Source organism: Sabethes cyaneus, chromosome 3, assembly GCF_943734655.1.
Source record: "Sabethes cyaneus chromosome 3, idSabCyanKW18_F2, whole genome shotgun sequence".
NCBI classification, from domain to species: domain Eukaryota; kingdom Metazoa; phylum Arthropoda; class Insecta; order Diptera; family Culicidae; genus Sabethes; species Sabethes cyaneus.
Genome location: NC_071355.1, coordinates 3,081,857 through 3,153,945, shown reverse-complemented (window position 1 = coordinate 3,153,945; position 72,089 = coordinate 3,081,857). Strand labels below are relative to the sequence as shown.

The window sequence follows — 72,089 nt, the reverse complement described above, 5'->3', positions numbered from 1 at the left end:
TAAACAGCAGCAGCAGCACGGGAAAAAGAGCTTTTGTGTGTGGTGATTTTGTGTCGGTCCGGAATCCGGGGGCCCCATATTGGTCGTTCCGGTGTCTTATCTGTTTTCTTTCTGCAGAATTTGTGATAGTTTACAAGACGGTGGAATAGTGTTGCAGGAACAGCTCTTGTGTTTGCTGGGACCTGGGTGGTTCACCCGTTTTCCTCACAGGTAAGTGCATTGCATAGCAATATACCGAAGAGCCATTACGGTGTCTCTCGATGTACTATCATTGTATCTAAAACATAAGATTTAGCAGTTTCTTCAGTTTTTCCTAACTTCTATGGTCTAATTTGCTTTTTATTGCTTTAACGAAAACCTTCTTGCGATCGGTTATCCTAGTTTCCGGTACATGGTTGATTATTTGTAATCGATGAATGATTGCAGTTTGGTATTTCGTGTGAGAAATATGCTTTTTTTTCTCTATAATTTCTGTACTTGCCAAGTCAAATGGTCTCAATGCAAGCAGCGGATTCTGCGTCATGCAGAAAATTAGGTACAAAAAGTGCAAGATGCAATGTTAGACGTAGAAGGGTTGGAACGAACAGAATAAGACAGCAGGGTGGTCGGGGTTGGGTTGAAACGGATAAGAAAGCTCTGCTACTGTAGTAAAGATGTGTTTTTTGATAGTTAAATCATTCATATGAAGTATCCTAACATTCAATCTAACAATATTGTTGATCGTCTAAGAGCATTGTTCAATTTTCAAATTGTTTTTATCGGTAATTGAGTCTTTGCTCTGAATTTGTGTGGTTGTGAAGAATTTTTACTAAATTATTGTGGGATGATAATGAATTATTTTATTATGTTTAAGACTTGGATTGTACCATTATTCTACTCGAGATTGTGGTTAACTTAACTTACGGTTTCTAATAATGTTTCGTTTTGCATCCCATTCTGTTACGTTTTTTCTTTTGCTTTCTTTTTTTATGACAGTCTTTATTCTTTTTATTTTTCGCGTTTTTCCTCTTTTCCTGACTCATTTATCCGGTTTTTGTTACGTTTTTCTTCATTCTCTTTTTCGTTTTGTCTCCTGACTTTTTTTATGCTACTTTGAATCCATCTGCATAAGATAATTTACTATCATTTTCATAAGAAACTACTACTTTGTCGGAAGGTTTGACCACTGCGACCATTATTTTGATCTGTAGTGGTATACTTCTTTTGTCTAGGTATTAGTTGCCGACAAAACACTTACAAACTTCTTAGACTGCGCAGAGTTAGTGCACTGCACTAACTGTGATCCTGTGTCGCTAAAGTATCGACTTTTTCGTTTCCTTCCACTCCGCAATGGCCAGGAACGCAGTAAAGGTTTACTTGATTCTTTTCCGTCAGTTGCGTCAGTGAGAGGATACACTCCCATAGTAGCTTTGAATTATAAGTACAAACTTTAAGTGCTTTAAGCGCTGCTTGACTGTCAGAAAAAATACATATGTTAGCATATCTATAATTTCTAACCAGGCAGACACTACTACTACCTACCTTTCTACTACGAACGATCAAGAAAATTCGAATTATGCTGATCAACAACGAAGTGTTGAACAAGGTCATCGATCTGGAATATGCAAAGGTAGTCATGGATGTTCTTGTAAAGACGTACCAGAAAACCGGTGAGCATGAGTATGCTTGTATGTTCCACCATAACTCCAGAACTCCTTGATCTATCTCTACCAAACTTGGAACACATATTCGTTGATATAAGAGAATCAGCACTGCGGTAATGATAAGAGTGGGGGGGGGGGGGGTCGTAACAGAGGGGGGAAGTCCATAACCCTGAAATCCCAGGACAATTCATCAAACTTGGCACAAATGTTCCTTGACATTGGGAAATCAGCACTGGGAGGTGCAAAGGGGGGAATGCCTAACAAGGGGGAGGAGAGATCTAACTAAATAAGTAAAAGGGGTTGCTTTTCTCTTGTATTCAAATCGATTGCTTTTGTGCAACTAACTTTGAGAAAGGAGGTTGATTCCACCGAGGAGGAATATATGGTAAAAAACCTTTGTTTCGTTTGCACTAGTGATATTCACTGAGCAAACCGATGCATAATTAACTACGTGACAGAAGGGGGATCTGACTGGGAAGGAACCGACATGTAGGGGGACAAGGAACGTGAGAATGAATGTATGTTCTGCCGAAGGCTCCGGAGGTTCTGGACTGTTCTTCTTCAAACGTCGTTTGTCAAACACATGTGTTTTTTGACATAAAAAATTCAGCACCCGGGGGTTGATAAAAGAGGACGACGACCTCTTTCAAGGGGAGAGAAAGGTTCAAATAGGTAAAGGGGAGCGTTTCTCTTGCATTTCGAACGATAGCAGTTGTAAAAGTTGTTTTATTTCTGAAAGGGGGAATAGGGGGAGGTTCAAAAACGTAAAAAGGCTTAGTGTCGATTTATAGGGATTACCGAGAAGAAGACAGATTTACAAGTTGGTATGGGACAACGTGAGAGGAACTGACAAAGTGACAAAGGGAGTAGAGATATTCAAATAAAAAAGGGAAATAAAAGAGAGTAGACATATTCAAATAATAAAAAAATCTTAAAAATTTACAATTGATGGAGGGATGGTAGGGGAAAGTACCTTGCAAGTCGTAAGGGCCTGCATAGTGTCGTCCTGAAAGTAAAAACAAGTTAGATCAAAACTTCTCCGTGGTCGGTGGTTTCTACAGTTGACGGAGGAAGAGGCACAATCTGTGTCTAAAAATAACCCAAAAAAAAACAGATGGCTCGCTACATTAATAAGGGGGGTTGCGCAGTCTTTTGTCCAGCGCCACTATGGTTCAAAGGTACACAGGTACCAGCGAGCCACACCCCCTGGCAGGTGTTGTGGGTTCAAACCTGGTTATAATCTCTGATTATAGCTTGGTTTGACCCATGCACCTTCCATGTACCATATGCTGATGAAGTATAAATTCATCAAGGAGTCGATAATAGGTAGGTAATATATAGTGACAGTCTGTACGAAATAGCCGAAGACTTGTAAATAAATAAGTAAAGAATTATCCAATCTCATGAAGAGCTCTGTAATAAAACAATCGCCGAATTATATGTAGCAGGTATTCCTGGACGCAGAAGTTGATGAACCCGAAGAAGAGAAAAGTCGTAACTTTGCACTAAAGTCTAAAAAGTTAACCAGCAGATGTTTCGGATGCAATGAAATTGGACACTATAAGAGTAAATGTCCTTTGTTGCAAAAGTACAATGCAAAAGAAATACGTCTGCAGAACAAGACAGAATCCTTCGGGCTACCAGGCGTGTATCACGTGAAGATAATAAAAGGGTTACTTTTACGAACGAAAAGGTCATTTTCGAGAACGAAGTTGTTACTTCGGGGAAGTTAGTCAATGGATTGAACAAACAAGAAATCTGCTCAGCATTGGATAGATATCAAGTGAGTCTTAATACTTGGCATAAATGACTAGCGCACTTGACAAATCCGGGAATAGTGATGCTAATCACGGAGGGGAATGGCTGAGGGTATCAGCTGCACTTCAGAAGTGATAGAGATAGCAAATGAATGTAATGGTTGCCTGGCGGGGAAGCGGGTACCTTTCAAATTTCAAAGCATGAAACAGCCAAAATCAAAGCAACCATTAGAATTGGTAAAATTCAGATTTTTGCGGTAGCATAGAGCAGTAAACCTGACACTGTTATCGTTGTCTAATCAACGATTGTCGGAGGAAACCAAAAAGAAGGAAATTGTTGAGGGTATCAATTACACTTCAGCAGTAGATACAGTGAATGTATTTTTGGTAAGGAATCGGGCAGCTTTCAGATTGCAAAACTTGAGAGAGCCCAGATTAAGACGATTGTTAGAAAACGAAAAGGAAGAAGGAAATGGTTGAGGGTATCAACTATACTTCAGTGACATATACAGAAGATCTACGTTTGGTAGAGAACAGGCAGCTTTCAAAACTCCAAAGGTTAAGAAAGCTAAGATGACAATGGTCATTAGAATTGGCAAAATTCAGATGTTTACGGAAGCATAGCGCAGCAAACATGCGACAACTGTCAGCTTACAAACAATTGTCGATGAAAATGAAGAAAATCGATGTTAAAAAAAGAAGAAACGGATGGTTGAGGGAATCAACTGTACTTCAACAATAATTGTAACGGTTGTTTGGCAGGGAAGCAAGCAGCTTTTAAATTTTAAATCTTTAGAAACAGCCAAGACGAAACCGAATATTAATATTACTTTATTTAGACATTTGCGGAAGCATAGAGCAGAAAACAAACGATGGCTATTGTTTTGACACCTTTAGACATGTTCGATAATGTTGGGGAAGTCGAGAATTATGTTCTTCGAAATGATAGAGAACAACAATCATTACGACGAAGAAAGAGATAAAAGACGACGGTTCTGGTATCAATAATATACAGCCAAAACAGCCACTATGACTAAAGAGGAAATACCTCAGAGCATAGAAGAACTAAAGAAACTCGAAGACCGGCAAGAATGGAAGCGTGGTATTCAAGAAGAAATAGATTCGCTACATCATGATAACACCTGGACAATGGTAAACTGTGTTTTAAAAGGTGTTAAGGCTGTCTATTCAAAATGGTCATTCTCGGATGCATATGTCGACGATATTTTGCTCATTGCCAAGGTTGTTGGTGATGAAGTACGGATTAAGAAAATGCTTGGATGGTTATTCCAAGTGGATTTAAAGTTAAGTGTTTCCTGGGTAAGAAAATAAAACGCGACTTTGAAAATCTTAATACGTAGAGAAGAAACTGCTGAAGAGATTTGGGATGAGCAGCTGAATTGATCGCCCTAATCGATCGTTAGAGTAGAATTAAGTTTTTTAAATTTATTATATACATGTCATCTGTAAAAAGCCCGCCTATTTTGAATGTTGTACTAAAATCCCAACACAATCCAAACATATTCCACAACACCGATGGGTAAATACATAACGGCACAAACTACAATGCGGTCGACAAACCGCCAAATCAAGTAAAAATCACCTTTGGGCCTTTCTCAAGAATGTGCCAACGGCTATTTCGAAACAGACGAGCGAGTGCTTCAGTAGTGCGAAAAGTAAAAATTTAAATTAGTGCTAAAGTGTCAAATTGAACGGTTTATAAAAAGAGTTTAAACCGAGACAGGTAACTAAAAGGGAGAAATAACTTATATTAGCCCGATGATTACACTAAAAGGGGTAAATTTCCCACCCACGTATAGGACCTTTTAAGTATAGACTTTGGTATACTTTTCCTTTTGATACCGTTTATTGCGATTGGCGTTCGCCTTCCCGGGAGCTGGCGAGCAACCGAAGGCACTCTGCACTCGTTTCGGCCTAGGTAACCTGTCGGTTACCGTAAAAGACCAGCGACTGGTCCTCTGATCTTCCGTATCATGACCGTCAAGGAGGACATCAACCCTCGGGCTTCGGCCCTAATCACTAAGGAGGATTCCCTTCTCGGTCTGGCAGAAGGCGGTCTCGTCCGTTGCCAACCGATCCCAGTCAACGAAGGAAGCGCCTGAAATCAGAATTTACCTGGAACACCTTTTCAGGTCGCCAATTCGTCGCCGCCATTTCACCGTAGACGCCATCTTGCCAACCGGCAGGGAAGACGCCGATAGCTGCAGCGGAGATCGGCGAGCGCTCGCCGGTCAAAACCCCACCACCGACAAGCAGAGATAGAAGCAGTGAGTAGTGTAAAACCGTGAACCACCCCATCGACACTACACTTTACAATAAAAATACATCTTTATAAGAAAGTTGGTCGTTAGGGTGCAACTCAATCAGGAAAACCGGGAAAACCAGGAAAAGACCAGGAATTTTATTTCGCCAGGAAAAACCGGGAAAAAACCAAAACCAGGAACCAGGTTCATATTGCATTAGAGAGAGAGAAAGATAATGTCGTCGGCCAGGTCGAGGTCAATTAATTGCTCATTTGTCAAAATGTTCCAGGGCAATCCTCGATTAAGTTTACTGTCAGTGGCTCCAATTAAAATTTCATCAATAATGACGAGGATCAGTTCCGGTGAAAGTATGTAACCCTGTCTCACTCCTGCAGCAATGCGGCAGGAGGCCTCATAATGAGCGTCGATAAGATAGACTAGCTTACCAGGAACTCCTCTACGCCTTAGTGCACCTCAGATATTTTCTTGATTTAGTTGGTCGAAAGCTTTTTTTTTTGAAATCAACAAGCACTAGAAGAAGACAGCCTTGGATTTCGATGATTTACTCGAATATTATATTGACCGTCGTGATCCGATCCACACATGATCGACCGGCACAGAATCCAGCTTGCTTAAATGAGTTTATTCGTAAATTGGTTGGTAGCTAAAACTTGGTTAAAACTGCTTAAAATGCCCTTAACACTAGATATACCAGACCAGTCATTTTGACTGGTCGTGCAATTTCAATTTGAAATTTCTACAACATCTAAAATTTGATTTTAGAAACGATGTTATGACTTTTGTAGCTATAAGTAGAGAATACATTTTATGAACTTAATGTTAGTTTATATATATTAGTAACAAATATAATTTTTGTTTTTGCCATTTATACCAGCACCAGTCAAAATGACTGGTGCAAGATTCTATGAAGAAATGTAGCATTTCGGGAGAACGGTGTGTCCGAAGCATGAAATTATTCAATGAAATGCTGTTCCTAATGTTTCTTGGCCATTTTTGTAGAGTTTTATCGAGAGTCGGTCCTTTTCGGCGGTTCTATTCCTCAGCTGACCGATTTCTCGCCGGATCTCTTTGAGATCGGAAGTCGAAACGCCCTTAGGCTCTCATACGTTGACTTTTGCTCCATTTCCTTTTGCTATATCAGCAATTGAGATTCCTATCAAAGAACTGCTTCCACTCACCAACCACTATGCGCTCGTTTGTGGCCAGGTTTCCCTGCTGGTTCCTACACATACCAGGCCTCGGTGTGTATCCGTTACGAGATCGGTTCAGCTTCTCATAGAACTTGCACATCTCACTAGCCTGAAATAGTGGTTCTAGCTCTCCTTCTGGCGTTTTGCGGCCTCACTGATGGCCGACCGTCTACTGCTACATTTATCTTCGAGATTCGAAGCACCTGGCCACAGAGGAAGGCGCATAGTATGCGCGTAGTTCTCATCACATTCCGGGTTGTCTAATTATCGATTGTTTAACCGAGGGTAGCTTTGTCGTGAGGTATATACCGTCGATAATTTTGAGCGCACGTGTACTGCTACTAGGTAATGATCTGAGTCGATATCCGTACCCCGTAGGGAGCGTACGTTGGTGATGTTCGAGAAAACCCGAACTTCGATGAGAATATGGTCGATTAGGTTCAATGTTAGTTGGCAAGGTGATCTCCTGGTGGTTTTGTAGAACTATGTGGGGAAAGAATGTGTTTCTGATCCCCAGGCCTCGGGAAGCTGCAAAGTTGATGCATCGCTGACCGTTATCACTATACATTGGTTCCCTGTCGAACTGATCGTTCATGTCCCCAATGACGATGATATCCCGTGGCGAGCACTCGAGCAGTTATCGTATGTTGCCGCCAGCTGGACATAGAACGCTTTTTTCTCGTCGTCGGGTCTACCTTTGTGTGGCCAGTGCACGTTTATGATGGAGTAGTTGAAGAAGCGGCCTGTTATCCTCAACACACATATCCTCTCCCGATCCTGCATTCTGCCCATCACTACGAAGCCCGTTCCCAGCTCGTTGATTGCTCCACCGTTCGGCAAAATTGGGCCTTGCTGCCACGGATCCCCCAAACCTTCCCGCCTTTGCGACAGATCTCTTGTAGTGCCACAATGTCGAACTTTTGCGGTTCTAACTGAACGAGCAACATTCTGTCGCTATCCACGAAATTTGGTTTACAGCATCCATTCCAAATCCTTGTTTCATCGCCTGTCCATGCTAAATGTTTCGAGTTGAATTTTCTTGATTTTTCGTAATATTTTAGATATAAAAAGCTTGCCTTACTAGGGCTATGCTGCCGAGTCTCATGATGGGGCTGCCATCGTGTAGTGCCGAGACAAGACAGTGCCTCCTTGCCTGTCGGTATACGACCTTAGTTACCACCAGGGTTGGTTACCACATCTCCGCTAAGATTGTTCGTTTTCCGGCTGGTACGGTAATCAACCTATTTTGGACCCCATCTGTAGCTGTACATAATTTGGACACTTACAGCAAAATCAAATGAAAGTGTCCAAATTATGTACAGCTGCAGATGAGGTCCAAAACAGGTTGGTTACCCTACCACGTAGAGGTGGAAATAGAAGTTGCTGGATAAGAGGCTAAGGACCACTATAGGGTCTGTGTTGCCCATTATTCAGTCGTTCACCAACCGTTTCTTATCCACCAGTCATTTTGACTGGTTTTGGTATAAATAGGTATATTTAAAATGCTGATATATCTAGTGTTAAAGTGTACAAACTCAAATTTTGAGTAGTTCTTCAACCATAAAATTGGTAGTAGGAACTTAAAAGTGCGTTATTTATCACAGAGAATAATTCAAATAATTAGTAGCAAGTAGCCAAAATTGGGTAAATTTTTACCCAAAATTTGAGTTTGTACACTTTAAGGGCATTTTGAGTAGTTTCAACTAAGTTTTAGCTGAATCCGACCTATTTACAGGTAGTATCATTTTAGAGTGCACTATCGAAGAGTACTATTGTGTTTTTTCTGGATTCGATTGAAGATCACCTTTAAGAGTACTTTATGAGTGATACAGAGTGATACCGCCCTAGTTCCCACATTCAGATAGGTTCCATCAGAGCCGGCGGTGGTGATGACTGGTGGTGGTGGTGGTGGTGATGAATCAATGAAAGTGCCAAACGACTCGGCTCAGCTTGTGCGCCGATTGTTTACGGAGATTTCGATCAAATAGGCACTTAGATCTTTTGAACCAATGAAATCTTCAGGTCCGGATGTACCCATTTTATTTCACAGAAAATCACTAAAATATCAGGAGACGGCACTTTGTGCTTTCCTTGATATTGAAGGAGCTTTCGATTACATGTCGTTCATTTCAATTATAACGGCTCTTTTTCAAAACGCAATGCTTCCGAGCAGAGAAATCACAACATCATTGGAAGATATGTCGGTCACGATTACAGTGATCAAAGGATGTCCGTAAGGAGTTCTCTCCCTGATAACCAAGCTGTTATGAGATAATTGCTTAAGCCATCAACGTAGAACTTATCGTCAAAGAAAAATTTAACGCAGTACTGTCAAGTTGTTTGTTGGGAGCTCTAAACACCATCATGTTATAATGCTTACAAGACAGGCCTAATATAAACCCCACATGTCATTTACTATTTACATGCTATTTCTTCCCCTATACTGATTGGTGTCAGGCTGAGCTTCAGAAACAGCCTAGACTATGCTGTTAAGAAAGCATTCCGTTGAAATCAAATACAGGGTTGAACTACGCACAATCACGGGACTCCTAACTGGACACTATCCGGCTTTTGATCGTTTAAAGAATACCGGATGATTCCGGAACCTGCCGCTTTTGTAACTCTGAACTTGAAAGTGCCCTGCAATTACGGGGCTCTTGCTTTATCTAGGCATAACTTCTCTAGGCAAAATTTCCTTTCTAGAGCCCAAATCCTTAAAGTACGTTGATTTTATTAACCAGTACCGACTTAAGGTACAAGATTACAACTATCTAGCTCAACTCCATCAATGGGCATAAGCAGTCCGTAAACTGTGATAGAGCAATCGGAGCCTACCTCAAAAGATGATCATTAAGACTGTTACAGTGGCCTTTTAATCCAAAAAAGGCTCGCTGTTTAATCTGCACATGGCCTCGCGCGTTGTAACGCCGGTTCCCTTCTTGGTGATTTGTCAAGATGCCTTGCTGAAGATCCTAGGAGCTGACATAGTCAATGCCACGTAGTGTGGGCTTCATACGCTGCTTATTTTGTTGACCTGCGATATTTGAGACTCAGAATAGTTACATATTTAAATGTACAGTTCAACGGTTAAGCTTCTCTGTACGGTCGATTAGTTGTTGGCCAGCTCTTCCCGTGAGCGACATTCTCGCATTGGTGCACACCACAAAGGCGATAAAAACTTTCTACATGTCCACTTTTATTAAGTGGATATGTCTATTGGCGGTGGCCCTTTCTGCCTCCTTAACTAGATAATTCACCCTGGCTGTTTTGTCCCGTTAACAAGACTTCTTAACACCCCTATCCAGCATAGCATATCGTTGATAGGTTGCTGATTTAGTCGCCCTAGTTCATGCACGCTCAATCCTGGATGGATTTCGCCGTGTTTGGAATCAGGCAACGGTTGTTTTTATCCGTATCCGTATGTGTATCCGTTCCCATCTCATCAAGGCCGCGTGAGCTCGTTGGACTGCGATGTAGACACATTCCTCAATTTTTTTTTAGATTATAGTCACTCAAGCTGTTAATTGGGTCATTCGTGACTTCTACGGGGTTGGGATTTAAACCCGGGTCCTCGGCGTGAGAGGCGTGACTGCTAACCACTACGCCGGAACTACCGCTTCCACAATTTTGAATTTTACCAAATTGAATAGAAAGCTTTCAGTTCGAGCTATAGAATGATCTGAGTAGTTTTAAATGGAAGTGCGAAATTTCTTTTTAAATGAGTTAATCGTACTAGATTAAGGAAACTTCTAAATGAAACGGGTGGTTCCAAGCCTTTTCAGTGCAGCAAATATAAATTTCTACTTTTACTCTTTCGTATTTAGTAAATAGGGAACATATAAATCGATAAACTTTGCAGCATAATATCTTACACCAAAAAAACTTTTATTCTTGTAGCTAATCTAAGCTATATTCACCAACCAGAAATTTTTCCAAAATCGTCCAGGAAAACCGGGAAAAAAACCAGGAATTTCAAATCACCAATTGAGTTGCCACCCTGTTAATGTCGCTTAGTTGTTTTTTTATTGCCTTATTATCGTTTTTTCGTCTTATTCTTTCTGTATATTCGCATGTTTTGTTGCCTTTCGACGCTTTTTAAACGCCTTTTCTGTTTTTGGTGATGCTTATTGGCATGTTTTTATCATCTCTTTTTTGCAACGTTTTTCGCCATCTTTTTAAATTTTTTTACTATCTTCGGATTCGTCAGTTTCTTGTGATATTTTTGGATGTTTTTTTTCTAGTTTTTTAAATGTTTTTTTTGTTTTCTTTTCATCACTTTTTAGCACCTGTTCGTCGACCTGTTCTCTGTTGTGCAGATATGAAATTTGTCTCATTTTTACTGTCTTCTTAGTTCTTTCATCGTCTTTTCAGACTATTTTTAATCTTTTTTTGTCGCTGTTTTACCGTCTTTTTGTCGTCTCTTCATTACCTTTTTTGCATTCGTTTATAGACATTTTATCGTTTTTTATTGTTTTCTTTTGGATTTTTTTGTTGCTTATCTACCTTTTTTTGGCGTCTTTATCGTATTTTTGCCTATTTGTCATCACTTTTTCGTCATTTTCCATCGTCTTTTCGTCGCCTTTTAGCCTGCGGCCCTTTCTTATCTCTGCACAATTTTTTTGTCATTTCTTTGCTGTCTTCTCTTCGTATAAGTCGTCTTGTTATCAACTCTCTGCCATATTTCTGTCGTCTTTTCAGGGTCTTTTTGTCATTTGTCAACGTCTTTTTTTGTCTTTGTCATTTTTAGGCATGTTTTGTCGCTGTTTTAGCTTCTTTTCGTCATCTCATTGCTATCTTTTCGATACCTTTTCGCCGTCTTTTTGACATCTTTATGCAGCATTTGCCATTTTTGCCGTGTTTTTTTGGTTATTTTTGTTGCTGTTCTGGCGTCTTTTCAGCGTATTTTCTCCATCTTCACATAGAGTCTTTGTCTCTTTTCTGAAATTTGTTGTCATATTTTATCGTCATTACTGGCCTTATTGATTGATCGTTTTTTATCGTCTCCCGTCTTATTCCAGTGGCTTTTTCGCCAGCTTATTATCGCTTTTTCGTCTTGTTTCCGTTGCCTTTTTGCTGTTTTTTTGGTCACCTCTTCGTTGTCTATTTGTCGTTCATTTGCTTTCTTTTGATCGTTCTTTCGTCATCTTATTGCTGTCTTTTTTTCGTAATCTGTATGGTATTTTTGTTATATTTTTTTATTGCATTTTTGCATTTTTTGCATCTGTTTCTTGTTTTTTGTTACTTTAAGGTGGGTTTTGCTTTTTTGACGCCTTTTTTAACTGTTTTGACGTTTTTTCGTCGTTCTTTGTCGCCGTTCCATCATTTTTTCGTCTTCGTCAGTTTATTCCTAATTTTCGTCGTTTTATTTGCTGTCTATTAAACAAAAATGATGCCTTTTTACTGCCTTTTCGTCGTTCTTTTGTCGTCTTGCTATAGTGCATTCGTCATCTTTTCGTCGGCTTTTTTGCAAGATTATCAACCTATTATCATCGTGTGTCACCGTATTTTGAGTCGAACTAAACTTATTCGATATCTTTAACTTTTTTTTAAACGAACCTTTTTCCTTCTCTTTTCCTTTCAGATTGTTAAATAATACTGCACTCATTTTTTCTAAATAATTTTGTGATGTTTTAATTCCGGTTTATTATACGCAATGAGAACCAAAAGGACAGTTCGACCGTCGCAGTCCTCCTCCTCGTCTTCCGAGGTGGACGATAAATCATCCCCTTTGAAAGCGACAAAAGACGACTGTCCGATCATACCCGAGGAGACCGTCGTCAATGGAACCGCAAAAGAAGCGGAACCAAACGGCGACAAAGCAAATGGTGAAGATGCGCATGAAGCAGCAGCAGCAGCAGCAGCAGCAGAAGTGGAGGAAAAACCCGCAGGGCCAAAAATGCTTCGGCTTGTGTCGATCGAAAAACTTATGCGGCCCAGTTTGCTGGGCAGCGAGACCCCGCCGCAGAACCAGAAAGCCAAACTGGCTGATAAATCCCTGAAACGTTCGAGGGATACGAGCATCATTGAAATCAGCGATAGCGACGAAGATGATCAACAACCGCAAAGTAAGAAATCGAACAATCATGATGCTTCGATTCAGCAAATTCCCAGCGACGACAGTGAGGATGAGATTGTCGCAATCAAGCGGAAACCCAAACGGCAGGTCAAAACCACCGCCGTTAAGGTGTCGAGTGATGATGACGATGAGCAGGCTGCTGCGAAGCAGAAAAAAGGCTCTGAAGCTAACAAGAAACGCGAAGGTCGTTCGAAGAAGGTTCCGAAGCAGTGCAAAGAGTTTTGCGTGCGCATTAGCAAGCTTAGCTCCGATCTGACGTCCGTCATGGAGAAGCATCAGTTGAGCGAAATAACGGACACGAAGAATCGGCCGATTTGCGAGTTTAAGTCCAACTCGAACTTCTACGGCACGTTGCACCGTCGAAATCGAAGCCAACACAGCGGACAGGGGACAGAAGCAAGCAAGTCGAAAGCGAAAGGAACCGGCAAGAAAGGCACCAGTAAAAGAGGCCCAGTGTCCAGTGACAGCGATTCGGACGAACCGATCGCTAGTATCATTTCGAAAACAGACATTCCCAAAAATGTAAAAATTACTTTTCGGTGGCAATTTGTTTTTTTTTCATCTGACGAAGAATTTTCTTTTCGTTAATTCTTGGCCAGATGAGTCAGACCGAAGCGTGGTTTTTAATGCTGAAAGAGCACGCTGTCCCGCGTGTGCTTTTGTTTGTTTGTTTTTTCTCTTTTACCCTCAATAGAAGACTATGTCTAAGCGACCAACTCGTTCGAAGCAACAGCAGCTTAGTGAAAGTGATGACGACGATGAGAGTGACGATGACTTTGAAGCTAGCAGCAAGACAAAAGCAGCAGCTGCAGCAACAAGCAGGCAGCAGCGGCTAGCTAACCGTAAGTCCAAGGCAAGGAAGAATTCGTCCACGGATGATGATGAGGACGATGGCGACGACAACAACGATGAAGATGATGACAGTGAAAAATCGAATGAATCGGATGCTTTCGAAAAGGAAACCCCCCAACCAAAAAAGAAACGGTCACGAATAAAACGGAACTCATCTTCGTCGTCCGACGACGACGGCAATGCCAAGTAAGTAGGGGTTTCTGTTCCGTGGACATTGTCGATTGAGGGTTTCACTTTAAATTCTAATCCTTAGAAAGCGCCGCAAACGCATCAAGAACGCCTCTGACAGTGACGATGATGAATCTCCCACCAAGGGCCGTAAGAACATTCGGAAGGTGCTGAAGAAGTCCGATCTTGAGCAGACAACTAAAGAGGCTGAACTGGAGGAACGCGAACGCAAGCAGCGCATTGCCGAGCGGCAGAAGCTTTACAACCAGGTATACGACGAGAAACCGGAAGAAATCAAAGAGCTTACGCAGCTGGTGCTGGACTTCGACGAGGACACCAAAGAACCGCTCCTGCAGGTGGACAAACTTCTGGTGAAGAAACTCAAACCGCATCAGGCTAATGGAGTGAAATTTATGTTCGACGCGTGCTATGAGAGTCTGGAGCGCGCCCGGAACAGCAAGGGTTCCGGTTGCATTCTGGCCCATTGTATGGGGTTGGGTAAGACGCTTCAGGTTGTCACCTTGGCTCACACGTTGCTCGCTAACGCGGAAGTGACGGGTGTGGAACGCGTTCTCGTGGTTTGCCCACTGTCGACTGTACTGAATTGGGTGAATGAGTTCCGAATCTGGATGAAACACGTCAAGAAGGGAACCGAAGTGGAAGTTTATGAAATCTCTAAGTAAGTAGGTGTAGTTATCAATCAATTTTATTACTTATCTGTTTGATTCGGCAGATATAAAAACAACATTATCCGTGCCAACCAGCTGATGGAATGGCACAACGAGGGCGGTGTGATGATACTCGGTTACGATATGTTTAGAAACCTGTCCAACCAAACGACGGGTCGGATTAAGAAGAAGGTACGCGAATCGTTGCAAACTTCGCTGATTGATCCCGGTCCGGAGCTAATTATCTGTGATGAAGGCCATCTGCTGAAGAACGAAAAGACTTCCCTCTCGAAGGCGGTCAACCGGATCAAGACGCTGCGACGGATCGTGCTGACCGGAACGCCGATTCAGAACAACATGAAGGAGTGTAAGTAGTACTTTACTCACTGTTAAAAATGGTTGAAAATAAATCTAGCTCTGATTGGTACTTCTTTCACCGCCACAGACTACTGTATGGTGCAGTTCGTCAAACCGAAACTGCTCGGTACGTACAACGAGTACATGAATCGGTTCGTCAATCCTATTACCAACGGGCAGTACACGGATTCCACGCCGTACGATATTCAGCTGATGCGAAGGCGAGCGCACGTGCTACACAAACTGCTGGACGGGTGCGTACAGCGGCGAGATTACGCCGTTCTGGCACCCTTTTTACCGCCGAAGCTGGAGTTTGTGATTTCCATTAAGCTTACGCCGCTGCAGTGCACACTGTATAAGGTACGTGTGCTTCAGAGGGGTTTAAAGACTTGAATATGTAAATGTTTTGTTTTTTCGTTATTTTGCAGTACTACATGGAGACCCAAGCACGGCGACAAAGCGACGAAACAAAGCGGGCTTCGGTGTTGTTTTCCGATTTCCAGAATCTTCAGCGAATTTGGACTCATCCGAGGGTCCTTCGGTATAACAGCGACCGGTACGAGTACATGCAGCAGAAAAAGGTTAGTGTTATTTTTCATTTATAAATTCCTACGGTAAACCTGAACTGAACTGAACTGAAGAAAGTGCCTACATCCTGAAGGAGAATAAGGCCAATACGGGGATATCTGATATAATTACTAATAGCTCTAAATTAATTGAACTCTTGAGTATCCTTAATTCTCATAAAAGTTTCGTAAAACCAGCGCAGCATTAGCTAGCATTCCTGTAGATGTCCTTGATTTCAATCTACCTGCAATAGCAGATCGCGACGTAGAAGCTGCAATTGTGAAACTCAAGTGTTTATTTACCGCTGGTCCGGATAGAATTCCATCATGCGTTGTAAAAAAATATGCAGCTGTTCTAATACGTCCGCTATGCCTGCTGTTTAATTTGTCGCTTCAGCAAGGGATATTCCCTACAACTTGTTATGTTTCCTGTGCATAAAAAAAGGGACAAACGTAACGTTAAAGGCATTACATCACTTTGCACAGCTTCGAAAGTTTTTGAAATTATAATACACGATGCTCTATTCGCTAGCTGCAAGCACTACATTTCTCCAGAGCAACATGGTTTTTATGCAAAACGCTCTACTGCTACAAACCCTTGTACAGTTTACCGCAGCGTGCATACAATATATGAGCGCGAGAGCGCAAATTGACGCGATCCACACCGATTTAAAGGCAGCATTTGACCGAGTTGATCACAGTATACTGCTGGCAAAATTGGAAAAGCTTGGAGTTTGTTCTGCGCTAGTACAATGACTTCGATCCTATCTTTTAAATCGAATGCTCTATGTAAAGATATGAAATCATCAGTCTGCATATTTCACGAACCTCTCCGGTGTTCCCCAGGGCTGTAATCTGGGACCACTGCTCTTCACGCTGTATATAAATGACGTTTCATTGTTACTCCCGGAGGATTGCCGATTGCTTTTTGCTGACGACGTGAAACTGTTCAAGATAGTCAACGATACTGCAGACTGCTTAGCGCTTCAGCGAACGGTTGATATTTTTCTTCGGTGTTGTTTCAGCAACCTACTAACGGTTAGCACCGAGAAAGGCAGTGTGATTTCATTTTATAGAAAATCTAGTCCGATTACGTTCAAATAGACCATGTTTGGTAAGACGGTAACTAGAGTAAACCAGGTTCGTGATTTGGGCGTCACTTTGGATCACTTTCGCTCACATTTAAGCCACACTATAACGAAATAATTGCTAAGGCGAATCGACAGCTTGGCCCTCTGGCCCAGCTTGGACTCTAAGGCCCAGAGATCTGTTGTACTTACCTCAGCGAAATGCAACGTACGGGCAACATGACCCTGTCCGCTTCATGTCGACAAGCTTTAATGCTGTAGCTGATTTGTTTGATTTTAATATTACCGCAACAACGTTTAAATAACGGCTTCGAAGATGAATATGTTTTTTGTGTATATCTATACTGCTTGTTTTGTGCTGCTTATTAAACAAAAATGCTTTATATTGAAAGGGCGGTGATTGACCAGACTCATAAATAATCTCCGGTTGCTCCTTAGGGATCTAGCATGCTCAGTAATCGACTCCTTTGGGCCTCAGAAGCAGAAACTGGGTTGGTGTTAGGTAGGGCTGGACAGGTTTTTGACTACAATGGAACAAACGTTAACGGTCTCGAATTGACGATCCCTTCAGCTTCAATCAACAGTGTGAGTAGGCTTTTGTCGTCCGGATTTTTGGTTGCTGTCAAAGCGGAGAACGTAACCTTGATGGATCTAACAAGTCGCTCCCACGACCCACCCATGTGGGGGGCAGACAGCGGGTAGAAAATCCACTTGGTAGTGGCACTGGTGAACGTATTATTTAGCTGATAATTCATTTGAAGAATCTGTTGCTGCAATTATTCGCGACTGGCGCCCAGAAAGTTGGTGTCATTGTCGCTCTTTATCTCTATTGGTGAACCCCGCCGTATTACAAACCGCTTAAAGGCTATCGTACACGCCTCTGTAGATGGGGAGTGCCAGACTGCTTTAAAAACACTGAAGTCGGTTGCGTGTGCATCTAAACTGTTTTGAGAATGCATTCAATTGCTACAGCAGGTGGCTAGAAAAAGCACTGTAAATCTTTTTTGGGTCCCTGGACACTGTGGAATTGAAGGCAATGAAAAAGCGGATCAGTTGGCAAAAGCTGGATCGATTAAATCTTTCATTGGACCAGAACCATTCTGTGTGGCCTCAGAATGTACCATTAGAATGGAATTAAAAAACTGGGAAAAATCAATGATAGATGATGTCTGGAAAAAAATTTAACAGCTCGACAATCAAAGAAATTTATATCTATACCTATAAAAAAGGATTTCTGTCTGTCTGCCCGAATGTTCCTTATAGAATCGAAAACTACTGAACCGATCGGCGTGAAAATTTGCATATAGGAGTTTTTGGGGCCAGGGAAGGTTCTTATGGTGGTTAGAGACCCCTCCCCACTTTAGGAGGGGGGCTCCTATACAAATGAAATACAAATTTCCTCATAACTCCTGAACTAATCAATCAAATGGAACCAAATTTGGCATGTGGGGGGTTTTGGAGACAAGAATTTTTTTAATGATGGTTTGAGACCCCTAACCCCTGTGGTAGGGGGATAAGGACTTTCATACAAATAAAACAGAAATTTTTGCGTAACTCAAAAACTATTCGAACTCGAGAAATTTTAGACTCTCATAAAACATTAATCAATATTCAATAACAAGACCACCAAAAACTATCAATAGTAACATTAGATAATTCAGCGCGAGACGGCCACAGGCCGTCGGAAGCGCCGGCCGCTGCGGGAGGCAGCCCCCCGTAGAGATCACCTCTATCTAGGTTTATTTATTTTCCTAGATCTACTGACCTATTACTTACCTTCAGTTGGGTCACCCCTGCGAAATGGTACTTTCTACGAAAAGATTTTCCGTGAAATGGTACATCCCGCGTAAGGTTTTTCGTGAAATGGTATTTTGCGAAATTCTATATTCCGCGTTATGGTCAACCGAGAATTGGTGTTCCGCAAAATGGTATTCGGCGAAATGGTTTGTAATGATGGCGAATATTTAAATGCTATCCGCTTTATTTTATCAGGCTAAGCAATGGGGGGAGTTGTTTTCTACTTTACTGTGAGGAAAATTTGTATATTAACTCCCATGACCCATGAACTCCCCAGAAACTTGCAAAACCCAAGATTGTGACAAAGGTCATCTGAGATTCCCGATTTATGTACAACACAGTTTAATTTGTGGCAATACGAAGTTTGTCGGGTCAGCTAGTGATCTATAAAGAGACCTAATCGTCGCAATAGATTGCAACGGTTTTTCTCGGAGATTTGAAATAATTTTGTTTGACATAGTTTCTAGGGTTTCAACACCAGTAAGTCTATGTAATTCTAATGTACTAAACCAAGGAGTACGCTTCAAAATCATTTTCAAAATTTTATTCTGAATCCTCTGAAGACTCTTCTTCATTGTAATACAACAGCTTGACCAAATCCGAACGGCATATAACATTGCCGATCTAAAAATTTGTTTGTAAATCAATAGTTTATTTTTCAGACAAAGTCTAGAATTTCTGTTTATGAGAGGATATAAACATCTCATATATTTATTACATTTTGCTTGTATACTTTCAATGTGGTCTTTGAAAGTAAGTTTTTTAATTGCAAGGTAATTCATATTTACTCATTGCAAAGTGAATTGAGGCACACGCCGCAAAATGTTCATCTTGAAACTCTCACGTCATTTGCTTTGAATCGACCAATATTAAACGAAACGGCAATGGCAGCGAATACAAATTTGTCATGTCATTCACAATAAGTTCTATCAGCATGCGCTGATGAAATAAGATAAGATGAGATAGGATGCATTCCGACTCATTCTGCAGCACCACTGGCGTACTACAGGGGAGCAACGTAGGACCACTGTTATTGCTTCTTTTTATAAATGAACTGTCGCTCTTTTATATCAACGATGTAAAAGTCTTCTGGATAATTAGAAAACATTCCGGCTGTGCGGAGCTGCAACTTCTAGTAGACAGATTTCAAGCTAGAATTCTCGAAAAACATGCTTACCGTCTTGTTGTTTCCACCGAAAAACGCACAGCGCACTAACCCTTTGTATACACTAAAACGACCTTACCAACGGGTTCGATTCGCAAATTCCACACAAACTGCTGAGCCCCAAAAGTTCGAGTTTTATTTAACTATCGAACTCAAAAATTCAGAATTAGTTCAAATTTAGTTCCGTAGAACTTTCTTGCTGATTAGCAGTATGTATCAAGTGTATCTAGAACTAAATGCTTTAAGAAGTGCTTTCAGTACCTTATGGATACCGTCATCCGGGGATACTTGCAACACCGGGGTTACTTGCAACACTTTTGCGCATCGCGCTTTTGACAGCTCTAACGCATTTGTTTGTTAACATAACCATTTGTAGTCAATGGTGTTTTAAAGAAGGGACGTTTACCTATTGTTTAGTTAAGTTTAATCCATTATATCATTGATTTGCTTGTTTTTATACGACTGGAATGTAATTTCATTTTTAGAGTAAGAAAAATGGATGCGCAAAGTTGCGTCAGTGCTTTGACATGAAATTATTTTTTATCGTTTGGTTCCTGTACACAATTAGTACATCATATAAGCTAATAAATAGCAACTTTGAGCTTTATTTATATTTTGAACTTGGGGAAGTAACGACGAATTCGTGTTGTTACTTCCAATATGGCGCGGCTTGCAGCACTTGTAAAATAGATAATTAAAGTAATAGACAGTATGTAAACAGTATGTTTGCATCTGTACGATGTTATTTTGTCTACTACCAACTCCAGAAAACTTAAAATTGTGAAAAATTCCACGTGCCTTGAAACGGCAATTTGAAGTTCGCCTACATGCTGCTTTTTCACCGAATACCTTTAAAAAAGCGATAGACAAAATTGGGAAACAAAACATGCCTCCAGTATCACTTGTTTTACTAGAAATATACTCAAAATATCTAAAAATGCTCATTCGCGGTTTGAAATCAAATTTAAAATCATAAGAAACGCAAAATCAGAAAAGTGTTGCAAGTAACCCCGTTTACTGGGTAACTTGCAACACCCCTATTTTCGATTCATTCTACAGGCTCATTTAGTTGATAATTTTTCTCATAATCATAAATCAAAAGTACTGACCACTATACAAGTTTTGGCTACTTATACTTGGATCTAAACGGTACATTTCGAAAGTTATAGCAAGTCAAACTTCAAAAGTGTTGCAAGTATCCCCGGATGACGGTACTTCAAAGCTATTAGGATGCTACATAAAGTTCTGAAGTAACCTTAGTTTGTTAACCAGTTCTGCATGTATGCTTCGGCAATCAAAATTTTTTGATGATCAAACAAGCAGAACTGAAAACTAATTGAGATTAATCATTTTTATTTCACTCATATTTAATCATCGCACATTTCACGGCACAAACATAAATTAGAATGTAATTCTCTCTTTATTTTCAAACTACAGTCAACCAAAAAAGTATTCGGACAGCAGCGCATAAAATTTTCTTTTAGTAATTTTGCACAGTATTTTTGCAAAGAATGGTAACACATATTTTTTAAAACAATGTTTAACTAAAGCGTATTTAGATGCACAACAAAAATTCGGGGAAAAGCTTTCCGTTTTGAAGATAGGGTACATATAGTTTGAATTCCTCAAAAATGCAGCCAAAAAAGTATTCGGACAGTTAACTATTAGTTGAAACAAATGTCCTTTCTCGCTCATCTACTACCTCGTAGGACCATTTACAATCTTGATGACCTGTTTTAATCTGTTTGGGATAAAATTAACAATTTTTCAAATATCCCTCTGTGAATTGCTGACCATTTTTTACAAGAGGTCGGTTTAAGTCATTGTGATAAGAAATCGAATGATTTCTCATTTAGAAATGAAATTATCTAAAAAGATGTTCAAAAGGGTTCAATTCTAGACTGAATGCTGATGTTTCGATAGCTCTAGGACAATTGTATGGTGCCTACCGCTTACAATTATCGACAGTATGTTTAGTTTCAACATCCCGGTACAATATGTATGTACCGCACAATTACAATTTTGTTTTAATTTCACCTAAAATTGGTCAGATAATTGAGTTTACACTTAGTTCTATCCAAAAATATATATCTTTGCTACCTCGGAGCTTTCCAAGCATCCAAGGTACGAATTTTGATTTATTTTTACTAGTTGAATCTAAATCCGTACACCTGTACAGTATCCATAGTTATTCAACTGTATCCCATGTTTCACAAAATAAAATCGAAAGGGCTAAAGCTAAATGTACGCCGGTAGATTTAAGATGGCAGTTGCGATAATCGATCATGAATCCTTAAGTAAAGCATCGAAATAGTTTGCAGTTTCGGCCTCTTCTGTAACTTTTCCATATGATTTGCTACAAAAATCAAGAAACACTGTTATATACTTAAGTTATTTTCCTCTAGAAATGAAAAAAAAAATTGTTTAAAAACCTGGTATTTCTGGATGTATAAGAAAAGGAATACTAGAGGATTTGACAAAAACGAAGTTTTTGGCAAGAAATGGGTGGTCCCATAGATAGAGATAAGGTGCAATAGCATATTTTATTACGCAGCCTGTCGAATAAATAAAAACAACTTAGCAATAAGCTTTTAACTCATTTATATAGAGTGTACAAGGATTTAAATTCATAACTGTGCGAACTTTGGTTGATGGTTTTGAATCAGGCATAAAAAGGTATACGGATTTTGAACGTGAGTATGTATCTCCCGGTATAACTCCAGAACACCTTGGCCATTCTCTACCGAACCTGGCACCCAAGTTCCTTGACATAAGGATTGACAAAAGGAGGGGTCCCTAGCAAGAAGGGCATTTCCAAATAAGTAAAAGGGATTTCGTTTCTCGCCTATACAGATCGATTGCAGTTGCACAAGTGACTGAGAGACAAGATTGTGGGGAGGGGGAGAGTATGAGAAGCATAGCATTCAACGCTTACGTCACACACGCAAGCGCAAGACAAACAACCGCCGATGCTGTGTGCAGACATTCTGCTACCTACACACTCGCGAAACTCACATCGTCTTTTTCCATAGGTACTCCCATGCCCGTGAGGCCTAGAGGCATCTTCGCCCCCGATTCTACCCACGGGCGGAAGTGCGAGTAATAGGCAGTGAGACGGAGAACGACGACCGTAGCTGTTAGCATAAGAGCGAGAATTCGACAGGGATGCTTATGCCGGCGCGTTCGTTAGAATGAGTACGCGTGTATGAGAATATTGCACCACACGAGTGTGGGCTTCGCAACACTGGGAAGTGGTTCGCCGAGGAGGGTTAGATGGAAGAAAGGCCGTTATAGGGATTTTGAGAGAGTACAGATGGATAATTGGCTACGCGACAGAAGGGGGAGCGTGAGAATGAATGAGAATGAGAATGTGGGCGACAAAGAGGATTTCTGAAAGGGGAGAATACAGTGGCCATTGACAAGCTGGAGAGGGGGGGGGCATAAACGTAAAATAGGCTTTGTCTCGCTTTATAGGGAGTACCGGAAAGAAGACAGATTTACAAGTGGCTGAGGGCAACAGGACGGGGGAGTTCATCGTAAGATCGGCAGATCAGTTAGTGTTAAATTAAACAACAAACTGCTAAAAGAAAATGTGATGAATTGTTTGTTAAAATTTTCCAGTTCTTAAGTGTACGGATTTCGAAACCGCATTCTTTTGAGCAATGTTGAATTGAGTCACGCGATGGAATCTTCGCGGAGCAGCCTGGGTTTAGAGACGTCATTTCTTTTACTCAGCATCTAGCCATGCGTCAAGGGTCAAGTCAAGGATGTTTGAGCGATTTCTCAATTCTTTCAGAGTTCTTTCAAACCTCATTTTGTAAGTTTTTTTTCTCAATATCTCAGACATGTCAATGAATTTGGATGCGGTTTATGTTGAGATGCTTAATAAGAACATTAAATCAATGGGCGAAATTGATTGTCCAATATGCCCAAACAAACGGTGGCCCATTTTGCCCGTATGCTCATTATGAGAGATGGGGAGAGGGGGGGGAGGGGATGGAGATGGAGAGAGAGAAAACAGAAAGAAACCATTACCTGAGATTGGGCCCATAACCTAAATTATATACCAAAACAGCCAATTGCCATGCCTCCACAGTTGCTGCGCTAAAGCAACGACTTGTTGACATGCAGAATCATGGTCTCTTCGAGCCTTTACATCTGATTTACAAATGATACCGAATATTCAACTTGAAAGTATAGATTCAACCTGCTAAAGTAATCCCATTTTACTTCACACAGCGTGACATGGCCTCGGACGAGGAATCGTTGGGTTCGCTGAAGGATTTCCTGGACGACGACAGTGAGGCGGAAACGACACCGATGGAGTCGTCCGACGATGGGTCGGATAGCGCCAGTGACAGCGAGGGGGGCAGTGTATCCAGTCGCAAAAAGAGCAAGAAAAACAACAAAAAGAAGGACTCCGATGGGGCTGCTGCTGGTGGTGGTGGTGCATCCACGTCGGCGGCCACTTCGGCGCGCCGTACCAGAAACAATCCCGATGCGGAAGGTATTGTATGATGGAGCCATGGTAAAAGGATGGAATAAAAGCGTGGGTTTTTTTTTCGTTGTTAGGTGAGTTCGTTGAAGAGGTGGAACAGAAGAACGAGAACCCGACGGAGTGGTGGATGTCCATGTGTCCAGAGGAAGAGCTAGACAATTTGGAACATTCGGGCAAGCTGCAGGTGCTATTCGAAATACTTCGCGAGTGCGAAAATATCGGTGATAAACTGTAGGTGTCTTTACTGGTTTGTAACGGGCGGATGCATTTAAAAATTGGGGGTTTTCAAACTTCTTACAGGCTTGTCTTCTCGCAATCGTTGTACTCGCTGGACGTGATTGAACACTTTCTGGCACTGGTGGATGAAAATACGCAGAAGGACGATGACGAACGGGATGTCGAGCTGGATAAGTATCGGGGCTCGTGGTCACTGGGTTTGGACTATTTCAGGTTGGATGGTTCAACGACGATTGAAAATCGTAGTGCGTCCTGTAAGGTTTTTAATGACGAGAAAAACTCGAGAGCCCGGTAAGTTTGCCTACGTTTTGTTATTCCTGCGCTGGATCAAAAAACTTTGTTCTTATTTGGTCAGATTGTTCCTTATTTCAACCCGAGCGGGTGGTTTGGGTATCAACCTAGTAGCGGCTAACCGCGTGGTAATCTTCGATGTCTCGTGGAATCCTTCCCACGATATTCAAAGTATTTTTCGGGTGTATCGTTTTGGTCAGAACAAACCCTGCTACGTGTATCGGTTTTTGGCCATGGTAAGGGTTGTCCGATTACTGTCTCTTGCGATGAATCTTAATGACCGTTCGGTTCACAGGGTACGATGGAGGAGAAAATTTACGAACGGCAGGTTACGAAACAAGCGATCTCCAAGCGTGTGATTGACGAGCAACAGATCGATCGCCATTACAAGGAAAACGATCTGCAGGAGCTGTACCGGTACGACAATGTGGCCCCGGAAGAGCCCCGACCGACGCCAAATTTGCCTAAGGACCGGCTCTTCGCGGAGCTGTTGAAGAAGTTCGATCCACTAATCTATAAGTATCATGAACATGATTCACTGCTAGAGAATAAGGAGGAGGAAACGTTGAACGAGGAAGAGCGCAAGGCTGCGTGGGAGGAGTTCGAGCAGGAGAAAAATCGACCGCCGGTGATAAACTATGGAGTCGGTGCCGGGCTTGGCATGGGCATGGGTATGAATATGAATATGGGAATGGGAATGAGAGGTAGCTTTGATAGCTGATTTGATCTGATTTAACCGTTAACATATGGCTTATTTTTTCCAGCGAACGGGCCGGTAACTTCAAGTAACATTTTTGGCTTCCGGAATGATGTTTTGCTGAAGCTGCTCAACATGAAAGCCCGTCAGGATAATCCCACCTTCAGCGATGCAAACATTAGTGCGATGATCCCTTTCTTAATGCAGGAACTTGTCCGGCAAATGAAAGATGGTGATTTATCGGTATAACGATTGAGAGATTCTGCGTTAAATTGAAGCGCAGAACTGTTATTAATTCGCATATTTTCATTGTTTCCTTGCAGTTGTACAAAAGTCTCTTGGAGCTCTACTATCAGCTGGAGGCGCCGTCCTACGCACCGATGACAATGTATAATACAATGATGATGCAGCAGCCGCCTCTGCACCACATGCAGCCGCAAATGCAGCAGCCGGGAATGATGGCTTCTAATCAGCCTTCCTTCAATATGCAGCAAATGGCGTATTTCCGCGATCAACAGCAACAGCGCTATTCACAGCTTGACGTAAGTTTTGACTGTTTGTTTTCGGAAAAAGAAACTCTCATTGTGATTTTTTGTTTTTCCAGGAACCCAGCAGCAGCGGTATGAGCCGGAGCACGATTATTAACGAAGCACAAAAGCGTTTTATGGATAACCCAATGGAAATAGTTGAGCTAGACTAGGATCTTCAATATGTATAACTTATTCTAGAACAAAAAAAAAATCAATATAATAGGTCGGATCAAACAAATCCCTACAACACTGTGTGACTGTAGTGCGCGAGCTTGGTTCATGTGAAGTGTATTCCATCAAAATCACCAACATACGGAAATAATACTTAGAGGATCCGTTAGCTGGCAGTTCCGGCAGCAGTTTGCCAATCAGTAGGGGATAATATCTCAGCCCTGCAACCCAGCAGCCGAGCAAATAAGCCTAGCTGGAGGTCATTCTGCAATAAGGTAAGCAAAAACTTCTTGGGGTTCAGAACAATTGTACGCCTTACGGTTCATTATCATTGCAATATTATCGACATTCATTCTTTTGCTTTATCGATATTTTCTGACATCCACTGGAGCGAACTATGGAACTATGCTGAGCCAGCTCTGCGGCAAGTGGTCACCCATCAGCTGCCTCTCAAGGCTCCAATATCAATATTTGATAGACGCTATGACAATTGGTACAAATTCAAGTCTATACCTTTTTCGAAATCAAGTCTCAGTTCAATATTAGTGACGCTATTAAGATATATAATTTGGATAAGTCGCTCGTAGAAGCTGCTGCTGCTCAAATATTTGAGGGCCAAAACGGTAAATGATACCTGTAAATCTCCGGTACTTCAAGCAAGAATTAACAGCCATCTCCGTCTGAGCTAATAGTGGTCCATCTCGAAATCAGACGTGTTGTGAAGGTGTGTGAATTAGGTATGTGCGTTAACTGTCTCCGGGTCACCGTGTAAAGAAGTGTCCTTCCGATCGTAAGTGGAAAAAATGTATCAAGAATTCCTTTCCACTGTACTCGGTTCTGGGCTACTGCCGTCGTCAATTCGTTGAGCGTCTTGACACACGCAAGTCGGCTTCAGCCTGATCGAGCCATTTAGCACATTGGATCCCTCTATTCCTGGTGCCGGTGGGATTTTTGAAGAGAACAGACTTCACTGCACAGTCGTTCGGCATTCTTGCGACGCGGCCGACCCACTGTAGCCTGGCTTACGGGTTACAGGTGCATGATAGGAATCTCTCCAAGTTGTGTCTGCAGCTCGTGGTTCCTGTCTGCGAAGGCTAGCAGTTGGCTTCTTTTACCGAAGATCGTGCCTGTCGTTTCGATGCCTACTCGCCGGATCATAGCTTTATCAGCGACATTAAATAACGTACAGGACAGTCCATCACCTTGCCGCGAACTTTTGTGTGATTCAAAAGGATTTGGATCTATTTTGGACAAGCGTTACGCCTACTCTATTTTGGTCATTTTCCATATGATTTTGCCGAAAAAGTCCAAAATAAAGTACGCGTAACGCCTGTCCAAAATATATAAATCACCCTTACCCTTACTTATTCATGCATTGCGACGAGTTTTTGCGAGTGTGTGTTTAGCTAACAGCTACGGTCGTCGCTCTCGTTCTTCGTTGCAGCCCGAGTTGCTGATGCCTAAATACTCGCGGGGGCTCGCACTCCCGCCCGTCAGTAGAATCGGGGGCGAAAAAGAAGAAAAGAAAAAGTAATGCAACATTTGTGTCCCAGTGCGCCACTATGCCTTACGGGCAGCTGATTGCTCAAGAGTTATTGGACTCGCGAAAGAACTATGCAGGAAGACGATGTGAGGACGTGCGTGCGCGAACGTGTGGGTAGCAGAATGTCCGCACACAGCAACGGTGGCCGTTTGTTTCATGCCTGCGTTTGCAGCGTAAGCGTTGAATGCTATGCTTCTCATTCTCACACGCATGTGAGTAGACAAGGTTGGTTTCTCGCTCGATTTGCAACATTGCACGTAACTCCCTGTAGAGAAATTTTCGTGATTTTTTACGTAGAAAGGAAGTGTGGATTATTTTGAGTGTACCCTTTGGACAAAGCGCTGCTAAGTAGTCGGGTCAGATGGAATTTTGGACGCACGAACAATAAATGAAGGAAACCTCTCCTTATATATGCTCTCATTGAGTAAAACAATTATCATTCTGTCAAATATGAAATGGTTCGCGTTCTGAACTGATTTTAACTACTCAAGGAGAAATAACCATCGAACTGTCAAATTTTAACTAAAAAGTTAAAAATTTCTGGAAATGGTTCACAGCCCCTACACAATGCTCATCAACTCTTCCGATCCACCTCTAGCATGAGGTGCCAGGTGGAAACTCACTGATTACCTGTCGCTCTGCCTACCTAAGGAAGCGCGTCTGCACAAAATTATCACAGTAGCAATAGTGGTAGTAACTGAGCGGAATGGAGATAACGACGGAAATGGGTGCAGAACCAAGTCCCGCCGGCTGGTGCTAAAAGATGAGCACGCAAACGCCAGGCAGCTGCAGCAGCATCAACAACAACCATGAATCCCCACGAGACATGGAAGGACCACAACGCACAGCAGCCACCGCTCGGCATGGACATGGTATGTAAATCGCATAAGGCAAGTTCGACGATTTGAAGGAAAACATACATTAAGTATACAACTGTAAGTAAGATTGCATATTCCATAGTCCGGATCATCAAATTCTAAATATCTTTTGCGTTACTGCGTCACGTTCAAGTATGTAGATTAAATATTTATATAAGCGTTAGGGGTATTTCGGGTACAATCGACACTGTGGGTAAAACCGACACCCCTCGATTTTTAAAGTTATGAGCTGTGTTTTGCAAATCGTCTAATGCATTCTGTTTACACTTGTTATTTCTTACGTGTCGAGCCATTTTAACACCGCCGAAATTCTATAACTGTCGAAACAAACAGCAAAACAAGACCGGTAAGCAGTGAAGAAACAGTCCTTGTAAAATATCGCAAGTAGAATTTAAATGTTTAAGGTGAAGATCGTCAGAGGCCAGCTGCTTTTTTACTGATTTCAGTACTTGTTTTCACTATCGTTTTGTTTATGCTAAGTTGCTAGTAGTAGGTAATAATCTGTTATGAACAATTATGAAACGTAGAATCGCGTATCTATTTTTGCTGTTGCACTAGATCCGACAGTAATTCTATCACATAAAATGTGGTTTACGGTGGATTTTATTATTAGAGAATTTTATAAGTATACAAGGAAACTATATATATTAATATTTTCGACATTTTACGACCGTTAGTTTAATAGTGAAAATTATTGGTCAATTTCACGCTCAACGTAAATATGGCATCACTCCCGTTTCCTTGGTAACGTATCAACAACGACGGTCGCGGATTCGGAATTGCAATCGAAGTAAAGTTTTTCATATCAATTCAAGTGAACAGTTTGGGCTAAATCATTATAATATCTTTCCAGATGACCAGATGTTCGGGTGGTAAATTAAAGTTTTCTGTGTTTCAAGTTAAGTTTCGCGAGTGATGTGATGAATGGAACGACCAAAAGAAATTAAAGAAATATCGACGGCGAAAAAGTGAAAGTGATGAATTTTAATTGTACAGAAATCTCAGTATTTAGTGTAAGTTATGCCCCAAAAAGTAATAGAACCAATAGAGTGCAATGTTTATTGTTTCGAGTTGCAAGATCTGATTACGGCTAGCAGGTTAGTTGAACTAATTTTATTTTTTTGTGATGGATTCCCGAGTCTATGGGAGCATGTTGATACACTGAAGAAGGGAAGGGAAGGGTGATATTCGGTGCCATAAATGGACACTGACGCCTTGTCCTTAAAGAGGAAAAATTTGTAAAATCTTGACGCTTTCTGCATCCATAGTTCATAGCCATAGCTCATCTCGTATATATTTCTGTCATCCGTGCTAGGGAAGCACTGACGTGGGAAGGCAAAAAACTGCAAATAATGAAATATTAAATATTCGACTCATATTTTCTCAATTATTGAAGGTCTGTTAGGAAAACATGTAATCTACTGTGTTGTAACGGATTTTTTGAAAAATTTCCAATCGATTGATACCAATATCTCTAGAATCTATTGACGGATGACTGAGTTATAAGCGTGTAAACTATAACCACTTTTCGTTACATGTTCCCTTTTCGTTTTTCTAAAGTGCACCCCAATATAGAAATCAAAGAAGTAGTCCTACTTCAATAGTCCTACTTCAATAAAAGACATATCTTTACTAATGTTACTAGCAGTCAGCTCTGGCGAAATATTAAAAACCTAGGAATTGGTAACAAAGCTCAAAGTAGTGATTGTTACGATTTTACGGCTAGCAGAATTAAATTTATTTAATGAGTTTTTCGCCTCAACATATACTGCAGATGAAGGGCCAGTTTTTCGTCGGGCAAGCCCCAACGGTTTTCAGTTTCGTACTTTTCAAGAAAATGAAATTGTAAATGCTATTTTTTCGATTAAGTTTAATGCTGTAGGATTGGACATGATTCCTACTAAGTTTACAGTAGGATTTCGAATTTGGCAACCAAAGCGTGTCGCCTATGTTGCCAAAATCGAGACCCTTTTTCGATATGAAAAAATTGCATGTAAATGTGGCAGAAATTTACAAAATATTATTAATCAACGATTGCAACCATTTTATGTTTAAAAGGTCCGCCAAGAGCTATCCGTCTGGTGCAAATAAGTCGGTGGCGGACTGCGGTTAGATGTAGTCCTACGACAATAAAAATATTACTGTTCTATAACCGCGATTTTTTTTCACGAACACACTGAGGGCATCACTTTTTCGTTATTTAAAGCATGTTTGCGGAAAATGAGAGATATTTAAGCATATTTTGGAAATGAAATACCGTGACCACCCCTAATTCTGCGCAGCTCCTAATTCTGCGCATTTTTCTTTATATGAGTATTTTTCAACATTGTGCATAACTATGATCATTACGTTATTTTTTTATAAATATCTGTTGAATATTACGCCATTATTTACTAATGGGTCATAATATTTGAGAGCGAAATAATTTAACGTGAAACTGAAAGTATTTTATATGGCAGAAAACATCGTCGTTAGCACCAAAGCTAAGATTGTCCTTCTAGAAAATTAACAAATTTATGATCGAAAGTCTTTGCAATGATCAAATTACCCAGCATAATTAGAAAGAATAATTAGTTTTAGTCATGTTTTAGACAAAAAGAGTGATTGCATGCATTGCTTTCCTTATAAAAATGCGATGCAATAATGCGCAGATTTAGGCACAGATTTTCTATTCATGTTCCAAATTCTGCGCAGTAATGTATCCTACGAAGAAAAATCGCGAAAGAATACACAACCTCGCCCAAATGGCTGAGGTATAGAGGCATGAAAATTCAAGTACAATCTTTAACATGCATTGATTGGCATCCTGGGCTGTGTCTCGGGGTCCGAACCTACGAGCGCCAATTCATGAAACCATGTGTTCTATTTTTTTGTTAATGTCAAACCTCATGGGGCTGTCAGAGAGTGGGGAAGTGGTTTCTATATGAAATCAAAATTTTTAGTATTAGTCTACAGTGTAATGTTTAGTATGCAGAAAACCCGGATCAATTCGCTCTTCAGGTTATCGAGAATAAAATATTAAAATGAGGCAATCAAAATGATAACAATATTCCTTTGCCACCCGGACAGCACAAGAAGGCCGGATCATGGATTTAATTATGGTAATGGCTAATGCCGGATTTTTTTTGTGTGCTTTCAGCGTATAAAGACATAAAAAGCATGGCAAGAGTATTTATTTTCACTTTTTGGGTGCGCAGAATTAGGAGCAAATATGCGCAGAATTAGGAACATGGGCAAGAAAGTGCGCAGAATTAGGCACCGTGGATAAGTTTACAAAACGAAAAAAATACTCAATTGTTGGTCGACTTATAATTCCCATATTTTTTACCAGATATTATAGACCGTACAACTACACGTTGGTGCTATCCACGTTGTTAATTTAAATCTAGGATACTTAGAATAGCGGAAGAATCATAAAAATGTCTTAACTGCGCAGAATATGGTACGTTCACGGTATTTTGTGTTGCCAAAAACGGATACTTTTGTTGCCAAAATTGAGGCATGCCAAAATCGAACCATGCCAAATTCGAAATCTCACTGTATTAAAATAATATTACCACTTGCTTTGCCTATGATTGCACACTTATTTAATCGAATTATTATATCATCGAAATTTCCGCTTGCATGGAAATCCGTCAAGATTATTCCGATCAAAAAGAATCAACGGCTAACAGAGATAACTAACCTGCGTCCGATTAGCATCCTTAGTGCTCCATCGAAAGCATTTGAAAAACTCAATAAAGCCCAAATGTCGCATTTCATTGATGATATGAATTTATTAAACAAGTTCCAATCCGGTTTTCGAAAGAATCAAAGCACTGGCTCGGCTTTACTTAAAATTCATGACGATGTTGCTAAAGTCATAGATAGAAAAGGTTTGGCGATCTTGTTACTTATTGACTTTAGCAAGGCTTTTGATCGTGTTTCACATCGCAAGCTATTGAATAAACTGATTTCACAATATGGTTTTTCTCAAAGTGTTGTCAATTTGTTTAAGTCATATCTCAGTGACAGGAAACAAGCAGTATTCTATAATGAATGCATGTCCTCATTTTGCTATATTGAATCTGGTGTTCCCCAGGGATCAGTACTTGGTCCACTCTTGTTTGCATTATTCATTAATGATCTTCCAAATGTTCTTGTGCACTTTTCTATACATCTCTTTGCGGACGACGTGCAAATTTACCTATGCGTAAATGAAAACATAAATAGTTTCACCCTATCGTTACTGATCAATAATGATCTTGAACAAATCCTTCAGTGGTCCTTACACAACTTATTGCCTATTAATATGTCAAAATCTAAAGCACTGATGCTGTGCAAGTTGAAAATCCCTCCCAGTCCTCCACAGTTATTTTTAGGAAGTGAGCAGGTTGAGTTTGTGGACCTTGCTAATATTCTTGGTGTAATATTTAAGTCGCACTTAGACTGGAGTTCTCAAATCAATGCTCAGGTCGGTAAAATCTACGGTACATTAAAGCAGCTCAACATAGTAGCTAGATATTTAGATGTAAACACGAAACTGAAAATATTCAAAAGCCTGCTCTTCTCTCACTTAATATATGTCGATTTTCTTTATATCAATGCATCAGCAGGTCAAAACAGTAGAAAAAGTAGAATATAAAAGAAGGACAGGAAAGGAAAAAAAATACGAGAACAGGAGATTGGAGAAACGAGAACAGTGGGCAAGGAAAGGGATAGAAAGAAAAGAAAATGAGGAGATAAAAGAAAACAAGACAGGTTATCCCCGGAAAAGAAAAACAGAACGTGACTGAAAAGAAGAAAAGCAGGCTTTAATAGGAGGAATAAGTGAACAAATGAAAACGAACGACGAACGAACGAAAAATTGTATAGGAAAAGAGTTGAAAAGCGAAAACAGACGTAAACCACGACCGAAAAAAGTAAAAAAAAGTCGATAAGGGGTTGACAGAACGAGACGGGAAAAGAGGAGAAACGGGCCTGAAAACGAGAGAATGGAAGAAGAAAAGCGAAAGACGGAACAGAGGATATTTTGGATTTAGGAAAATATCGATAAACGGGACAGGTAAAGTGGAGATAAAGGTAAGTAAAGGTAAATGGACAGGTAAAGAAGAGAAAGTGGAAACAGCGAAAGAGGAAACAGTGGGCAGAAAAAAGGAAAAACGAAAGGGAAAACATTGGAAAACTAAACGAAAAACAAAATACGGAACAGAAAACAAGTGAAACCAAAAGAGAAAAGAAGAATAATAAGTAAACCGGTAAATGAAACGAGAATAACGGGAAAAAGAGGTAGAAGGAGAAATATGGGACGAAAAATAGGAAAATGGGGCAGAAATAGAAAAAATGATAAACTGGAAAAAAGAACTAAAGAAAAAGGTAAAACGGAAGAGAAGAAAGGAAACCCGAGAGGAAACAGAAAAAGGGAACTAAACATTGAATTGAATGCAGAAAAGACGGAAAAATGGGGCATTAAAAACAGGAAAACAGTACAGACAACGACAAAAAAGGTGAAGGAAAGAAGATAAACAGTTAGAAAAATACGAAAACTAGAAACGAAAATAGAAAGGAAAAAGAGGAGAGAAAAGACTGAAATGGGGAAGAAAATAACAAAACACGCGTAAAAAGCATATATAGAGGGCTCAAAATGAGAAGGAATGGAACAAAAACGAAGATTGTACGACCTTTCTCCGAAACGCTTTTTTCACAAGAATATTTTCCCCGAAAAGTATTTTCCGAATGTATTAAATTCCTGAAAGCACTAGTTTCCCCAAATTCAATTTCTGCAAAGTATTAGTTTCTCGAAAACAAACTGTACCCTGTACAAGACGGTTAATAGACCGGTTGCTCTCTAAAGTCTGGGCATTCTTGCATTCAGCCGATGGGCTGGGCATGTTGCAAGAATACCGGGCAACTATCCTGCAAAGATGGTAAGCAAAGCAAAGCCATGGGTATAAACGTTCTTCAGAACTTGACCCTTCCTTATCTACCGACATCGCAACCGGTTATTGGAGTACAGGAAATTTACGGGACTAGTGCAAAAATCCTATTAACTATGTAGTGGACCGCTCAGTCGAGATTCGAAGATCTGGTCCAGGGAATTGGGGACCGGTAGCCCATAACCAAGTGAATTGGCGGTGTTTTGGTCATAAGACTATTTCTTAGATGTGAATAATGTAAAGCGACTTAAACATGGCAGGCTACAATGAGCTGGTACCGTAGCAAGGATGCTGGATGAGCGACTAGCAAAAACAATATTCTGCAAAGAACCCGACAGAGCTCGACGGCTTCGAGGTAGACCCGTACCTGTAGGATGTGCGCTGTTGACAAAGATGCTAGAACCGCGAATGTTAGAGGCGATTGGAGAATGGCAGCCCCAGACCGACAAGGCTGGAAGCGGATTCTAAATTTGGTATTGATTCGATAAACGGATTATCGCCGAAAAACCAAGTCCTTGTCCTTGTGTTGTGTCCTAGTCGTTGCTTAAGTAACATAAAATCGGTGGATCATTGGATGGATGTTAAAAACAGTTATGTAGTATTATGGAAAACTTAGAGGTCTTATTTTCAACTCATTTCATATTTACGCTACTCTGAGTAAATATTACTAAGAAAGCATTAAAAATTAGTAACACAATTGAACTCAACATTTTCACAAACAAAATAAAGCGACTGCCCGTTGCAAACGTTGTCATTCCAGGTCCAGTGATAGCCTTCGGCCGGTATGTAAGCCAGCTGCATACAATGTTCGTTGCCGTTATGATTATTCGGCTCGCTTGGGCCCCAATTCGAGTAGGAAACCCGTTCGCCCGTGGCGGTCCAAATGAAAACACCCTCGTCGGCCAGATCCGTTCCGCCAATCCAAAAGCTACACTCGTCCGAATATTTGTCCGTCGTTTTGACGTAGCTGGCGATGGCTTCGTTTTCCTCCTTCGACTTGATAACGGTGAGCCGCGTTTGCAGGGAGTTGCAGAATTCGTTCGCTTTGAACCAGTTGGCCTTCAAGGGTGAAACCAATTAATGTGGATTAAGTGGACATTTTGGAAATTAGATTATATACTTACACGTATACTTGGAATGAAGTATTTCTTATTCGTACTTGCCATTAAAACAAAGTGATTTAAGCCTAATAATAGCAGAATGACGACTCTTCCTGGATGCACCATTTTTAAGCTGCTTTCGAATCAACTAACTTAACTAACCGTCTGTCAAACTGTGCTATCATCTGCGATTGTAAACCAAACTACATGCATCCTGGAGCCGGTTTCGAAAACAAGTCGCTTATCAGTTTCAATAAAGACAGCGAAACGGAAAGGCTAAAAACAAAAGGCATTTCTGAAGTTTGAAGTTTCTCATGACTAATATCATATGGGTCATTTCAAGAGAAATTTACAGTCAATTTTTTACGTTCTTTGTTATGAGAAGTTATGGAAGTTATGAGTTTTTATAAATCTTGACGCGTGTGTCAATCGATGTCCCAACTTCTTGAAGAGGCGCTGCCTTTGATGCCTTTGATTAGTAACGTGTCGCAGGAATATCGACGGCCCGAGATGACTAATCACCGATAGTAACCATCTGCTAGGAAAGAAAGGAACCAACGCAAGAGTTACACTTATCCCAAGTCTTCCGATTGGTAGTATGTATTGACCAGGGAAGAATTCACGTTGATCCGCGCTTGTATACTTATGATACGTTTATTTCAATTTTGCTATTACATATGTTACCACCTGGTTATCAGAAATGAGCAACACAGTTGCATTCGACTTTTTCACAAACGAAATAAAGCCACTTCTCGTTACAATTCTGGTCATTCCAGGACCAGATATAATCGACCCTCGGTTCGTAACCTAACTGCAAGCAATGCTCCCTTTGGTTTTTGTTATTCGGCTCGCCGTAGCGCCAATTTGTGTAGGTAACCTGTTCACCCGTCGCGGTCCAGATATAATGGCCTTCGTGGGCTAAATCCGTTGCGCCGAGCCAAAAGCTGCACGCGTTGGTATATTTATCTGTTGTTTTGACATACGCGGCGATGGCTTCATTGTCTTCCTTGGATTTGACAATAGCTAGCCGCATTTGCAGCGAGTTGCAAAATTCATTTGCTTTAAACCAGTTGGCCTTAGGAAATAAAACTTTAGGGAAAAAACACTTAACACACAGGTGATCATGCTATACTTACACGTACACTTGGAATGAAATACTTTTGATTTTTACTCGCCATTGAAACAAAATGATTTAAGCCGAAACATAGCAGAATTAAAACTTTCAACGACTGCATCATTTTTAAAGTGCTCTTTTAATCAAACAGTCAGGCCAGGCCGTCTGCTAAAAGTGTTATCAACTGAGATTATAGCCGTTATTTGCACATTTATTGTAATTGATTCCAGTTCTGAGAATAGGTCACCTAGCCCTTTCAATGACGACACATAAAAGAAAACCCGAATTCATCCACCTAGCGGTGTGACCTAGCCTTTCTACTGGCGCAATAATTATATTTTAATTTCTCAGGAACATCTATAATTAACTTGACTATATTTTTAAATATCCGTTCCTTATTTTTCAAGATCCATATCCAAAAAAGATAATATGTATTTGAATTTGAACAAATAACTGAGTAGAGTATTAGATATGAAAAATGAAAAAGAGAAATTGGACTTTTTCGTAGTTGGCGCTCTTTCAGTTAATTATTTTTGCAAGAAAATCACAACTTGAGCTTCTTTTGAATAAACTTTAATGAAAAAATAGTCATTAGCTTAACCGTATCGTTTATACGACATTGCCCGTTAGATGTTTTAGGAAACGATGAGATCAAAGAAACAAAATCAGCGCCATAAACATGCTTGAGGATGGAAAATATGATCGATAGAATTTTCGATTCGATTTATTTCGATTTATTCGTATTCGTAAATCGTACAGGATTATTAGTAACCTTTCTTCCTCTTTTTCATATAAAATTTCTAAGCTCTAGCATCTATTGATTGGAAAAGCATCTATTGATGCGCAAAATTTGTTTGCAATTGGTATAAATTCATTTGGGAAAATCAACTCATTAGTATTTTTAATACTATACACCACTATACCTATATGATTAAATGAAATACTTTTCTTCGCTTTTTGTCTTGCTCGTCAGATTGCAAGTGAAAAAAATGACAATTAAAATGTTTCTCACTCTTCTTGTATTTCTATGCAAATTTTAAAATTGTAAATCGCATATATATATACACACATACACACATACACGCATACATCTATACATACATACATACATAGACGCATGCATGCATACGTACACATGCATAACACATACATTGAATACAATCGACCCTTGATTAATTTATTTCGATTTTATACATTTTAACGGTTTAATATACGGCACTTAAGTGTTAAAGTTTGAATAACTTTTGAATCAATCGTCCGATTTTCAGTAACTTGGTTTCATTTTATAGATCTCAACAGTAACTTTCAAATGATAATAAATTGTAGGATGTTTCCTATTGAATTAATGCTTATATGCAACAAAAAGCAGTTTTAAATACATTTTTCCCACATTTCTTTATGTAACTTTCAAACCACAAGCCCAATCGTCATGAAATCTTGAAGTTAAGGTTTTGAAAGATTTCCCTTTCATATGCAATCAATTTTGGTCAAATCGGTTAAGGGACCTATGAGATAATGAAATCCCATATTTTTCGTGTTTTTATACATAACTTTTGAACTAAAAGTCCGATCAGTATGAAATTAAATAGCAAACAATGGGACACCCAGACCTTTCATTTGACACTAGGATCATTAAAATCGGTCCAGCCATCTCCGAGAAACGTTGGCTCAATCAAAAGCGTTCCACACACACACACACACACACACACACACACACACACACACACACACACACACACACACACACACACACACACACACACACACACACACACACACACACACACACACACACACACACACACACACACACACACACACACACACACACACACACACACACACACACACACACACACACACACACACACACACACACACACACACACACACACACACACACACACACACACACACACACACACACACACACACACACACACACACACACACACACACACACACACACACACACACACACACACACACACACACACACACACAGAAAATGCTCAGTTTTCGAAACTGAGTCGAATGGTATATGACATTCGTTCCGCTAAGCTTTCTTTCGATTTTCGGTTTTTCGAGTGATTCCTATACCTTTATACTATATTTTCATATAGTAGAAAGGCAAAACTGACACGATGAGTTTTTACCTTTGTTATAGTATATAACAAAGGTTTAGAAATTGGTCGAAAAACACGAAACTGATCCGAGGCCCGGAGGGCCGAATCACATATACCAGTCGATAGAGCTCCACGAACTGAGCAATGTCTGTGTGTGTGTATGTGTGTGCGTGTGTGTGTGTGTGTGTGTGTGTGTGTGTGTGTGTGTGTGTGTGTGTGTGTGTGTGTGTGTATGTGTGTGTGTGCATTTTCTATCGCCTGTTTCTCAGATATGGCTGAACCGATTTATGCGTTATTAGTCTCATTTGAAAGGTATTATTGCCTAGTATATCACTATTGAATTGCTTCGTGGTCCGATGTTTCGTTTAAAAGTTATAAGCAAAAATGTGAAAACTACGTGACACGATTTTCTCAGGAATCACACAACCGATTTCAATGATCTTAGTACCAAATGAAAGCTCTTCAAAACAAATAAGTAGTTTAAAAGTTATGCTTAAAAACGTGTTTTGACAAGGTAATAATTATCGCCTGTTTCTCAGAGATGGCCAAGCCGATTTATGCGCTTTAGTCTCATTTGAAAGGTAATATAGCCGGATAGATCACTATTGAATGGTTTTTTGATTGGACTTTTAGTTTGAAAGTTATGAGTAATTGAAGTTACACGTTAAAATTTACAATACTTTATAGCGATTTTAACCAAGATATTTTATCTAGTTTCAATTGTTTTAATATTAAACGAGAGGTCTTAACACTGCAAATGTATTTACCAAATTTCATAAGGATTGGTTCTACTGGTCAAAAGATATTTAAAAATGATTGATGAAATTTATTGAAGAAAACCTTAATGACCAAACCTTTAATTGGACTAAACTGCCCATAAATGGAAGACAGTCCCATCTGCAAAAATGTGCAACTAAGAAAAACACTGTTGAAGCCACGACAATTTTTCTTTAATATTGCAGCGATTTTGGAAACAAATCGTCCAAATCGTCATAAAATCACTTGAATGTACATAACAGAATACTTTTACAAGCAATTTGTTCAGAAGTGACCTAAACTTTGTTCCAAAACTTAGAAAAACTGCCGAAGTTACTGATATGCGTTTATTTGTGCTTGAATAAGCAAGAATAAACGCATAACAGTTACAGGCACAGCATGCCTTGATCCTTGCGTTGTCGGTGACTCGATAGTATTTTCAAGACCACGTGTCGTTGTTGTTTTGATAATTCACGTGCTCGTTCAATTCCATTGTTCAAAATGTCCTTTTTAAATCAAATCTCTTCCTGGCCTTTTCTCGTTTTTATTGTAATTTGTTATCTTGAGGTTATAGTGAGATCGCATGATGGGGTTTGTTTGACTCAGAAGCTGGTCGCTTTTCTGTGTGTCCGGAATACTCCCAGAACGCGTCCGAGTATGACCAATGTGATCCTGGACACTATATGTGACAAATGAACTATTTCAAAATAGTTTTGCAATTTCGAGTACCGACTTAGAGATGTCATATGTTGTAAACTAAACTAAAGTTAAATTCAGAAACTGATCCCCGTAGAGGTATCCGGAACATTCACGGACATGTTTAGATGTAGCCAATGACATCTTGAACTTTTTATGCGACTACCAATAGTCTAGATTTGCAAATCCGTGTACTTATAGGTGTCATATGATGGGTTTGTTGTGATTCAAGATGCTTCTATGTTAAGTCCCATATATTTTGGAACTTGTTCCCACTGTAACTTCGGAATCGTACATTCGATCCAAATTCTCCACAATAGTGTTCTTCTAGGTCATAAAATCTTCCGTTTGATAGTTGCTGCAGTCGAATCGGTCCAGGAATTTCCAGAAAACAGATGCTTATTGATATATTTTTATTACTGTGACTGTTATGCGTTTATTTGTAATATGGGACTGACATAGTTTGATATTTTTTTCAACATCTTGGGAACAAACATAACTTTTTTGTTTGAAATATTGAAAGAACAGTTAATTTAAAGATGATTCCCAGGTTTATCTCAAAAGTGATGAAAAGTCAGATGGGACTGTTATGCATTTATGGGCAGTAAACCTTTAAAACAGAATAATATAGTAAAAATGTGTAATTTTTCAACGGATGTTTCTTTGCAGCAGTTAATTAATAAAATATATTTAATATTTTTTTGAAACGATGGTTCTACAATTGATGAAGGGACGGTAGGGAAAGAAATGAAAATTTTTTGGTGAAGGTGGGGAAGAGCGGAAAGGAAGGGGGGGGGGGGGGGTATTGGTAGCTATGCTTGACAAGTAGTCATTTTGACTCCTACCTTTTGTCCAATACTGGAAGGTGCATGAGTCGAACCAAGCTGTAATCTGAGATTACAACCGGATTCGAACCCACAACACCCGCCAGGGCATGTGGTTCGCTGGTACTTGTACCTTTGAACCATAGAGGCGCTGGACTACAAGTAGCGCTGGGCGCCGTAATAAGCATAAGAGAAGAAACGCAAAGAGAATCTCTCATTTGCACATTGGACCTTTTGGCATGTTGGTCGAGATTTCCAGGTTTATCTGTGAGTAAAAAATTAAAAGGTTTGACAAAACGGGTCTTTTTTAAAAAGGAGGTTCTACCACTAATCGTACCACTAATGGAGGTATCAACCGGCACCAAATTTAAGATTTTTGCTTTCTGACCTAAAATGAACAATCTGACAAAATTTGGTTCAAATCCGTGAAAGTCGATTACACGGTTATCGGATACTTTGCATGTGTTGACTCCAATAGATAATTTTGAGATTTCACATCTGAATAACTTGAGAACGGCTGGGCCTAAGAAACAGTTTATATAAGAATTTAGTTCAAAGTGATGCGTATATAATTTGACTCTATCAGTTTTATGAAAATTACAAATTCAAATACAAATCAAAAATAATATTTTAACTGAAAATGCCTATGTCAAAGATGGTATAACAAAGGTTCCTTTCACCACTAGGTGGATTAAATCGGGTTTGAGTTTTAATATCAAACTTATTTGTTGGTATAGTTTTTGGCATGAAATTAACTTTACACTTCTTGTCTGTTCTGCACAAGTACAGGTTGGACAGGTCAAATAATTCAGTTAATAACAATTCATCAATCACTTCCAATTCATCGCCGTCAACAGTCCCTGCCCGTGGGAGGCAAACCTTATTTTCTCTGGAGCCTCCTCCTACCATATATTTGGTTTGCGACACATTGATTTGTTACCCAATGTTCCTAGCTTCCGTTTTTAGTCTAACGTAGTTTGCCTCCGTCGGCCCAAGGTTTTGACCAGTCCTGAAACCCGTTCGCGTGCATTATCTGCCATATGCTGCCCTGAAATCCACGACAAAATCCATGCTGCTGATTACTTGCCAAACGAGGAACTTTTTCGGGAACTTCACCTTTTTTTATTTTTCAGTCTTCCGCAGTGTCATTCGAACGAGCTAGCCTGATAAAATAAAGCGGATAGCATTAAAATATTCGACATGATTATATAACATTTTGCCGCATACAGTTTTGCGGAACACCACTTCTCGGTTGACCATAACGCGAAATATCGAGTTTCGCAAAATACTATTTCATGAAAAACCTTACGCGGGATGTACCATTTCACGGAAAATGTTTTCTTAGAAAGTACCATTTCGCAGGGGTGACCCAACTGAAGGAAAGTAATAGAGGTCAGTAGATCTAGGAAAATAAATAAACCTAGATAGAGGTGATCTCTTCGGGGGCTGGCCCCCGCAGTGGCCGGCGCTTCCGACGACAGGTCGCCGGCAACACTCGCGGCCTGTGACCGTCTTGCGCTGAATTATCTAATGTTACTATTGATAGTTTTTGGTGGTCTTGTTATTGATTAATGTTTTATTTGTATGCGAGTCCTTATCCCCCTACCACAGGGGCGAGGGGTCTGAAACCATCAAACCATGCCAAATTTGGTTCCATTTGCTTGATTAGTTCTGGAGTTATGAGGAAATTTGTATTTCATTTGTATGGGAGCCCCCCCCCCTCTTAAAAAGTTAAGCGGTCCTAATTCATCATAGAAAAAATTCTTGTCTCCGAAAATACCCACATGCCATATTTTGTTCCATTTGATTGATTAGTTCGCGAATTATGCAGAAATTGGTGTTTCGTTTGTTTGGGAGCCCCCCCTCTTAGTGGGGGGGAGGGGTTTCTAACCATCATAAGAACCTTCCCTGGCCCCAAAAACCTCTACATGTAAATTTTCACGCCGATTGGTTCAGTAGTTTTCGATTCTATAAGGAACATCCCGACAGAAAGACAGACAGAAATCCATTTTTATATATAAGATAAAGGCAAAAAGCATTTAAATAGTTCTCAGCTCACTTTGATTGATCGCGTATGATAAAAAAAACTAACTAAAAAACTAAAATATTAGGAAATAACTAATTTTGCATTGTGTGTCATAAAAATCGCTGATATTTTTAATAATTTGTGTTGGATAGGCCGGAAATAGGCAACTGCGACGTAGTAGCAACATACCCTATATAAGTAAGTTGAAGTTGTTTGGAAAATGTTTTGTACCTCACTACCTTATACTGAGTTGACGGTCAAATAAACAGTCTTGTCCATCATTTTTGAACGAAATTAATCTAAATGTAATGTCTATTGGAACTATGTAAAGAATTGCAGGCAACTAACTGCCGCAAAGCAGCAAATTGAAACGTTCAAAACTATTCTTGAACTAGGTTGACCCGACGTGGCTAGCCACGATACTTTGGTATTCTTGAAAGTTGTATTATGATTTACAATTCAATAGCGCGTATTAAAATTGATTAGTAAAAAATTGGCAATCTTCTATTAATTAAAACACGTGTAAACTACAAACGAAGCAAACGGGGCTTAGATAAAAGGGCAACAATCTACAAATTGTAAGGAACGTGCTGCTCGAGGGAGAACATTTTGAAAAAGTAATCAATTCTAGAACCGATGCAAAATTTAAAATCAGTCCCGCCTGAACTATGATTGCAGAAAATATTGATTGCATTATACCAGGCAGACGCTTGCTATCTAATTCGCTACCCCTCATAGGACCACAACTATAAAAACATTTTTCGTTTTAGTAAACCGGACAAACTTTTGGATTAGTTAATTGCCTGAAATCGCACCAATACAATACAAAATCCTTGGATATTTCGGATCTCAACGGCTTTTTTGCGGCCCAGTCTCATAAAAAATTAGAATACTTTTGAAACACTTAAAGAAAATATCTAATGCTACTTCCACTAAATTCTTAAAGTTAGAACCTAAATATTTATGTTACTTTATATTGAGATATTTCAGGTCGCGTTCGTAAATCAACTTAACAACAAAATCAGGGAACAATACGTTCCACATAAATTACATTTGGACAATTCTGACTTTTTTATCAGCAAAGTTTCAACGTGGTCGGTGTCAAATCAGACCGGATCAAGCCGTAAAATTAAAAAACAAAATGTTAATGATAGCAAACACTCAAGAGTTTTCTAAGCTCTATTTTACTCTAACCAGACCACCTAAACAGCTAAAGTTATAAGATGATTTCGAACAATTGATAGCTATAAACCATACAGAACAGCAAAGTTTGAACACGTTTTTCTCGAAATCATGGTTTTGTCATTTGGTTCAATCTGACTTAATACCAACCATGTGTCCTTGATAAAACACCAGACTATGTAAGAAAACACGCTATATCACCTCTGTGTGATTCGCCTGAATCATGAAGGGTTTTAGCTACCATTCTCGTAAGGAACTCCGGAAGAAGTAAATGTAGATATAAAAATACTCAACGGGATATGCGTTTTCGCGCTTTATATTGATTATGCGCTATCTTGAAAGCTTGATTAAATCGTTGGCTATCCTTATTACCACGTGCCAAATCCATTGTTTAGATCAATCTCAAACGGTTGACGTTTGCTTCAAAAATTTGTTTTAAAATCAAATGTTTTTATTCAAGCGCAGGACTTGCTGAAATCGCATTATGTGGCAGCTTATTAAATTGCCTATTTCACCCACCCACCCACTGACAGAAATCATTGTTACCTTCACAACGCGTGTTGAAGTCTAGAAATTTTTTCATTCAACTGCTTGCTTGGATCTAACGTTACAGTCAGACACAAGGAAACTATATATAGTAATAAGAGAGTCGCTGATTTTTCTCGCTTTGAGAATTGCTGCGTCACGTGAAATGCACAAATATCCCTTCAGTCATGTTTCCGAGCAAGACAACAGTTCCGAACAAACTTTTGCTGCTTGATCTTTCATATCCAACTCAGTCCCATTAACAAAAATGTTTTTCTGACGAAAAAACTGTTCATGAGCACATGCACTTCAAAATCATCTCAGCATAAAACACACACTACACTAAGCTCGCCGCGTATTACATTTTACTTGAATATTTTAAACAAAACTGGCCATTGACTTCGCTTGAAAAGCAGGATTTAGAAACATTTAATTGTAGCACATCAAGATCTGGCTCACTTTCCGTCAATATATCTCTGCAGTTGGCAGAAATTCACAAAATATGAAAGCACACGACCACCCAATCTACATTTGCACATGCATACAGAATACTAAAATTATTGCTTTTTCGTCATGTAATAAAGAAATCTAACAGAAGATATGGCAATATTACTTTGGGTAAAGAATACCAGCGAATTTTGTGTTAAGTTCTCGCGTGATTTTAGCTGAAATGTTCATCATATATTATACAACTAGGTTGACCCGTCGTGGCTAGCCACGATACCAAAACCTTTAAAAATGTAATATGGTTTACAGTTCAGTACAGTACAGATTATAGTCACTTTAACAGCTTGGGCCATTCGTGACTTCTGCGGGGTTGGGATTTGAACCCGGGTCCTCGGCGTGAGAGTCGTGAATGCTAACCACTACACCGGAACTGACCCCGGTAACCTTCTATTAATTAAAACACATGTACTCTAAAAAGGAAGCAAATGGGTCTTAAATAAAAAGGGAAAAATTTGTCAATCGCGAGGAACGTGCTGCTCAAGGGAGTACATTTTGAAAAACTATTCAATTTTAGAACCGTGTCTCGATTCGGTCTCACCAAAATTATGATTGTAGAAAATATCGATTGAATTATACCGGGCAGACGTTTGCTGTCCAATCAGCTATCACTCGTTGGACCACAACTACAAAAACAACCTTCGTTTTAGTAAACCGGACAAACTCTTGTATTAGTTATTTTCTTGAAATCGAATCCATGCAAAACAAAATCTTTGAACATTGGAGATTTCGACGGCTTTTTTGCGACCTAGTTCCTTAAAAAATTAGAATACTTTTAATATACTCGAAATAAAATACTTTACAGTAAATGTCTAAAGCTACTTCTACTAAATTCTTAAAGTTAGAACCTAAATTTGCGGACTTCAATATTTATTTACTTTATATTGAGATACTAGCTGACCCGACAAACTTCGTATTGCCACAAATTAACCTGTGTTGTACATAAACTAATAATGTGATGTATATACTGGACACTATCACTTGTTGTTCTTACAAAATAAAATAAGCATTTACCTTATTCGCCAACCGGTTTCGGGTAGATGTTACCCATCATCGGGGCTAGGTCCAACTGATTTTGATAACAGAGTAGTTACAACTTCAGCTTTGTTAGATGAAAGAGCGGCGATACTATCGGAGCATCGTCTTCATTCATCAAACATTGCTCAGCTGTGCTGATATGCAGCGACTCCCAAGCGTTCAAATGCGATGACTTCCTCACTGGTTTTATTAGTTTAGCAAAACCAGTGAGGAAGTCATCGCATTTGAACGCTTGGGAGTCGCTGCATATCACCACAGCTGAGCAATGTTTGATGAATGAAGACGATGCTCCGATAGTATCGCCGCTCTTTCATCTAACAAAGCTGAAGTTGTAACTACTCTGTTATCAAAATCAGTTGGACCTAGCCCCGATGATGGGTAACATCTACCCGAAACCGGTTGGCGAATAAGGTAAATGCTTATTTTATTTTGTAAGAACAACAAGTGATAGTGTCCAGTATATACATCACATTATTAGTTCAATAGTTCTTACGTTGCACGAAGATACGAAAGTGAAAGTTGTACATAAATCATGAATCTCGGATGATCTTTGTCACAATCTCGAGTTTTGCAAGCACCCCAGTGGGCGGCGCTTCCGACGGCGGGTCACCGGCAACACTCGCGACCGTCTCGTCCTGAATGATCTAGTGTTACTATAGATAGTTTTTGTGGTCTTGTATTGACTAATGTTTTATGGAAGAGTCTCGAATTTCTCGAGTTCGATTAGTTTTTGAGTTTCGCAAAAATTTCTGTTTTATTTGTATGAGAGTCCATATCCCCCTACCACAGGGGTGAGAGGTCTCTAACTATCGTAAAATAAATTCAAGACTCCAAAATCTCCCACATGCCAAATTTGGTTCCATTTGCTTGATTAGTTCTCAAGTTATAAGGAAATTTGAATTTCATTTGTATGGGAGCTCCCCTCTTAAAAGGGGAAGGGGTCGTAATTCACCATAGAAAAAAATTCTGCCATCTAAAACTCCCACATGCCAAATTTGGTTCCATTTGATTGATTAGTTCTCGAGATAAGAGGAAATTTGCATATCATTTGTATGGAAGCCCACCCTCTTAAAGGGGAGATGAGCCATAATTCGCTTTCTAAAGAAGAGAGGGGTCTCAATTCACCATAGAAAAAAATCTTGCGTCCAAAACCACTTACATGTCAAATTTGGTTCCATTTGCTTGATTAGTTCTCGAGTTATGAGGAAATTTGTATTTCGTTTGTATAGGAGCCCCCCCTCTTAAAGTGGGGAGGAGTTCTAATTCACAATAGAAAATATTCATGCCCTAGAAAACTTTCACATGCCGAATTTGGTTCCATTTGCTTGATTAATTCTCGAGTTATGAGGAAATTTGCATTTCATTTGTATAGGAGCCCCCTTCCTAAAGTGGGGAGGGGTCACAATTCATCATAGAAAAAAAATTCGTCTCCAAAAACACCCACGTGCCAAATTTTGTTCCATTTGTTTGATTAGTTCTCGAGTTATGAGGAAATTTGTATTTCGTTTGTACAGGAGCCCCCCCCTCTTAAAGTGGGGAGGGGTCCTTATTTACCATAGAAAATATTCTTGCCCTCGAAAACTTTCACATGCCAAATTTGGTTCCATTTGCTTGATTAGTTCTTCAGTTATGAGGAAATTTGTATTTCATGTGTATAGGATCCCCCCCTCCTAAAACGGGGAGGGGTCCCAATTCATCATAGAAAAAAATTTTGTCTCCAAAAACACCCACATGCCAAATTTGGTTCCATTTGCTTCATTACTTCTCGAGTTATGAGGAAAATTGTGTTTCTTTGGTACAGGAGCCCCCCCTCTTAAAGTGGGGAGGGGTCCTAATTTACTATAGAAAATATTCTTGCCCTCGAAAACCTTCACATGCCAAATTTGGTTCCATTTGCTTGATTAGTTCTCGAGTTATGAGGAAATTTGTATGGAAGCCCCCCCTTTTAAAGAGGAGAGGAGTTATAATTCCCCTTATAAAGAGGGGAGGGGTCTCAATTTACCATAGAATAAATTCTTGTCACCGAAAACACCCACATGCCAAATTTTGTTCTATTTGCTTGATTAGTTGTCGAGTTATGCAGAAATTTGTGTTTCATTTGTATGGGAGCCCCCCCTCTTAGTGGGGGGAGGGGTTTCTAACCATCACTAAAACCTCTCCTGGCCCCAAAAAACCTCTACATGCATATTTTCATGTCGATTGGTTCAGTAGTTTTCGATTCTATAAGGAACATACGGACAGACAGACAGACAGACAGACAGACAGAAATCCTTCTTTATAGGTATAGATTTCAGGTCTGGTCAGTTTAGCAACAAAATCATGGAACAACACGTTCCATATAAACCACATTTTGGTGAATTCTTGCTTTTTTATCATCAAAGTTTGAATGTGTTCTTTGATAAAACACCAGACTGTGTTTAAGAAAACACGCTACATCACCTCTGTGTGATTTAGATATCATCCCACACCTAATTAGGGAGGGGTTTTAGCTACGCTTCTCGTCAGAAACTCCTTGAGAAGCAAATGTAGGTATAAAGATACTCAACAGGATATGCACTTTCGCGGTTTAATTTAGTATGCGCTACTTTGGCAGCTTCTGATAATCAATTATAGCTTGATTAAATCATAGTTCATAGACTGTCCTTATCATCACGTACCAAATCACACGTTTACTCCATCAATCTCAAACGGTTGACGTTTGCTTCAAAAATTTGTATTAAAATCAAATGTTTTTATTCAAGCGCAGGACTTGTTGAATCAGTATCGCATTATGTGGCAGCCCATCAAATTGCCTATTTCACCCATCCACCCACTGAAATCATTGTTACCTTCACAACGCGTGTTGGAGTCTAGAGAATTTTTTATTCCACAGCTTGCTTGGATCTAGCGTTACAGTCAGACACAAGGAAACTATATATAGTAATAGGTACTCCCGTGTTTTATTAACATTGCTCGTCAATTTGCATGTACACACACAATGCGTTTGGTTATTTGTCGTTTACAGCTTCTATTATATTCGTAAAACAATACAAATATAAAATGATGATATCTTAATGATCACCAATTTCACCTTAATGTTTAAAGGTGATATCGGTTAAAGGAAAGGGTGGTTCTACATTCAAACATTAACACCGGTTGAAGAAGAGGGGTGGTTTCGCAGTTCGCCGTACCTACTTCCCAAGCACAGATATCAAATTGGACTAGGTTTAATCGCGTTCGTAAGAAATTTTGTTGGGACGAGCGGACCTTATCACTCTTTTTGGCGTACTTTCCAAGCACATTGGTCTAGATTTAGTCGTCGCAAAGAACCTTCGATCTGTTGGGACGGGGAGATGTCGTCACTTTTTTTTTCTAAAGATACGTTAAAACTATGATGGCGTCTTTTGCAACCTATACTTTTCTTCATTTGGGTCAATTCTTAGAAGATTTTCCGATCAATTGCTGTAAGAATATTGAAAATCGATTAAGAAGTCGCTAAGCTATTAGCGTTCAAAACCTGAACACTTTTCGAGAAAGATTTTTTGGAATGACGCTCTATCCCAAACCTTGCCGTAAGACGTAGTCCTACGTCAAAAAACAAAAATTGATTTTAACGATTCATCCTATAAGAAATAGGATTTTTCTATCTTCGCTGAAGAGATAGAAGGTTACCGTCTTCCACCAAACAATAGAGCTGTTAATTTCAAGAAACTCTTCCAAAGGCTCCGGAAACTTAAAATTACTTTTTTTAATGGGGCTTTCAACCGGTGGTTGGTTCGCCCCAAAACTTAAAACTAAATTGTCCTAATCAAAACTCTAATTTGCGCGTGGACCGCTGTGCATCGGATTTCTCATGCGAATAGCTTATTTATGGCGAAAAAGGTCGATTTTATTCTAGTGGAGTCCGAGATAAGGATTTTTACATCTTTTCATATCGAGAAAACTAAGGTCAAATATCCTTCTTTTGACAAACACTGCTAGGCACGTGCCGTAACCAAACAGCACACCATTAGAACCTTTTTTTGACATCAATAAATTGCGTCTAGCTCAGCCGCGCTTTGAAATACACAGTTAGCTAAAGGAACTTTTTATTTCCAAGTTTTGGGAGGAGCAAAACCTACACTCAAAAAAATCAGCACGTCAAGTTTACGTGAAAACATAGGTAATTCTCATCCATCACACTTTTCATGTAACATTCACGTGAATTGTTGGTAACTCGCACTCATACTAACAAGTTTACGTGCGATCCCGGTAAATTTTATCAACTTTCCCATTAAACGGTACATGAAGTTCACGTAAGTTGCTGTACAGAAGTTTACATGATTTTTCACGTGGATGAGACGTGTCGATTTTTTTGAGTGTACATAACGGAGGAATGGATGGAAGGAGTGCACAGTGGAGCGACTCCATACAAAAGCTGGCCAAGCAAAAAAATCTCTTTAAATCAAGGATAATATGTGGTTCTTAAGTAATTTTGGGGTGCTGAGCCCGAATTTTAGGTTTATTTTGCATTAGAACGTATATTTTTGTGTTAGGGAGAATTTTCAACTATTTTTTAAGTACTTTTTAAGTATAATGACGTATAAGAAATGAGGGTCATTTGGAAAACTATTGCAGATGTATTTTTATAGGATAAAATATTTTATAAAACAATACAAAGCAAGTATGAGCTTTGATAAACAACACAAAATTACATATAAGTTAATATTGATCAAAAAGCAAAACTTGTCCCCTTATTAGTTTTCTTAATCTTCTTTATCTCCATCTTCCTTTTCTTCTTCTTCTTCTTCTTCTTCTTGGTCTTCTTCTCCTTCTGCAGAATCACTCGTTTCACATTTCGTCTTCAATAGTAATAAAGCGTTCTCAGGAAGATTTTTGTTAATTAAATTCTTCCGTTTCGAAGAAGCTATAAACTTTATCCGGAGAAATAAGAAGACGAATAATTCTATCACGATTTGTATTTTCTCACTCATTTTTGCATGTAAAATATTTTTTTGTATTTTTATCACTATGAGGGTCAATACCGGTGTAGTGGCTAGCATTCACGCCTCTCACATCGAGAACCTGAGTTCAATTCCTAACCTCGCAGAAGTCACGAAAGACCCAAACTGTTAAAGTGACTATAATTAAAAGGAAAAAAACATATTTTTGTGCTTTTTCTGTCATTCGTTCTATCAGCAATATAGTTGTCTAAATTCATTTATGACCGCGAATTCAAATTCTTTGCATTGCAGTGGTCGTATTATCTGAGGAGTATACCCTGACATAAAGGTTTTTAGTATACATACAATAAGTTTCGAATTTTTATGAAATAATGTGTTTAAGAATTTGCTATGAGAAAATTTCTCAATCTTTTAATTAATTTCATATCTATATCCGTGATTTCAGAACTAATACCAGGATTAACATAAGACCTTCGAGCTGTATTTCCGTCATTATCCTCCAGATTTCCTTCAACCTCTAAAATCTAGTCAATATGCAATATGGACCATACATTCGAAGCAGCTTATCGAACTATGTAAAGGAGATATCCCATAATTAAGATATCCTTCGTTTACTTTGAGTGTTTGCATTTTGCCTATATTGTTGAATTCTGATATAGTAGCCTTACAAGCGTAACATCTATGCTCTGCGCTACTCTGCGCTAAATGAGACTTTATCCATTCGAAAGCTCATATTTTACGCTAACTTTTACCGGTAGTGTCAATAGTGGCGAACCTTGGCTTCAAAATTTTTAAGCGTGTTTTACGCGAAAATATGGCACTTTTTTAATGAAAATTAAAATTATGGCATACTACGATAAAATTACTGCATACTCAATTAATGGGATTTATTCAGCACTATTTTTTGAAGAACTTTTCCTTTGTCACCATTGAAATCCGAGCTACCATTAGACCTTTAGCATGTTTTGAAATATTGGGTTATTTTTCAAAAAAACGCTAAAACATGCTGAGATAGCATACTTTCAAGACTCACAGAAAATTCAAATTTTGCCATATTGATCTAAAATTTTGGATTTGAACACTTCAATAGTATAGAATCACAGGAAAAATACAACGGAGAGTCGAAATGAACTTTCATTTTTTGGCTGATGGCTAGCGATTCCCCACTGTGGAGTGGTTTGGTGCAATCTACAAAAAGGGTGACCGACTCGATTGCTGCAACTATCCCGACATAACGCGGGTAAAGGCCGCCTATAAGATACTCGCCCAGATCCTGTTACGCCGACTGTCACCGATAGCACAAGGAATTCGTACGAAATTTTCAGACGGGCTTCATGGGGCCTTGCGCCATTACGGACCAAATATTCACCATCGGACAGACCTAGTAGAAACGTAGAGTGTACAACAACGTGCCCACGCATCTCATCTGTATTGACTTGAAAGCCACATACGATTCAGTCGATCAGCTATGGTACTAATAGGGTTTTTCGGTCAAGCTTTTCGGAGAAGTCTTTGATATCATAGCAAGGAACTGTTCGCCGGCGGAGGCAATTTACGCCAGACTGAAAGCGGAGTCAAGTAGGGTTGGGCTCAAAATAAATGTGTCGAAGACCAAATACATGAAAGGCAGCGGTAGATGAGTTCGTGTATAATCCCAGCGGTACCAGCAATGGAGGAGCCCAACGCGCGTGAGATGGCTCGTCCAGGTCGAAAATGACTTCCATAAAGTTCCCGGGTATCACATTGGGGCGATCCTGCCATGCCGAACTTTTGAGGATAAATTTCATGCAAAAAGAAAAAAAAAGAAACAAATATTCTTACTCATAATAATTGTATTTCTCCGTGATTTCCAGTTTTTGTTTTTACATTTACATAATATAGATTTTGAATTATTCACATTGATTGCAGAGACAAAAATAGTTCTTTCTGAAATGTTTTTGCTTATTTCCGATTACAAATATCCTCGTAGGTGTATGGGAGTGTGTGTGTAGGAAATATCATTCATGTAATTTACATGTAAGTACATTATTAACTGTGGTGTACTGAAACATGTTGGGTTTTTCTTTTAGGTTGGTTGGTGGGCAAATCAGCAGCTGGCTGGTACGTTCCGGTCGCGCCGCGCCGCGGAGATCGAGGAGGGGCTAATTGAGGCTAAAATAATCTAATTTCCATTTGCACGCTTTTTTGGTTAGTTTTTGTTTTGTTTTTTTTTTCTTCTTCGATTGGAGGTTCAAATCAGTGACCGTTTAAATAAATAAATAAATAGGGGAATAAATAAATAGGACAATAAATAGTTGTGTTTGTTTTGTTTCTCGAAATAAATTACTAAACTCATAAATAGGAACCAACAAATGTTAAAAATTATAAATAATCATTTAAAAGGTACAGTTAAAAGTACAATCCATTAATCACAGTTGCTTCTTATTGGAGTGTTGACATCATCTCTCGTCTAATCCCTCAACAGGATGGATCAGTCTTTTCCTCTAGTTGTTCATAATGTTGTTGTTTACCAAGCGTTTAATATTTCTACTATCAAAACAGAGAGAGACAGAATGAGAGCGAGCAGAGAGAGAGAGACAGAGAGCTGGGTTTCTTTTCTGAGGGTGCGTCGTTCGAGGGATTAGGCTAAGCAGAGTTACTTTTCTTTTAGTTCGCGCGATCATCGCGATGGTGTAAACACTGGAATGGGAAGTTTGTTGTGTTGCTCCACGCACTGGACTAGAGGAGTGTTCCCGGTATTGTGACTGATGGTAGCTTAAAATCGAACTAAAAGCTAAAAGGTTTACCTTTAAACTAGCAGACTAGCAGAAGGGCGCAATTCGGTGATTGCAATGTAAAGTTTTCTAGGGTTTCTTTACAAGTTTAGGTTAAAAACACCTTGTAATAATAGTATTCGTTTCTTCAATGGATTGCATGATTAGTGATTGTTTGGGAAAGTATTTGCACACTGACTGGGGGGAAAAACCATTTATGTACATTGTGTCCGTAAGGACACAAATAAATTACGCAAATGATTAGAACATGACATTGGACTAGAAAAAAGATGAATTGGGACTAAGTGTGAGCCCGAGATCGAGAGTTGTACTCGTTATTCCGCGATGGTCAAATCTCAAAACATTTACCCATTTATGACTAGATATGAATGCAGCGGTTGTTCGTGCTCTTTCTTACCGGTTGGTTCTTCCCTTCAAGTTTGTAAAATCGATTAATTCTCAATAGACAGCGATAGAACTCGAAAAGAAAATGCACAATCGGAAGGTGGTAGATATCAGCTTATCATAACACTCCGGTAAGAGGAAGGGCCACTGTCTGTGTCCACTGCTGCTGTGCTTTAGTGTTCGATAATGGTAGCTTCATCTTTCCCGTCGCCGATGGCCGCCATGGCTTTGGTCAGTACCGAGGCGTCCTTCAGGCTGAGCACTTGCAGAACCTGCGGTTCCGAGCCGGGTGCTCCCTGGATCATCATCTGGTGCATCCCCGGACCGACCGTTATCGTTTCCATCGTTTCGCCGTTCTCAACCTGAGGAGGGAAAAAACGAATTCAATAATTGATCAGAAATTTTCCCAAATAATTTCACAATTCAAACAAGACTCTAAGTACGCGCAATTTGCTACCAACAATTCTACTCACAAGATCACACATCTGCAAAGAAAACAAGAAAAGGTTCAGTTAGCTTTTGTGGCCATACACTGCTTCCGGGGGAGGGAGCTAGTTCGTACGTACTCTCTTTGGTCAATGTGCTGTAAACAAATAACTGATTAAACTTACCAAACTAAATTAGGAACTAAATAAGAAATAAAAACACAAACTTTTTTTTTTCTAAAAAAAAGGATCCATGATTTATTCTTTTCATAAATAATTTGGTTGGCTGATGTACGGTTTGACAACTTATAAAATTAAACGACTAATAAACACTCGAATAAAAGAGATAGACAAAAATAAATAATGCAAACCACGCACACACATTCACTGATACGAACACATATACTAAGAGAAAAAAGAAATGGCACGAAACTCAAGTTGTGATGAACTATATAATAGAAAAGTAAGAACTAAACTTGATCTAAGCTAGGAAATACCGTACGCAATAATAAAACTTATCGTATTTTTTTTTAAGCTGGTGTAGAGATTGACTAAGTTGGGTTGTTTCTGTTTTTTTTGTTGTTCTTGACTACGGTAAATTGCTTTCACGTGTGCCTTTCGCAGCCAGTTCATCAGTTAAGTTGTTTTAAACATTGTTAAACATAATTTGGCCTCTCGTGCATTGTTTAATACTGGACCAAAAAGCTCCAAAAAAATTAAAAACATTAACAGACTGAATAGTTTCTAGTGTTAACAACGTTTGTTTTTCTCGTGACAAAACGAGAAAAGAAAGGCTTTGGTATTTGGTATCTGCTTCTTACCCGATGTTGTTTTTGTTTTATGTTTTGGGGGAGACAAACATTTGAAATTTGCAAAAAATTTAAGGTCAAAAAAATTTTTTTTTGGTTTCAAAAAAGTCGTGAAAATTTTGCGGGAAGCAGGAGTCTACACTGACTAGATTCATGCAGATCTAATGTATGGCAAATTTGCAGAATTGTTGAAAATAAGAGGAAAAAACTCTTCTGCAAAAAGTAGTTATTGCGTTCCCCCTCAGAATCTGCCTTCCTTCCGGGTCAGACCGCCCAAGAGGGGGAGTAAAAAAAAACAACTATAAACAAAATTTAAAGTATGGCCAAACTGAACCGAACGCATAAACCTCTCTACCGGAAACCTACGAAAAAACGGAAACTCAACAATACTCTCTGCTGAATGAAAGGTTTTCTGTCAAGAAGTCTGCGGTCGGGTCGGTCGGTAGTCATAGCAGCAATCAGCGTAGGCGGTTTGTTTGGTCTCTTAGATTTATAGCTAACAACTTTCGGAAGGATTTCTGGGTGACACCGTCGCCGACGGCGACAACGACGGAGCCGGAGACGAAACCGGCGTGGTCGGAGGTGATAAACTGATGACCGCCGCCGTCGGTTTCGGTTCCGTGTCGTCGGCTCCGCCGCCGACGCCACCGATCGGGGTCGTCGTCAGCTGAGCCTCCTCTTCGAGTTCTTGCTTGACTAGCTGGACCTGCTTTTCGATTGCGGCCGAAAGGTTTTCGCTCAACAGATCTTTGGCGCTGAGCATGCTACTGTTCAGCTGAATGACGATGCTTTGCGGCCCGAGGGGCCGCTGCTGATGACCGTCATTCACGTCTTTCGCGAGATTTATCTTAATCGTGTTGTTATTGGTGGAGTTGTTATTATTATTCGCTATCACACTTAGTTTCTTACTTTGGCTTGATGCTAGCAATTGGTTTAGAATTTGCTCTTCGGTAGCGTTTCTGGGATTAATTAAACTGGCACTATTGCTTTGTACACTTCGGGGCCTCTTGAGACTGTTCACATTAATGCTACTGTTCGGAAACTGGTGGTGGCTGTTGGCCAACTGATTACTACTGTTGCTGGCTGAAAGTGTCACGTTGTGTGTCGGTAGGGTCGCCCTAGCATTACTAAGATTCACCGTCGAACTTTGACTATGTACCTGCATCGGTGTTATGCACACGGTTCCGTCCCCGTTCGGCAGCTGCTGGATGTTGGCCACCATGGTCTGGTACATCTGGGCCGACACCGGTACGGTGATCATGCCGCTTACGTTCACCGGGAAGCCAGAGTAGGAATATTCTATAAGATGCATTCATTTCAGCTTTTTCCTAGTACTTAGTGAGTATTGTTTTCTACCTACCTTGACCGTCTTCACCAGTAATGATCAATTGGCCATCCTGGCCAAGGGTAGCCTCCGTTAGGTCTACGGACATACTTTCACCCTGTCCATCCGATATGGTCTGTATTGTGTGGACGCCGTTGTCACCCTGGGCTTGTAGCTGTAAAATGAAACGAATTTACTTGTTTTTTGTTTATAAAACGAATCTTGTTTCACAGATATTAATTTAAAGAAGTGACTCCAATAAAAGATACATATCCGAACATCTGTTTATTGATAGACGGGATCGAAGTAGTCTATGCGTGCAAACAGACGCCATGTTTTCCGCTGTCAGATATGTTTTCTAATACCTTAAAATAATTGACTTTTTCAACTGCATGTAAGTGCATTTAATTAAAACAAGATTTTTTAACTGAAATATAGAAATATATAATTGTTTGACGAAAACACCAACAAGTGATGAAAGGAAAGTTTAGTTTTTAAGCAGCATTAAGATTGGGGAATGCTGAAAAAGAAATACTGGTCCGTTTATCGATTTGTGTGATTATCAATACTAATTTTTCTTTATGATTTACAGATGGAGAACGGCTACTGGTTTTGGCGAGGCAGCCACCGAGGAGTACGAGGGCCGACCCGTTGGTCCCGCATTACGCTGCCATCCCGGCAGGATATTCCACCGCCGTCTGGCGTTGATTTGAATTACACGTACCAATAGATTCAATACTGGCTATTGGAAGTCGCACAGCAGCAAAACCATATGTTACAAAGTGTTAAGAGAATTGAACCAGCGCACTATGGGCAAAACGAGAATTCCCGGCCTTGATAATTGCGGTAAAAGTTAATTTACTGTCACACGTAGTCCAAACCAAGGATTGCCATTCTGCTAACTAGAGAAACAAAATTTTCTTCCATTAGGTACAGAAATCATACATCGCGATGTTGTCGCCGCCAAATTGGAAGTGCCAATGACTACGCCGAATCAGGACCTTGTCGTGGTGGCGGCGTACTTCCCTGGTGATAAGGACGACAACACCACCACACGGCGTGGGCCCCACGGCTGTAAATAACAGAGGTGAGTTATTCTTCTTTTTTTTGTTAGGGGGGACTACTTAGAGTACGAGTATTCAAGCAGGACTTAGAGTACCTACTTGAATAAGTATAACTGCTAACAATGTCAAAGCTGTGCAGCACTCTATAGCTGAGAATGGCAAAAGCTGACAGCTCTTTGATGAACCAAGTTTATAACACCATGAAGGCATAACATTTTTGATATTGATGCAAACTCTCTCAGAAGAGCACAATACAGCTATACCAGCTGAGCTGGACGTTGCAGCCAATGACCTACAGGGTAGGTTCGTTAATCTCACACGGACAGTCCCGTGCCGTGACGTGCATTCACTGGAATGAATCGCTCAGCAACCTTGGGCGGGAATCTAACCTTTTATTCAACAGGACTAAGATCATGTCCAACTGGAAGGGGCCTACAGGGCATCTCTCACCAAATACAACGCAGAGCAACGCAAGGCCAAAAGGAAGTCCAGAATCAAGTGTTACGAGAGCATTTAGCTTTATGTTGGGACGCATCCCGACAAGCTGGCGCAATGTCAGGGTGGTGTTCATACCTAAGGCAGGTAAAAAAGATAAAACCCTGCCAAAAACTTGCAGACCAATTAGCTTCACATCAACGCTTCTCAAGTAGATGGAAAAAAATATCCGTGATTTTCCCAGCCGACATGAGGCAATTCATTACCTAGTGACGCTGATTGCAAAATCGGTCCAATACCAAGAGACGGCACTTTGTGCTTTTCTTGACATTGAAGGCGCTTTCGACAACACGTGCTTTGCTTCAATTAATACGGCTACCCTTAACGCCCCTTGACCAGCCGACAACGAACTGGATTCAACCATTGACTGCTATCTAGCAGGGAAATCACAGCCTCATTGGGAGATACGTCGATTACGGTTTCTGCGATCAAAGGATGAAACCTACCTTTTTGGATGGAGCAATTTTTATAAAAGAAGCTCCTGGATATGAATCATATGCAGGTCTCCAGAAAAGTTTATAGAGTCTAAAACAATCCGCAAGTAGCAAGAATGCGGAACGAGAAAATCGACTCGGTTTTCCGTCACGTTGGACTCAATCCTTCAAACGCTGAAGCATGCTTGTATGTACGAGAGAAAGAAGGTAGATTCTATTACATTCTTCTATATGTGCGATGACATACTGTTGATTACACCAAGCCAGGAAGAGTGCAATAACACGATTTCGTACCTGGAGAAACATTTTGCTCAAGCGATTCTGGGAGATGCAAAATTTTTTCTGCCTGGGAATCCAAATCGAGCGCACAATGAAGCGAGTTGCGTTAAGCTAGGAAACCTACATCAAGAAGTGAACAAGTCGATTAAGTTTGGATGATGCGAAGCCTTCAAAAGGGCCAATGGAGCCAGGCTTTATCCGGCAGAAGAGGGAGAGTGATAAACTACTATCCAAGGACAAATACCAAAGTTTAATCGGGGGTCTACGGTATGTCGCAGACAATGCTTGATCGGACATAGCTATTTCCGTTTCAATTCTTCGAAGACAGATGAGTTGTCCAACAGCTGCGGATTGGAATGAAGCACCAATTGCATGGAAGTAGTCTTGTGTCTTATGCGGCGCTTTGCAGTACAGAAGCTGAATATATATCTCTTGCGGAAAGTGGCCAGAAGCTATTCTGAATATTATAAATATTGAAGTCAATTGGCAAGAAGGTGAAATCTCCGGTTATAATTGGAGAAGACAGCCAAAGTTGCATCAAGCAGCTGAAGCAAGATAATACTTGATCTAGCTTCTAGCAACGTGCAAAACATGTGGATATCCGATACCGTTTCATTAGGGACCTGTACCGAAATGGAACAATTCAAGTTGACTATAACCCTACAAATAAAATGATCGGTGACATCTTGACTAAGCTACTTTAATGCGTAAAGCTAGAATATTACCGGGTGAGCTTGGATTTCGCGTTGTAGAAAGAGCAACGGAAGTTGCAAGCAATGACATCATTGGCTATAGTTGATTGTTCTTTCAAATAAAATTGCTGTAATTACTGCTGCGTTACGCTGATCAACGTCGCCTACATGGTGCAGATTCTGTTACGTCGCTTTCTCCAATAGCAAGAGCTTTCTGCGGGCCCGCGCTACTACGGATCAAATTTTCACTCTCCGACAATTCCCCCAGAAATGTCGGAAGTAGAACGTGCCCACGCATTATATTTTCATGGATTTCAGGGCAGCATACGATACAGTCTAGCGCGAGTTTATGTGTTTATCCTGCTCAGTTTTCTACCCATCAATACAATTCATTCATGACTTGCAGTCCCAATGATTACTTGTCTAACCTGTCAGTCTTGCTATTGACTGATATTTTAGATCTTAAAGTTTAGTACTTTGAACTGCCTGCTTTTTGAAATCAACCAATCAACCATTTGCAGTTTTCCAGGTACAGATAGCTGCTATAATAGAATGCACAAACGTCTATCTTAAAAGGAAATACAGATATACTAATATCTGCTTCTACTATGACAGCCAGGCGGCACTTAAAGCTCTTAAAGCTTTTAAATGTTCGTCAAAAATTGTCTGGGACTGCATTTGCCTCTTAAGGTGAAATTAGTCGTCATCGATTCTGCCAATTTCAAAAGCAGTTTTTTTGTTTGAAACAAAAATTCTGTTCATGAAAATATATTTGAAATGTTCTGATTCGCAAGAAGAATGCAGTATTTACAATTTTACGAACAAAACTCCACTTTTGGGCCCAAAAACTGTTTCCAAAATTGGGCTCCCCGACGAAAAGTTGCTGACTGCTAATTTCCCGTTAAGGCAACTAAGACAGATAAACTTAATAAATTTGTACTGGGTTCCTGGTTATTGCGGTATAAAGAGGAATAGACTTGCGGATGAATTAGCCCGATGCGGCTCTAACTTTTCATTCACTGGTCCTGATCCATTTTGCGGAATTTCTAACTGAGTGCTGAAGAGTGAGCTGAAACAATGGGAAATACGAAAAGTCATGGCTGATTGGACAGCCGTACCATTTTAAAAATCAGAAAGCTTGTATTCCAGACACAACCGCGTAGTTAGCGTAGAACTACGTTAAGCGGGTTTTTGCGAAGAAACCTTGACTTGTCTCTCACACCATATTGACATATGTGTGGCGTAAAATAGCGTTAAGTAAATAATAGTACTAAATAATTGTATCGTATTATTGGTATGTATTTTGTGTAATTTGTGATGCCAAAAACAAATGATTTTACCAGTGCCAGAATCGAAGTACAGCCTGAATCCGTTAATTGGGTCACGACTGCACTTCAGCTGATTCGCTAATTGGGCCGACTGACAGTTGTTAGGAATTTTTAAACTCAAAAGTTCAATAGAATTTTGACATTCAAGTTGTAGCATGGCCCAACTAACGAACACCAAATTAACGAACCGTATCTCCCTCACGCGCCCAGCTATTAAAAAAATCCTCTCGTTAATATCAAATACTATTCACATATATATGTATTTGGATGATATCAAAAAATTGTTATGTTAAAATGGCTTGACTGTGCTACAGGTTGAAAAATCCAAATTTTCGCAAGTCGATAATAGTCCCTGCATGTGGAGCAAGGTGATCACAGAGAAAACGTATGGGATAATTTGACCTTGAAACTGTTCGGTAATTTTTACTAATTAGTGATTGAAAAAGAATCTATTTATATAAGAGGCTTATGTCTGTCGCCAAAACGAGGGGTATTTTCGTGGTAATAATCGCCCACATTAAGCAAAGACTCAAACCAATCATACCAGATTACAAACAAGACGAGCAAAAGTAATGTAGCCTCATAGAGTTACATAGCGTTAGTGTACTTCCTATTTGCTCTCAATGGATCATTGAGAAAGCTTAAAAATTTCACAGATGGCTCCAGCATAGACACGTTCTGTCAAACACTCTCAACGAACGTCTATGACCGACTGTCAAACTGCCTTGCAATCTGTTTGGTCCACCTAAAAAGACCGGTTCAGATTAACCGTTATCAACCGTCAACAACAACGGAACGGCAAGAAATTATGACGTGTAATCTGTATTAGCCGAAAAGTTTACTCTAAATATGCCACGTGGGGCTTTAGTGTCCATCTAGCGGTAAGCATGAGCAAAAGCTACCTACAATGATCCATTAGACGCGAGGCGACGCGCGCGGGTTACAACTATCTATTTATATAATCTATTTATATAAGAGGCTTATGTCTGTACCGAAAACCAGGTCTCTGACAGGACGTCACAAGAGGCTTATCGGTAACTAAAACCAGGTCCCGGACAGGACGTCATGCTTTCGTAGCAATGGGTTGTATTCTCTGTCGACCGCTGGACTGCTCGATTGCTGGTTAACTAAACTGCTCGACTGGACTGGTTGATTAGACTGCTCGATTTGATTGTTCGACTTGACTGCTCAACTGAACTGCTCGACTGAACTGTTCGATTCGACTTCTCGACTCAACTGCTTGATTGGACAGATCGACTTGACTGCTTGACTGAACAGCTCGATTGAACGGCTGGACTGGACTGTTCGATTCGACTGCTCGACTGGACTGCTATCTGCTCGACTAGACTGCTCGATTCGACGCTCGACTCAACTGCTCGATTCAACTGCTTGATTCCACTGCTCGATTGAACTACTCGACTCAACTACTCAATTGGACTATTCGAATCGGTTGCTCGACTCAACTACTCAACCTGATTGCTCGATTCAACTGCTCGACTAGACTACACGATTTGATTGCTCGACTCAACTGACAGCTTGATTCTACAGCTCGACAAGACTGCTCGGCTTAGCCACTCAACCCGACTGCTTGACTCAACTACTTAACTTAACTGTTTGATTCGACAGCTCGACTTAACTGCTCGATTCAACTGCTTGACTGGACTGCTCGATTAAACTGCTTGACTCAACTGTTCGACTTAACTGCTCGACTGAACCGCTTGACCCAACTGCTCGACTAGACTGCTCAACTCAACTACTCAACTCAACTACTCAACTCAGCTACTCGACTAGACTACTCGATTCAACTGCTCGATGAGACTACTCGACTTGACTGTTCGATTAAACTGCTTGACTGGACTGCTCGATTAAACTGCTTGACTCGACTGCTCGGTTCAACTGACCATCTCGACTGCTCGACTCAACTGCTCGGCTGAACTGCTTGACTGAATAGCTTGATTTAGCTGCTTGATTTGACTGCTCGACTTGACTGCCGTTCGACTGGACTACTTGACTTAACTTCTCGAATGAATTGCTCGACTCGACTGCTCGAATGAACTGCTCGACTCGACTACTCGAATGAACTGCTCGACTTGACTGCTCGAATGAACTGCTCGACTCAACTGTTTAACTTAACCGCTTGACCCGACTGCTTGACTAAATCATTCGATTCGATTGCTCTTCCGGACTGCTTGACTGAACAGCTTGCTTGAACTGCTCGACTAGATTGCTCGACTTGACTGTTCGACTCGACTGCTTGGCCCAACTGCTTGACTCGATTGCTTGTCGCGATATCATATGGTCGGTGTTAAATCAGACCGAACCAAGTCGTAAAATTTTAAAAAATAAGTTAATGATAGCAAACGATCAAGAATTTTCTAAGCAGCATTTTACTCTAATCAGACTACATAAATGATGCAAACAGCCAGAAGTTTTTATTCAGTTAAATAAAATCCAATACGACCATAAAAACTATTTGTTTCAGTTTCCGGCTAAGACTCTTTTAGGTACAACTTCTTAGAGCTATATTATGCAATGTAAGAACTGAATGTACAGTCTTCGGAATTCTGAACAGACATTTATATTTTCCGGAACGTACGATCCGGGCTCAACTAGTGTTATTATAAAATCACATAATTGCTACATCTTTTATGAATCGATCGGTATCTAAACCATGAAAATCCATTTATAATTGGCTGAGCTATTAGCGTTCAAAATCTTTCGTTCTTTCGTGACGCTGAGTTGAATCCATACTTTGGATTGACACCCTGCGGTAAGACGTAGTTCTACGTCAAAACGGAAGGAAAGTGAGAGCAAAAATCAGGAAAACGTTACAGCAAAGGAAAAGGAACGAAAAAAAAGAGTGGAAAAGAGAAAAAACGGAACAGAAAAGAAGTAAAACTCGAGGGATATTAAGACGAAAAATATCAATTCTAATTTCAAGTAAAACTTTCTGTCTAATTTCATGTTGTCCGGTATGAAGTAAAATTTCAAGTTCAATTTGGACTAATGTCCAAATTCAAGTCTAATTTAATTCCAATTTTATGTCAAATTTAAAGTTCTGTGGTTTCAAGTCCAATTTCAAGTAGAATTTAAATTCCAATAAAGCCTAATTTTAGATGTAACTCCAAAATTTTAGATGTAACTCGAATTTCATGTCTAATTCTTAGTAAAATTTCCAGTCTAAATTACTATAAATTTAAGTGCAATTTCAAATCTAATTTACAGTTCAATACGAAGCGAAGCTTCAAGCCCAAATTAGTCCAAATTCAAGTACCCTTTGTCAAGTCAGATTACAAGTCCAATTTCAACTTCAATTTATGTTCCATTTCCAAGTATAATTTCCAGTCCCAATGACAATTTTGCCACCCGAAAGTCCGTAGTTTTCAGCCTAAACGGCCGGTATTTTTGTGATAATATGTTTACTACCACAGGATTAGACATCAACATCGATAGTGTCCGAAGAATGTGCTGTAATGAAGGGATACATAGGACTGTAGCAGTTACGTGTTACGTGTCTGGGTGGGTTACGTAATATTAAGACGGACCCTACAAATCGCGTGTGTGAAAGGGGCTTCCAGTAAGGTGTGGCAATGCGTAGTAATCAGATTACTTTTAAAATCAGTTACGTTTTAGTTGCGTAATCAACGGTAATCAATACAATAATCAATGCTAATATTAACCCTCTAACGGGAAACATCGTAAAAATAATGCGATCAAGTAAATGGTATGTTGATTTTCTTGGAAAAATACTTATCTGGAGGACCGCCAGGTATGAAATGGTCCAATTTACCTTTCTTCGTTTTTCATGCCTAACGCTATGCCGAAGTATTTTTTCATTTCAAATATATCACAAAATTGAAAAAAGCATGTAAATTATTCATAACAAAAATTTGAGGTCCAACATTTTATTCTAGATGTCCTTTTTCTTTAAAAGTAAAAAAGGGAATATTCGCACATCGCATGGTTTTTTTTGCGGAATTTTTCAGAATTCTCGTTTTTAACAGATGATAACTTTTGAACGCATGGTCAAAATGTAGCGATATTAAGGTGAAGGTCGTCAGAGTTCAGTTGCTTTTTTACTGATTTCAGTACTTGTTGCCACCATCGTTTTGTTGAGAATGGAGTTGCTAGTAGTAGGCAATAATCTATGAACTATGAACAATTGCGAAACGTAAAATCGCGTATCTATTTTTGCTGTTGAACTAGGTCCGACAGTAATTCGATCACATAAAATTTTGTTTACGGGGAATTTTATTATCAGTGAATTTTATAAGTATGTCATCGTCACTCTATCTACGACCTTTAATTTAGTAGCGAAAATAATTAGTTAATTTCATGTTCAAATGTTTACGTTGCATTGCCATGCAGACTGCCATAAATGGACTCTGACGACCTTGTCGTTAATATCAAAATGTCAGGAAATCTGTTCTGAACATATATTTTATATTGTCAATTCAAGACAACTTTCATATGTGGCTCGTTAGAGGGTTAGAGGGTTAAAAAATCATTGGTAATCATTCATTTTAGTAAGAAAAGAGAATAATGAACAACCTGCAAATTACTGTAATATGCAGTCGCCATACGTAAATAAATAATTAAGCTTTTTTACGATAGCCCGTTGTTTTCTGAGTGCAGCAGTAAGCATTTTTACACATTTAATTTTTTTCTTTCCAGATGTGCAATCCGCTTTGAGTGCGTTGAATTTTGACGTAGGACTACGTCTTACGGCAAGTTTTGAGATAGGGTGTCATTCCAAAAAATCGAAAAATGCGAGCGTCACGAAAAATGAAAGGTTTTGAGCGCTAATAGCTCAGCGGTTTTCCGATCGATTTTCAATATTCTTACACCAATTGATCGAAAATTCTTCTAAGAATTGACCCAAATGAAGAAAAGTATGGATTCTTGATGTTGAACTATTGAAAAATTGAAAATGATGAACCTATGTTTTACCAGAATTCTTGCTTCGTGATTGGTTGGAAGATTCTTTAGGATAATCTAAACCTATACTAATTTGATATCTGTGCTTGGGAAGTAAGCCTAAACAAGTGACAAAGTTCCCTCATTTCAACAAGATTTCTTAACACCGCGGTTCAACCTAGACCATTTTGATGTCCTTGCTTGGGAAGTACGCCAGAGAGAGTAACAAAGCCCCCTCGTGCCAACAGATTTCGTACGAACGCGATTAAACCTAGTCCGACTTGATGTCTGTGTTAGGGAAGTTTGCCAGAAAAAATGACACAAGTTCGTTGTCCCAACAGATAGCAAATTCTTTACAGCGAGACGATTAAACCTCGGAGAACTTTATGTCTGTGCTGGAAAAATGTGCTACAGCTGTACTGTTCGGTTATAATACGACTTTGTATGAATACGCATGCTTGCCGTTTCATTATAAGTGTAGTGAAAAGATGTGCTGTTGATAAAATAGGATTGAATTGGTAAAATCCCTTCAACGTGGGAAACCATGGATAATAAAAACAATCTTTAATTTCAGTAAGGTAGCAGGAAAGCAATAGTTTGTGTTCTTGATCTTGTTAAATTGTTTTCAAATGCACAATCTTTTGAGAATTGAACGTATGCAATGTTACTACTTTGATAAATGTTACATACAACGCATGTAGCATGTTTATATGTTGCATATAGCATGTATACATGAAGAATCGAATGATTACAAGCATGAATACATGCCACTATCACTACAAAGAGACTTACGTAGTCCTGCGTCACCTATATATGTGGTCGTGTCTTGTACACAACCCCTCTGATTTTTTTTTTTGGATTTTCAAGAAGCTGCAAATATTATTAAAAATATGTGGCATTCCTTCCTGGTTTGCTTTCCGTTTCACCATTTCACATTCAAATTTAAGTCAGCGGGCGGAAGAAAATTCGCTCTTCCTGTTCTGTTCATTATTTCTTTTGTTCGGTAAGTAATGTACTTCGACATTCAGTAAAATCGAGTAGCTTTTCAATTTTCCGGTTTTCAAGAGGAACGATAAATCAGTGTTGATTTTTGTTTTATGATTTTAGATGCAAAACGGATACTGGTTTTGGAGATCTAGCCGCCGATTTCGAGGGTCGGATTGCGCGCCGTCATTCCGACAGGATGTACCACCTGGTATTGATTTGAATTACACGTAAGTACCAACAGATTTCAATATTGGCTATTTAAAATCGGATAGCAAGCAATTTGCAACAAAACCATATTTAACAAAGTGTAAAGAGAATTGAAGTATCGCTGGAACAGCTGGTACCCAGCTAGTCTGCAAACGTGGCAGTGTTTTGACATACGACTACGTCTTACCGCAGGGTGTTTTTCAATGAATTTGATGTCCTGAACGTAAAATGTGCAACCACTCCTTACGTTCGACAGTCTCGTGCAAAACCGTGGCTGGCGGAATATGACATTTCCCCTAACAGTGTGTGCATTTTTTGCGACACCACCAGAGTAACGTGCAATAAGTGATAAGAGCAGTAATGATAAAGCACTCACCGTTGCGATTCCTTGTACTTGTGCGGTAGTTCCATCTGGAAGTGTGATGATTGGATTGTTGGGATCGACCTGGATGATGGACACGGTGCCGTCGGCGTTCTGAATGGTTTGCAGCACGGTATGCGTGTACTGTAAAAGCAGACAAAGGTATAGTTTAAGTCACACCAAGTCACTTGAAACGGGGGACAATTCAAAATCTCTTTCAAATCATGCTAAAAACAAAATGGTAAACTTTCAAAATTCAAATATTTTTATGAAAACCAAAAAAAAAGGCATTAAACGAAGTGATTAAAATAAAATCAAAACCTAAAAGAAAAACCAAACAAAACACTCAACTATAAAAAATAGCAAGTAAACCGACGGAACGCAAAGAAGAAGGATCACAACATCAATAGTCTGTAGCAAAAGGGATTAGTACGAACATCCACATCGCTTAGCGCCATCGAGTCGAGGCAAACCTGCGCATTCAGGGTCTGCGTCGGGGACGCTTGCGTTTGAATCTGGATCGTCCCATCGGAGACCTCCTTGATGATCTGGTGCGTCTGCTGCGACTGGCTGACGTTGCCTGCGCCGCCCGTGGTGGTGGTGGTGATCGTCCCGTTCGGCTGGTGCTGAATGATGATCTGCTGCTGCTGCTGTTGCGGCTGGTGCTGCTGCTGTTGCTGCGCTTGACCGTTACTGCTGCCTGCGCTGCTGCCGCTGGCGAGCACATTGCCACCTCCGGTGGTCGTTGTGATAACGTTTGTGTTTTGAATCTTTATTTGCTCAACCTGTGTTGTGCAAAGCACCATTCACCGCGAAGGTTTGAGTTGTAAAATAAGTTCCCAGTTTAGTTAGAATGCCATTACCGGAATGAGGGTGGAAGTGGGTTAGTATTAGGGAAAGAATATGACGGGGAACAGGAGTTTAGGTAATTACAGGTACTTACGCTTGAGTTAGCAGTTGCAATGGCGTTAGCCTTTTCATCCTCTTCACTGAATGCTGGCAGCAGGTCTTCCCGGCCGTGGTATTTGTAGCAGTTGATGACGATTTTCCGCAAAGCGTGAGTCCAGCTTATCTGTAATTTTTGTCATTGCAAAAGTAGGCTTTGACTTTTGAATTAGTCAACTTACCTTCTGTTTTTCTTCCTCTGTTCTGGCATCCATGCGCACGTTGGCCCACGGCAATTCCTTTGGCCACCAGGCGGGACGTGTCGAGTCCCGTCCCCAGCCGGGCTTGCCCCGTCCGGTGGAATATTTCAACATTAGTGGGATGAATGCTCGCAGCTGTGCCTGGGTCATCTTTTCCACCGGCGTCGGAATACCGTCGATGATTAGCGGAGGAAGCTCGAACAGCGATGGATCGTCCTGGACGCGGGGAGGGGCCTGTGCTGCCAGGGCTTCATCCAGCTTGTCCATCACGTTGGAGCGAAGATTTTTCAGCACATCCTCGAGCGGTTTGGCTCCGAAAACTTTGAATATGTTGTTGGGCTTGCCGGGAGTCGCCACCAGAACGACGGCTTGCTGACCAACGCGGGTGGCGTACTCGAAGATGGTTTGCTGTTCGAACATAGGGATAGGAAATGCTGTAGGTTTTAATCTTGAATTTCTAGTGTAAGTTACTGACCCTCAATTTTCGCAATAATCGGTTTTGCTGCCGTTTCCGGATCGATGGATTTGTCTCGAACGAATGTGGACGTTTCTTTTTCTTGGACGATGTGATGGCTGCAGCGGCTGCCACTCCGACGACGCCAGCAGCCACTAGCTGTGCGGTGACTTCGTTTTCCATGGCCACATTCAGCAGGTTGGTTCCATCGTCGTACGCACTGCCCGGACTACTCGGATCCCCGTCATCGTCATCATCCGACGCTCCGGTGATGTTATCGTCCTCGATTAGATCCATCTCCTCCACCGAGTTCATGATGCTTATGCTGGCCATCGTAACTGCGTGTGCTCTTCACGGATTGCTCTGTATGGAATAAAGGGTGTACAACAGTGCGTGAGTCACGCTGCGTAGCACAATTAATATGCGCAACTTATGTTACCCCTGTGAACGCAGGGACACGCAAACAGGATTTACTCGTAGGAAAACATTAGGGGAAAACTCGGCACTGGTAATAGCATAGTTCTAGTGCTTACCACCAGGACGGTGGCTTCCCCCTTTGTTATCAAAAGCGAACACACGCCAGCCAGCTTGGCCAGAGACAGAGGCAGCATGGCACACTAGATTAATGTTTTATGTTTTGCTCGGCTGCTACGATACGAAAGAGCGAGCTGCCAAGTGCCTGGCTCTTTAAATTTTAACCTGTCTCTTTTGTGCAACCATTCAGCTGCTCTGCTCCTTATGCCATACACGTTTAAATACCACACACGTTCATCCGCACTACTTCCACTACATGTCTCCTGCCTTCTTGGTAGTGGGAAGCAAATGGCATGCGACCCTACCATATTTCTTAGATTTCACGGATCACTGGTCTGCCTACAATTTCGGTAATCATTTGAACACTCGAAAAAGCAGATTTTCCTTCGGAAAATCATCAAAAATCCGAAACATTTGTCCTATAATCCTAGAATTCTAGCAAATTTTTGGTACACTAACACACATACACGTTCGGTTGACAGCAAAGAGCTGTCGATTGAGGAAAAAAGCAAAGTAAAAAACCTTCCATCTTGGCCATTCACAATCTAAATTCGAAAAAATCTCACTTCGAACACCGAGTTCCCGGCCTGGCGGCCTTGGTTTTGTCCATTTCCGATCGCACACTTGCACTCTCTGATAGGCGATCCCGCAGGACAATATGTTCGCGAAGCGAACCACCCAACGAGGGTCGCCTTTTCCCCCCATCAGTTGGGTTGGAAAATTTTCACGCTGCCCATTTGTGGCCATTGCTGGCGGAACCGATCGCGGAGGAAAAAATATCGGGAAAAAACCGGGTGGCACGCGGAACCAAAACACACGCGATTGTTTACAAACTCGACGCGACGACGGACACGTAATATTACGGAGTCGACGGAGCGCGCGGCCGTCGTGAGCGATTGAGCGCATTATCAGAAAAATGTTCCGAGTTTGCCCTTTTCCTGCAAAACACAACATTATTCCTGAGCAAGCCCAGTTAAATTTTCGCGTTACGCACCTGCGTGAAGTTTACAAAAATAGAAACCAGTCGCTAGTGGGGCACGGTGACAACAATTCGCCGTTTTTCGCTAGTACTTACCGTTTCTTGCACAATTTCACCGTAAATTAGGCTTTTTGCCGTAAAGACTAAAATTTTCACCTCCCGAGCAGTCTTTGCGATGGCCGACGCCAGTATCGATTTTTTTGCGAGAGGTTCATTCGTGTACGCGGAGGGTTTGTGAAAGTGAACGAGGAGACGACCGGGACGGACGTACACTACATACACAGGAGTGTGTTGAAAGTGTCGCCCGCGGGTGGGTAAATGGTGCAGTCGTTCCGTGACGTCACATGGTTCATACGACAGTCGAATCGAACAGTTCTAGTTGCTTTAGCAACTAGTGTAACAGTGAAACATCATTTTAGAAGCATTTTCTAAATGAAAAGAACAAAACCGCTGCAAAATTATTTGCCGAAATAGGACTTTATTCAGGAACAACATTTGTGACGTCATACAATCTACCACATAAGGGAGAATTTTCTACTTGACATACCTTGCTGCTTGCCCTAAAAGTATCAATGGCGTGGGGCCCGTTCACGGTGCTTTCCTGATAAATCAATGCTGCTCCGTGACTGTATGCGTAACGGCTAGCCGTGTTGATGTTCATTCATGCCATATTCTAGGTAGCGGTTCATTCGCCATGGCACATACATTATTTTGGAACGTAAAATGTCAACCATGTTGAAAGGATAACGGTACCTGTAGTAAGAGTTGTGAGCGAACGGAATCGATTCAGGATTTTGATTTGTTACTGTAAGCGGAGAAGAAGGATATTCCACTGGAGATATATTCGCTGTATTTAAAGAAAAGGAAATTGGACACTATTTATTTATTGCTATGAATGTTTCTTATGAGACGTGTCTAATTAGCCTTCGTTCTAGATCAGCGGCATTGAAGCACGACTTCTTCAATTTTCCTATTAGAATTTAAGGTTTCGGTAGACTGCAGTCAACTTATCCTTCCAGATTATCCTTCATCACGCTTATCTTGGATCTTGGAGATGATAAATAAAAGTACTAGGCTGAATTGAGGACTGAGTTCTATAAATTTGATTGAAGCATTTTTATTAAAAGTATTTTTTCCTTCTTTTAGAATCGCTATCCGAATATACTAACGATCACCGCTTAATAAAAAGAGGATCCGTTCACACAATTTTTAAAGTTGGGTTTTGATTAACTTTCGCAATATGTATTCTAATTTTACCTTTGGGTTTTAGATTTCGGTATGAAAATAGGGATATTTTTGTTTTAATACCATT

At 40.1% G+C, this 72,089-nt stretch overlaps 3 protein-coding genes across 3 annotated transcripts in view; 1 reads left to right on the top strand and 2 right to left on the bottom strand.

Annotated features, from left to right (window-relative positions):
• The window catches only part of LOC128744726 (transcriptional regulator ATRX homolog), a 26,402-nt gene extending 199 nt beyond the window's left edge, over positions 1-26,203 (top strand). Inside the window, exons 1-15 of the mRNA XM_053841925.1 lie at positions 1-210; positions 12,457-13,473; positions 13,646-13,989; positions 14,057-14,650; positions 14,705-15,006; positions 15,085-15,356; positions 15,425-15,577; positions 23,852-24,119; positions 24,185-24,341; positions 24,411-24,638; positions 24,703-24,874; positions 24,934-25,342; positions 25,403-25,578; positions 25,659-25,877; positions 25,940-26,203. The exon at positions 1-210 is cut by the window's left edge and continues 199 nt beyond it. Of these exons, the coding sequence (XP_053697900.1) occupies positions 12,529-13,473; positions 13,646-13,989; positions 14,057-14,650; positions 14,705-15,006; positions 15,085-15,356; positions 15,425-15,577; positions 23,852-24,119; positions 24,185-24,341; positions 24,411-24,638; positions 24,703-24,874; positions 24,934-25,342; positions 25,403-25,578; positions 25,659-25,877; positions 25,940-26,035 (4,335 nt within the window). The 5' untranslated portion in view covers positions 1-210; positions 12,457-12,528 and the 3' untranslated portion in view covers positions 26,036-26,203. The remainder of the gene's footprint in view (positions 211-12,456; positions 13,474-13,645; positions 13,990-14,056; positions 14,651-14,704; positions 15,007-15,084; positions 15,357-15,424; positions 15,578-23,851; positions 24,120-24,184; positions 24,342-24,410; positions 24,639-24,702; positions 24,875-24,933; positions 25,343-25,402; positions 25,579-25,658; positions 25,878-25,939) is intronic.
• An 8,793-nt stretch (positions 26,204-34,996) lies between these two features.
• LOC128742515 (C-type lectin 37Da-like) lies at positions 34,997-36,165 on the bottom strand. Its single transcript, XM_053838908.1, has 2 exons — positions 35,497-36,165; positions 34,997-35,431 (listed from the first exon to the last, which is right to left on the bottom strand). Exons 1-2 carry the CDS (start codon positions 35,596-35,598, stop codon positions 35,051-35,053), a joined length of 483 nt encoding a protein of 160 aa, XP_053694883.1. The 5' UTR covers positions 35,599-36,165; the 3' UTR covers positions 34,997-35,050.
• An 18,893-nt stretch (positions 36,166-55,058) lies between these two features.
• Positions 55,059-70,981, bottom strand: LOC128741365 (DNA-binding protein P3A2). The gene is made up of 7 exons (XM_053837141.1): positions 70,874-70,981; positions 69,286-69,627; positions 68,793-69,218; positions 68,609-68,737; positions 67,681-67,809; positions 56,938-57,076; positions 55,059-56,876 (listed from the first exon to the last, which is right to left on the bottom strand). The coding sequence occupies exons 2-7, from the start codon at positions 69,595-69,597 to the stop codon at positions 56,074-56,076; spliced, it is 1,938 nt and encodes a 645-aa protein (XP_053693116.1). The 5' UTR covers positions 69,598-69,627; positions 70,874-70,981; the 3' UTR covers positions 55,059-56,073.
• Between the last annotated feature and the right edge of the window lie 1,108 nt (positions 70,982-72,089).

Coding starts and splice junctions, on each gene's coding strand:
- LOC128742515 (XM_053838908.1), bottom strand. CDS start 35,598: ATGGTGCATCCAGGAAGAGTCGTCATTCTGCTATTATTAGGCTTAAAT. Junction 35,432..35,496: donor ACTTCATTCCAAGTATACGT/GTAAGTATATAA, acceptor TCACCCTTGAAG/GCCAACTGGTTCAAAGCGAA.
- LOC128741365 (XM_053837141.1), bottom strand. CDS start 69,597: ATGGCCAGCATAAGCATCATGAACTCGGTGGAGGAGATGGATCTAATC. Junction 67,810..68,608: donor TTGCAACTGCTAACTCAAGC/GTAAGTACCTGT, acceptor CTGCTTTTACAG/TACACGCATACCGTGCTGCA. Junction 57,077..67,680: donor AAGTACAAGGAATCGCAACG/GTGAGTGCTTTA, acceptor TTCATTTTACAG/CTACAAGCCCAGGGTGACAA.